Below are 72,089 nucleotides of genomic sequence, written 5' to 3' on the forward strand. Positions count from 1 at the left end.
CTAGAACTGCAGCCAGATATGTCTTATGAGGAACAGCCAGTGCAGATCTTGGATAGAAAGGATAAAGTCCTTCGGAATAAGACCATAGTGTTGGTCAAAGTTCTCTGGAGAAACAGCAAGGTGGAAGAAGCCACCTGGGAGCTAGAGTCAGATATGAGAGCTCAATATCCGGAGTTATTCAAGTTAGATTTCGGGGACGAAATCCTTTTAAGGGGGGGATAGTTGTAAAGACCACTTAGTTTAATTTGGAAATTAGCAGTTAATCACGTTTAATTATGAAATTATTTATAGCTATTTAAATAATTTATTATACTGTTATTATTGAATTCAGAGATGCATTTTTATGTCATGTAGTAGTTTTCATAATTTGGCATTCCGGTGCCCGGTATCATGGAACTCGGTGTTTGGCTCAGTAAAAATCACAACTTAGTATGTTAGTAGTTTGGGACGGTTCATTAGACATTGGGAATGTCAAGAATGGCCGGGAATTTAGAATTTCCCAAAAATACCCCTTTAGTGTTATTTATGTTATTTTAGTGTGGAGGGGCAAAATGGTCTTTTTGCCCCAATGATATTTTGTCTTCTAGTGATTTTAATAATTGAAAATATATGTTAATTGATTATTATTTGGCTGAAATGAAGTTGATATATGTTAAGTAGCTTTTTATTTCATTTTACAAAAATTACAAAGTTAAAGAAAATTGGAAAACTCTTTTTTTCTCAATTCTCTCTCTCTCTATTTCGGCCCTCTTGGAGCAGCAAGAAGCTGGCCATTTTCTTGTGATTTCAAGCTTGTTTCAACCTAAATTTGTGAACTCTTGTTGTGGTATGTTCTCTCTAGCTTTTCTTCCTTTGTTTTCTTGAAAAAAAAAATGATGAAAAATAATGAGTTATGCATGGATTTTGATGATGTTGCTGCTGTTAATTGTTGTTGTTGTTTCCATGATTAAAATGTTGAGTTAAGTAGGTTTAATTAGGTTGAATTGCATGTTAGTTGTTCTTGCTCTAGTTGGATAGATTTTCTATGTAAAAAGCTTGAGTTTTCAAAGAAAAATTGAGGTTTTAGTGGCTGTAGTGTTTGCATGAGTTAGGTTTTAGTTTCTGCAGTGTTTTTATGCTTGAATATGTGTTAGAATCATGATTTGGATGCATGTTATCTAGGTTTAACCAAGTTTGAGTTTAGAACTCAAAGCTTGGGCTTCAATGGTGATTTTTGTTTATGTGCAATCTGGGTGAGTTTGATGCTTTAGAAATGTTCTAGGGGAGGTATAGAACAGGTCTGGAAGTTTTGGTTTGATTTGGAGTTGATTTGAGCATTGTATGATTTTTTGAAGTTCTGCCTGCGAGGAACCGGAATTCCGGTTGTGCATCCAGAATTCCGGATGGGGTTCTGAAATTTCCCAGAACCGGAATTCCGGTTGGGCAACCGGTCTACCGGTTGGGGAAAATTCAGGAACCCTAGTTTTCCTCGATTTTATGTTTTTGGGGGTATTGCTATGCTTTTTATCGATAGGGAAACTTTTAGTTCCTAGTTTAAGTCCCCGGGAAGTGATTTAGCATATCACTTATAGTGTTGTGATTTTTATGGTTTAGGAGCCTGTAATCCGCCGCGCAGATAGTTCCAGTCAGGTTGACCGGCACACCTGAATTCGGAATCCAGGTAAGATTAGTATAACAGTATGCATATGTAGATTACATGTTTAGCGTGCATGTAGGAAGCCTGTTAGATTACATTAGATATGTATGTTGGCTTCGAACCATCCAACTGTGTCACGTCGGTACAGACTGGAGTATGACCAGCAGCCGGAGTATGACCGGTTCGACCGATTAGGCTGACACTGTATCACGTCGGTACAGGCTGGAGTATGACCAGCAGCCGGAGTATGACCGGTTCGACCGATTAGGCTGATACTTAGGTTGGTGGTTCCGTACTATTTGGCGTATCACGTCGGTACAGGCTGGAGTATGACCAGCAGCCGGAGTATGACCGGTTCGACCGATCAGGCTGATATTGTAACACGTCGAGACAGCCGGAGTATGACCAAGAATGGAGTATGACCGGCTCGACCGATCAGTCGTTACTTGTCAATAGTACCGTCCCTATGAACGTTCGTAACTCGCACCGTGTTGGACACGGCAGTTAGGGGGACTCAGTATCGTGTTGGACACGGCAGTTAGGGTTATGATCAGGGGTATGGGCGTCTGATCATGACCGGGATTTATGTATGAGTATTATTATGCTTTTCTTACTGAGTCTGTCGACTCACAGTGCTATGTTTATGTGTAGGTAAAGGCAAGGCTAGAGCTGATGGACCGTGAACGAGCCTATGAAGATTGTACATGTCGGGGCGGTTAGGCCTGGAGCGTACGATCCTCGGGACAGCAAGGCTATTTTTGTAACTAGTCGCTAGGCGACAATTATTTTGTATAAACAGTTAACTTTTGTAAATGATTTTGTAATCGGGATCCCGAGTCTTTTGTACAAATATTTTATAAGTTTAATTAAAAAGCAAAAATTTTAATTAATCACGTTTTTCATAAACCTCGTTGATTAGCAACGAGCTGCACAACATGTTTAAAAATCACGTAATACGCCTATGTTAGTTAGGGTGTTACAACGGCATTCACTTAATAATAAGGGCTATTTAAAAAAAATTGAAAAAAAAAATATGCTTTTTTTTTTTTTAAATGAAAACTTTATTTAACAAGTCCAGCAGATAAATCGCGATCTCACTAGAAGATAACAACTGTCGGCCAACTACACCGATTCGAAAGGAGCATTAAGCTCAAAGCTCACGCAAGAACATAAAAAGAGACAAACACCCCAAAAAGACCTATTAAGGACATAAGGTGCATCACACCGAAACAACTTAAACAAACTTAAAACTCAAAAAAAAAAAACAAGAACAAAGATAGAACAACCTCAACAACCATCCTCCTAACACACAGGAGGCAAAATGCAAGCCCGAGAAGGCAAAACACAAGCCTCGGAGCACTGCCAACATTCGACGAGAAACAACCACACTCGACCTCCTATAATGGTTCTGAACAGTGAAAGTGATGGGACAAGGAAAACACATCCCTTTGGGGTAAACCCCAATCCCCCTTCTACATCTACAAGACTCTGAAAGCTCATAACAAGCCATTGTGTACCAGAGCAAGGACGCCTAAAAAGTAACCCAAGGAAGTAACCCGAGAACTAAGAGAAAAGGAAGAGCAGCACCCCACCAAGGCCAAAGCACATGCCTAAAAAAGAACATCGTAGAATGCCAACCCCAAAAATGAGAGGAAGATGGCTGCCAAAAGGCCACCGCCATAGCTAGCTTGCAGCACGAAAAGTTGACTCCATTTACAATCCCCGACCAAGGACAATAGGCATCTCACCAGAGATGCCCAGCCACCAAGAACGGTGACCACTCGCCTAAAAAACCAGGTACGACAGAACTGAACCCAAGATGCGTAACCTAACACTGACATACACCATCCAACCACGAACCCCAACCTTTGGGACCTTCAACTTTGCATGAGAACGGAAAGAGGCAAGGTACCGGGGCGCCACCAGCCCAGATCTGGCCGGCGGCTCCCACAGTAACAGAGAAACCCTAAGAGAGACCAAGGGAGGAAAAACAAACCCTAACAAAGAGAGTATTAGAAATCGACTTTTTAATAATATACTTTATATCTCTTTTTAAAGTATAAAAAAAATAAATTTTAATATATATAAGTTGTAAATTTAATTGCACTTAATATGATTAAAAATATAAGAAAAATCATTACAAATAAAAATGAAGAGGAATGCCATAAAAAATATTAAAATTGTGTACTTTTCTTCTTCCTTTTTTTTTTTTGAAAAAAATATTAAACACTAAAATAAAGAAAAAATAATTTCAAAGGTAACCACTGTTTTTTTATATAACAAAAACAAATTATAATTTTTTTTTGACGTAAAACTACAAAAAATTAAACAATAATAAAAGCAATTTTGGTAGATAATAAATTAATAAACTAGTTATATAATCAACATCAATTATTTAATGGAAAAATCAGTTTTTCAATAAAAAACCAATTACGTACCAAAACTTATATATAAATTTTATATTCTTCTTAAAAACTTTAAATCCCGACTTTCAACCCTCTATTAAAACTAAAACCAATACAATTAAAACTAAAATTAGCTACAAACTACTTTTGAGAAGCTCCTAGATTTTAACATTAACTTACCACCCAAAACATTCACTATTTACGAAAATAATATATTAGCAACAAAAAGATAGAAAATAGAATGAGAATATTTGTTGGAATTATTATCATTCATTAAAAAAGTCTTCAAAATTGTTGTCGCTACCGTAAAGTCACCGTAGTTAGACATCAGACTTGTCAACGGTATTGAACGTTAGAGTCGTTATTGGAGTTAGACATTAGAATCAGACACACATAAACCAACTAGTTTAAAATTGAAAACACAAAAACCAATTAGTAAAGCAATCAAATTAAAAGGTAACACATAGAAACTAATTACCTGAAATAACTAAATAAAATAACTGAAACATAGAACTATAAAAGGAAATAATTACATACACAAACCAATTATCTAACCAATTAAAAATTTAATCATATATAAGACATATAACTAAAAAAAAAAAAAAAAAAAAAAAAACACTACATAAAACTCTTAATAAATGACTTACAAAGTTAAATTAAAAGCCTTGAACTCTACCAAAACAAAACAAAGGCCATGAACTGTTTATCTGAATATGTCAATGAATTAAAAGCTTACAAAGGCTCAAAACACTAATACTAAATCACATAAGACCATACATCTAAAAATTCAGAAGAACAAATTTGAATTTTGAAGTGAGTAAAACTTATAGGAACAGCACAATCCCTAAACTCTTTAGCTGTGAATTCAACATTTGGATTCACTGTCCCAACAAGATGATGAGGCACCCCTACACCATTTTTAACAACAAAACAAACAATATTAACACACATAAACGTGTAGCCTAAAGTCTCTGAACCAAATCGATCTGAAATATAAGCTTAACTAAATCTAAAAGACCGCAAGAAATGGTTCATCAAACTCAGTCAAATCAATTTTTCTAAACTAAAATCATAGTTCGTTCTCCAATATCACACGTAGAAAGAAGGATTTGCAGACGTAATCGATCAAAATCTAAGATTCAAAGCACGATAAATTGAAGAAAAAAAAATCAGATTTACCTTTCTATAGGTGGTTCCGTCTTCTTCGACGGTCTAGCCAGCTTCATTGCAGAGAGCTTTAAGGACTTCATTGATGTCACAGTGCTTGAGTAGCTTCGTTGTTCCCTCCGCTAGTTGTTATCTCTCTCCTTCCATGACGACATTCTCGTGTCGGACGCCATGATTGTTGTTTATCTTTTGTTTTTCTAACTTGAATTTTCATGATAACCAAACAGAAAATCGGATCCAAAAAGTCACGTGGTTGGGCGACCGGATGTTTATCGTTTAAAATCTTGGAATTTTATAAAAAAACTTAGGGAAAAAAACAGGAATATTCTAAAAAGGGAAAAATATTACAACAATACTGTGGGCCGGCCCAATGAACATTTGTACAGCCCAAAATGAAAATATTACAAAAATACCACTTGCCCTTACCTTCAGCCGCACGTCACAAACGGAGAGGATGAATGAAGCTCCATCGATGCAGTCGGCCACGCAACCAGAATGAAACCAGATCGAACGTAAAACAACTGTAAATCCCGTCAAATTTCAATAGGAAACGAACAAATCCAACGATCTAAACAGAAATTTTAAAAAAAAAAAGAGCAGGACAACCGTGGAGAAACTGAATTTCAACATTTGATTTCGGTTTTTATAGTGCAATATCACTCAAACGAGCGTCGAAAATTCAGATTGAAGCAATGTAAATCTGTATTGAACAGATCTGGAGCTCCCCCTCAAATCCAAAAAAAAAGGTATGAACTGAAATTTTTTTTCAACAATGATACACGACATTTTTAGTTGCATTCTGGTTGATTCACTGGTGTGCAACAGGAAATTCATATGGTAAAACCAATAAACAAGAACTGATTCTGATTAAGGAACCAAGGGATACTAATAACGTATTTTAATTTTTTTTGCGTTGGCTTACAGTTGCATTATCGTTTGAAAATGGTTTTGAAATCATGAAGAAGTGTCAAATGACAAGTACCAAGAGCTAGCATATATACAAGGTAAGATTTATGTTAATGGTAGCAAATTAGTTTTATCATAGTTGTAAATCGATCTGATTCGAATAAACATGATGAAAAATGACAATGAGTAAGAACTATGTAATTTTGGGGATAGAATTGTAGTTTTTAAGTTGGTTTACAGTTGCATAATCATTTAATAATAGTTTCATTACGTTTTTTTGCAGGAATTTATTGTGGAAAAGATAGAGGACAGAACAGTTTGAGAAATGGTTATTTTCCCAAAATTTAAATGAAGTTTCTTAATAGTTTTATTCTCGTTTCTTTGTAGTTTATTAACAACCAAAAAATGGCAAAATCAGGAATCAGGACAGGAAATACAATGCTTGAATAAAGGAACAGAGATAGAAGTAAGTTTGTACTCTATTTCATAACAGAATCAAACCAGTTTTAAAATTCGTTGCCTCGGACTAATAACCATTGCAAAAACACAGGAAAGGAAAGACATTCCATTCCTAGTCTTCTACAATGGACAATTCGATGATCGAATGAATTATGAAAATTATGAAGCCAGTGGACACTACATTTCTGCCAATTGTAACTATGAAGATTTGCAACAGAAACTCAAAGATGCCCTGGAGTGCAACCAAGAAAAAACTGTTTTGCAACTGAAATATCAAGTGAAGGAAGGATACCAACCATTGAGGATAAAGGATGATCAAAGCCTGCATTTCTACATACAACTCAAACTGAAAGACCCCGACTTCACAACATACCCAATGTGTGTGAATGTCATCAACAACCCAACAACAACCATCGATGCATCATTCTTTGGAAATGACAATTCATTAATTACACATACAAGCGCCTTCCAACCAATCGAATACAATGCAGCAACAACAGAAGACTCAACAAATCAACAACATATAATTGAAGCTACAGTACCGGAATTTGGGGAAGAAAGTTTTGACTTCATGGACTATGCAAAACTTGTGGCAGAGGAAATGGTTGAGCAACTGGAAAACAACAGAAAAAAGGAACCAGAAATCACAGATTATGACGAACTACTAATCACAGATCCGCATCATCCTGAAATAGAAGAAGCACAAATATACAAAGACAAAGAAACACTGCAGAGTGTGCTTGGTTTCTATGCAATTAGGAACAACTTCCAATTCAGAGTTAAAAATGTTGGAAATTATTTTACCAGGATCTTAGATCTACTCACAAGTATGTTTATTAACATCCTAAATAAGAACTTTCTAAAACGATAAATTAAACACATATAAAGTTTAAGAAACCTTACATTGGGTGCAGCGGTATATTATGACTCCTTCCGTTCAGATATCTAGCCCTTGATTCCTTTCTGTAGCAGAGCATTATCAATATCTGAACCTGGATCTCTTTCTCTGAATCTTTGATGCTGAAACCTCCTTTGTTGAATGTCTTTCTTCACGATCTTCCTCACTATGATTGAGGTATCACTTGATGTGTGTGGGCACTACTCATACACTAAGAAATTTCGAAATTTCAATGAACAAGAGAGAGAAGAAGTGGCAGCTAAAGATAGGGAGAGAGAGGCTCAGTTTTTTTCTCTGAAGGAAAAATAGAAAATTTAAGTGTAAATTTCCTGAAGCCTTCACTATCTATTTATAGCATTCCACTAGGGTTAGGTTTGAATTATTTGGCATTAAAATAATGAAAAAATCAGTTTAAATTTCCTACAAAAGTGGCTGGCCCTATACAAGTGGATTTGGGCCTCACTTTTTGCAATTTTGCAGTTTTATCTTTTCTGCATCTGATTTTCTCAAAAACGCCAATTTTCTAATTCAACCATTTAAATGTCAATTCTAACTATTTAATAACTATAAATAATTATTAAATAATATTGTCATTTATCATATTTATTAATTGAACCATACAAAGTATCATAATTAACAAATATGCCCCTAAAACTCTTTCTTTACAATTTCGCCCTTAGTGAAAAATTCACAAATAGACATAGTCTAATTTGAGAATTATAATTGATTAATCAAAACCAATTACATGAGTATTACAAGCAATATTATCTCAACTAGTGGGGGGACCATGGGTCTATATAACCGAGCTTCCAATAAGTAGATCAAGAATTTAGCACTAAAATTCACTAACTTATTAATTCTTCGTTGAATCCACGCATAGAACTTAGAATTGCACTCTCAGTATATAGAATGCTCTATATGTTCCACCATATAGACACATCATTAGTTATCCATTGTTATAATCCTAATTTGATCAATTATCCTCTATATGAATGATCTACACAGTAAAGGGATTAAATTACCGTAACACCCTACTATGTATTTTATCCTTAAAACACTTGACCCCGTATAAATGATATTTCAGCTTATGTGAAATGAGATCTCCACCATTTATTTTCGTTTGGTCAAGCTTGAAGGAGATCATCCTTTGCTTACTATTCGCCAGATAGAAGCTATAGATTCCATGTTTATGCTAGCGCTCCCACTCAATTGCACTACCGTGTTCCCAAAAAGTACGTATCACCCTGACCTAAAAGTAGGCTTAACTAACAAATCAAAGAACACGAATAGCCTCTCGAGATTGAGCCTAATCATATCAGGATTAAGATCATTTGATCTAGGATCAACTAGGCGATATTGACTTGAATAGATATTACGGTAAGTTTAATAAATCTAAGTCAAAGTTCAATATCGGTCCCTTCCGATGCATACTCCATGCATCCAACCTGAGCTTTACTTTAACCAATGTTCTGGAAAGAACATAGTATTTCTCCAAATACAAGTAAACTCTTGTTGTAGATTATCATATCAGTAAAACCCTGTGTCTGATAAATCTAGGAAACTTTATTCACATAGTCATGTTTATTTTCCAATGTGTTCACGGCACAATAAACAGGATCAAGTATGTGAAAAGGGTTTCAGATGAATCTATACATTATGTACATGTAATCATGAAATAAATCATGTGAACCATGCAACATTAAATGTTATTTCTGATCTATATTAATAAGTAAATCTGATTATATTGAAATGAGTTTTATTTAGGGCATAAAACCCAACAAACTCCCACTTGCACTAATATAAAACAAAAAGTGCGTTTCAAATAATCTCAACACCTTGATATACAAATCAAGTGTAGTAGTAGTAAACTCCTCGTAATAGGATCTGAAAGGTTGAATTAACCACAACCTTTTCTCCACTATTACTCTTCCTTTAATCACAAAATCATTGATAATGTGAAATTCCTCTCTATATGTCTACTCTCTTGGGATACTGGATTCTATATCTTTGGCAACTACTTTTGGTTAATCAGGAAATTAACACTAGTAGTTTAAGGCAATTTGGAATGATGCCAAAAATGTATAGAACTTTCCTTAGACTGAATAAGTACCTTTCCTGCAGCTTTAACATTCAGTCTCTCTCTGGTAGACCTAGAGACTTCATATAGGTTTTTACACTTCTCCAAAATCACTATTCCACCCCCAGAGTAACCACCATCTTATCAGAAATACTTACTAGCACATAGGCAAATTTCAAAATCTGATATGGTGTAGTCTAAGAGTTTTAAACACACCCTTATAGACTAACATATAGTTCCTCTTCTTTATCTTAGGATTTACTTGATTGTCTTCCAATGTTCTTCTCCTGGATTAATCTAATACCTACTCATTACTCCCACTCAACAGCAGGTGTCTGGTCTAAGGCATACAAAAGCATATCTAAGACCTCTCACTGTTGATATAAGAAATTCTTTCATCGCTTTATCTTTTCTGGAATAGTTAAGACTTTTCCTTAGATAAATAAAATCTATATCTAAGAAGTTGTGAAGCTTCTATAGATTGCCATTAAAAGGAAAATGCTTCAGCATCTTACTAAAGTAAGTTGCTTGCATTAGAGTAAGTAACTACTAGGTATACCACAAGCCATAGGTTTAGATAAACTCAAACCTATAAAACTAGGAACAGGAAGTTTTGTTAAGTCCATTGAATAGACTTATAAACAAAAATTTCCTTTTATGTCCTTGTAATAGAAAACTTTAGGTTACTCCATGTGAATGGATTAAACCATAGTTCTATTGGCTTTCTGCTTAGTTTCTTATCTTGACAATCCATTACTTGTTTAAACTCACAATGGATTTTAATCACTAGTGTCTCCCAAGTCATAAGAAGGTGAGTTCCTAGAAACTCTCCCACTACGACAAGGCACTGTGAATTATGTCTAAGAAAACTAAATGGTATTGATATCTTCGGTTGTGACAAGACAACAGAGGCAGTGGGATCATCATATGTTATATAAGATGATAGAACACTTTTGGAATCAAGAATTAAATATCTCCTTTATTTGCTACTTGTTTTTCAGACTTAGTCATTTTCTTAGAAAAGTAGTATTTGTTTGAACAAACACTTTCTTATCTATTGACAATGGGATGGTCCACCCCTAATCACTTAGAATAGCTAACAAACCATGGTTAACAGTTCTAGCTTTTCTTAAGATTTTGATTAGGTCATCCATGAATCTAGTAATGATTTACATTAAGTACCCAACCATTGCATCATTCTGAAATTGTATTACCATAGAAGGAATTAGGCAACGACTAGTAACTAATCATCAACATGCAACTCGAAATTTCTGGGGAGGTAAGTTTGGATATAATTCAAAAATCAAATTAATGATCTTTGAACTGCATATCTACTAACTATTTCTCCACCCCTATCAGTTCGCAAGATCTTTAACCACTTACCTTAATGGTTTTAACCATTGCTAGAAATTAATGAAATTTTAAACATTTCAAATTTCTTTGCTAAAAGGTATAATCTAGAGTTATCGTTTTAAGAATACAACGAAAAACTCATATCCACCCCTGAATGTACATCCATCTGTGAATGAGATGAACTACTTTCAGTGGATATAGGCATATTAACTCTTTGCAGAGATTGATCTTGTCAAATCCACTATGAACAAGATACAAATGCCATAGATTAAAAAAAATGGTAGTGTCTTTTGATGACATAGGTTTAGTTACATCAAAGAGTTCTTAGAATACTTCAAGTGGATCCTGGTCACAGAATACCTAACTCATATTCCATACAGTTTTAATCCATTAAATAGAAGATGGATATTAAACACTTGAGAAAGTGTTACTGTATTGTATTCTGGAATTAGAAATATAAGAAATTTCTGTTTGGATTCTGAAATTAAAGTCAAAGACTTAAATTCAACCAAATATAATGAGTAATTCTTTCTTGGACCACCACTACTAAAACAAACTCTAAGTCAGATTTGCCCATACAAGTAGGAGATTTCTAAGATTGAGGATTTATATCAATTTGGAATAGAATTTCGGGATTATAATCATATACGTCATTTAATTTCTTAAGAGAAAATATAATGACATGAAATGATTAATAGACCATTCATCCAATGATATGTTTTTGAGCTAATTCGAAATGAATAAGCTAAGAGGAATTAGGATAATTTCGTTTATAAATAAGAATCCAACGATGCTTCGATTAGCGAAAGATAAAGTAATCTTATTTATGTAATCTTCTTGTTTCATATCGTAAAAATACTAGTCTTAGGTGTCATCAATTGATGAACAGCTAGATGTCGCATATACAATATTTATCTTTCGAGATCTAACACTATTATGTATGTCTAATGGTGAAAATCCACTAGGAATTTATCTCATTAGATAAACAAGCCAAGTTAGACCAACAATGAAGATTCGAAATTAAACTACAACTTAATAACAGAAAATAACATGGTTCAATATAAATTCATACACAATTCAGAAATTATAAACATATAGCAAGTAGGAATGACTAGTGAAAATACTAAAACATACAATCCTAAATAATTTTCAAGGTTTTCAACAAACTGATACAGTGTCCCGGTAGGCGAGAGTCAAAGCATCATTTATTGAATAGAGTTGTCAGCTCATCTAAAATAGAAACCATTCTAGCAACCTTTTATTCGATCAAAATAAGAATCCAACGTTGTCCCGGTAGGCGAGAGTCAAGGTTATTCTCATTTTATGAGCTTCCACCATTGTTTCATGTTTTATGAGTTTATCTCTAAGTAGTCACCGTAGGGGAGAGTCTAAATAGAGACGAAAACTCACAAAACACTTATCAAATGAAATCTTACGGTGTTAAATGCGTTCAACGAATAACCATCCATCGGGGGACGAAGTCTAGCGTCTCGAGGTTATATTGAAAACATTTAACTGTTGTAAGACCAACAATGGAGATCGAATATCTTAATAATAATCAAGCTCATTATTTAAAGTGAGTTGTATTTTCTTTGATTCTCTTTATTTAATCTATTTATTTTAAATATATATTTATTTAAAATTTCCAATTTAGAATGAAAAATTCTAAATATAAATTTTAATTTAATATTTATAAATTTTACTTAGATGGATATAAAAATAACATGAATTATTTCCATCTTAGTAATAATTTCCAATAAATATTTAGAAAAATATTCAATTTAAGTTGTTACAAAATTAATATAAATTAATTTACAACTCAAATTTAATTTTCTATAAATATATATTGCATTTCGAAAAATTAAAGTATTTAAGAATACAATTTTCGAAAATGCATGTTAAAATAAAAAATTAATCCTGGAAAAATTATTCTAATTTAATGTTGGCCCAAAATTAATTAATAAAATTAATTTACAACAAAAAATATAATTTTCCTATTTAATTAAATATATAAGAAAAAATTCAAATATTTAAGTATGATGATGAAAATCAACTTAAATATTAATTTTCTATTTAATTAAATACACTAGAAAAATACTTCAAGAAAAAAATATCATCTATCTAGATTTTCCTTTGACTAATTAATTCAATTTCTAATAATATACTTTAATTCAATTTATTTTAAATTAATCAATAAATGAAAAAAATCATTGATGTAAGTTGATCAAAGAATTAATTAAAATAAATAATTAATTTACAACTTAATCTATTTTTCAAGATAAAATTCGAAATTCCAGCATTTAAGAAATGCAATTTCGAAATTTGATTAATAAAATAAAGAAAAAATATATTTTGAAAATTATTTAAATTTGGTTGAAAAAATAAATTTCAACTAAAAATAATTTTCTATTTAATTAAGTGTCATGAAAAAGAAATATTTAAGTATCATGATGAAAATCAACTTAGATATTTAATTTTCAAATTAATTAAATGTATTAAATTCAAGAAATAAATAATTAAGTGTAGAGAAGGCTTAATTATTAATCTCTAATTTAATACTAGGAAAAAATATACTTAAAATAAATTGTACCAAAATTAATTAAATAATTAATTTCACAATTTATAATATTTTCCTATTTAATATTAGAAATAATAAGTAGTCTAGAAATAACTATCTAGAAAATATCTTATTTGACTAAGTATCTTTTCCACAAAATTTGAAAAAATATCTAATTTAAGTTGTATTAGAAAAAATCTAGAACTTAAATATTTTTCAAATTTAAATTTAATTAAATATCAAAAATTAAGTTGTAACCACTTAATTTGAAAATATTCCATTTTAAGTTAATATTCGAAAAGATATTAACTTAAAAAATATCTAAAGAATCTTAATAACCAATGCCTAAAATTCCTCAACTTAATTTTGAAATTTGAAATTCAAAAGATATTCAGATTTAAGTTGGTTAGTTGTAGATAACTAAATATCAACTTAAATAAGAATATTTAATGAAAAATTTAAATTAAGTTCCAGAAAGAATCTAGATGGTTATAATTCTATATTTAATTAAATACAAGAAAATACATATAGTTTAGCTTAGAATAAAAAATTCTTTAAACTATAATTTTCTTAAATTAATTTCAAAATTGTTGACCGAGGTTTTCGGCAACTATTAAAATATGATTATAATGAAGAGCTGTAAGAAAGTGAGATGAAGATTTTTTACGTGGTTGGGGCGTTAATGAGCCTTAGTCCACGAGCCTCTGTTATTAATGGATGTATTTAATACAGATTCTACACTTGAGAGAATGTCTTTCTCTTAAATACAGAGAATGTTCTTGGTGAGTATTTTCTCTTCTTGCTCTTTTGCAAAACCAAGATTCTCGACCCCATTAAATGAGCTTTGAGGGGGTATTTATAGTGTTTTGGTGGGGTAATCCCTAGAATTGTTCTTACACATGTATCTGTAAGTATCCATAAAGTTGGGCATTTCCAATGAATATACCATGGGTGATGCATGGTCAAATCCCTAGGTGCTATAGGGCTTTTATGAAGAATGTCCTTTTTGCCTTGTGATTGACGTGACTCTTCGCAGAGTAGCCGTCGCTAGACTTAAATGATCATTACTGTAGCGCTGCTGTTCGGGGGTTGTGCCGTCAGACTTTATTGCGTGTTACAGTCTCAACACGCTTCCTCCCATGCAGCATTAAATGCGACTTGATTGCTCGGGAGAGACCTGACATATCCCGGAGAGCCTTCACGCTATACTAGCTTCCTGGAGTACCTTGTACTCCGGGTGCCTCCTCCGGGACCCATGCTAACAGCGCTTCCTTGTGGCGCACAAAGACTTAGTAAATGTTTACAAGTTATCTGATCCACGTGTCCCCTCTCGACTGGTCCACGTATTTTGGGCGAATTCTGGAGCAACATTTACCCCCCAAGCCTTGTTTACTTAGTAAAAATAAACCAAGGCTTGTTCAAGTGTCTCCGGTCGACTCCTCGTTTCCCTAGCTCAAGCCTCGAGCGCGTGGGGGCAAATTAAATGATGTCATTTAATGCAGCGATTTGCTTTTTGCAGGAATGTCTCCAGCCGCCTCCTCGGTCTTCTGATACGAACTCGGGGCGCGTGGAGGTGCGTCTGATAATGGCATTAAATGCAGCGATTCGCTTTTGCAGAGGTCGATTCGTTTCACGCCCCATGATTGATGCGGCGCATTAATGGTGTCAGACGGATACTCAAACGTTTCCACCGCCTTAATGGTAGATTGATCTGATCCGTTGATTTTTGGGAATTCGAATCGTGCGTCTCCCCCACCGTGCGATTGGTAGGTGATGACGCCTGTTCCTCATGCGTTTTTGCCTATAAAAGCCACCACCTTTCCTTCATTTCGGTTACTTTCCATTCCTTGCCATTTCTGCTCGAATTTCCCAGAGAGAAAATTCCTCAAAGTAGCACGAACTGTCTCAATACTTAGACACTTCTTTCAGTTTTTTAGTGTTTGACTTCGCCGGTTCTTCTCAACTTTCACTCAACCACATCCAGTACCCCCAGTTCAACGATCGACTGTAAGTTTCTTGCATCCTTAGATAATAACATGCTTATATTTACTTCGTTCGTTTTCTGGGTTCGTACTTAGAGGCTTCTGGGTGTGTGAGTGTTTAAGTTCTTCGAGTTCTGCTTTATGTTTACTGCGTTAGTTGTAGAATCGCCATTATCATGCCCCTGTTGTAGTCATACAGCTTTGTTTGAAGAGGGCCATGCATTCTTCGTTTAACAGTTGCTTAGGGCATTTTCTTTTCCTTTTTGCAAAACCACTTTCTGCGATTTCACTGCACCCGACACTTGTTCAGGGATTCTCTCCAGAGTTTCTCATGTGACACGTGTCCGGAGGGGGGCCTCTTTCCAGCGGTTAGGGGACCCCCGCTCCCTTTTTCTTGATTTAGGGTTTGGTATGGGACCTAACTGCTGGACTTTTCTTTTTCCCTTTTTGCTTTTCTCAGAACACAAAATGTCTGCTTCTGGCTCAAAATCTTCGAAGAAGAAAGGGAAAGGTATGGCCACGCTGGAAGAGGTTTCCTTGGGACCCGTTGCCCAGGAGGGGTATAAATCCCGTGCAACTGGTTGGGAAGCGGCCGAGCTTCGATCCACCCTGACTTGTCCTCACCAGCTGGAGAACATTATTAATGTGGCTGAGATCAAACCCTCCACCTCAGGGACCTTCCACCGGCCTCCTCGTGACTCGGAGACGCCTAATCATAACTATGACGGCTTCGGGGCTTGGAGTCAGACCCATTTGATGACCGGTGCCATGCTCCCGCTCCAAGATTACTTTGTTAATTTTCTTGTATTTGTCGGCCTTGCGCCATACCAACTTATTCCCCAAGCTTACCGCCTGCTCTCAGGCTTATTTATTTTTTACACCGCCCGTGGCTGGGGGTCTCCCAGCCCGGTGGAAATTTTATATTTTTATGAACTTGTATCCGTCCCCAAGAAAGGGGACAAACTTAAGGATGGTTTTTATGGGTTCCGGATCCACCCTGCTAACGAGGGGGTGGTTCCGTATAATAGGCAGACTCACGTTAAGGAGTACCGCCACCGCTTTTGCTTTTCTTCCGGGTTCAGGGCCGTGGACCACCCGGAGCTTCTCACGGAGTGGGTGCGGATCCCACCTTACCAGCGGACGCTTCCCACTCAGGCTTTCCTTCGAAGGGCCCAAGCCTTCGCCTCCTATGACCACGCCGATCTTGATGTCGGGGGCCTGGTTACCACGGAGAATTGCAGAAAGGCCAAACTTATCCTTTCTCATCAATCCGTGGATGACTCCAACCTCTCACGGGTCATTTGCCCCAATGTGAGGGCGCCGGTTGCGGAGAAGGCCTTCCGGGACGAGCTCATTGCCACGGCAAAGAAGAAGTACCAAGATTATCTCTACCGGAAGGCCCAGGAGAAAGCGTACTCTAAGGCCCAGGCTGCCTCGGGGAGAGGACTTCGCGTGGGGAGTCCGGTGGAGCGAAGGAGCCAAGCCATTGCTGGGAAGTCCGAAGCTAAATTTTTTGACAAGATACTTCAAGAAGAGATTGGGGATCGTTCTGCCAGGCGGCCCCTTCGTATTGAAGATTCTTCCGAGAAGCAAACTTCCCGGCCACAGCCTTCGGCCCCCGAACCAAACTCGGGTGCTCCCGGTGCTAGCACCTCCGGTGCCGGCGGTAAGTCTCCCTTGATAATTCGCTATGTTCCTTCTGTTGATGAATACGCCAGTCATAGGCCCGTAGGGTTCGACGAGCGTCTTCGTAGATTTAAGATACCGTTGACCCGGTGGGGGGATCATTTGAAGGAGTTTTACTTTTCGAACTTAGGAGATTACCTAGGTCGGTCCCGGATGGGCTCCGGCCCTCCGGAACCTATTTCCTTAGGTCCATCAGCTTACATAACGTCCAGCTGGTTTCTGCCCTCGGACAGTTATCTCGGAGATGACGCCGCCAGCATTAAAGTACAGGACTTTGCTAGGGCCGAATTAGGAAGTTCGGGTAGGAGTAGCTTATTTGCTGTATCTTGTATAAGCAGTTCCTTGCGGACTTCTAACACTTGCTTATTTTTTTGAAACAGATATCTCCATGGATGCCATCCTGGAACAGCTTGCCGGGGTTCATACTCCCGTGGCTCCTCCGGCCTTCACCTCTTCTCCCCCAGCCCCTTCCTTGAAGGTTTCTTCCAGCGCTCCCCCCGACACTATTGACTTAGTGGATGACGAGGAGGTGCTTCCGGGAGAAGGCCAAGGGAAAGGGTGGGACTTCTCGGAGGAAGCCGTTGAGGGTGCAGGAGAGCCTCAAGCCCTTCCGGAGGTAGCAGAGGAGGACGAGGAGGAGCCTGAAGTGGCTCTGATTCGCAAGCGTAAGGGCAAGATGGTTGCCCAGGATGAGCCGAAGAGGCCTCGGAGAGCCGACACTCCTGCCCATGGCCTAGACGGCGGAGTCTCCCCGATGGAGGAAAATCCTGCTCCCCCCCACATCGAGCTTACCCCGATTCCGGGGGACCAGGTGAGGCAGGAGCTTCGCATAGCCAAACACAACTATGCTATGGATGAGTACTCCCGGGGGTATGCCGAAGTGGAGGCCCTTAGGAGGATTCTGCGAGCTGAGGTTGAGGCGAGCATCAACCACCCGGAATACCAGGATCCGTGGAACCTTAATCTGGACCCCTTATCGGACTGGTTCCGTCCCCTCCTAGGGCCTACCTTGGCTCCCTTTGCCGCGGAGATGACCGGCGAGTTCGCTTCTCAGCTCACACGTTGCGCGCCCAAGCGGTTTGCCACTTGCGCTTCCCTGAACTCCATCTTCCAGGTCCAGGACCTCAGCCATTCTCTCACGGTGGTAAGTACTTTGCAATTTTTGCGTTTCCTTTTGTTGTTTGTATTTTGTTTTCTTCCTTTGAGAAATTTTTCCTTATACTTCGTTATGGTTCAGCTTGCTGCTGAGGCTGGCCGCCTCTCCAAGAACATCATAAACCATGGCTTCACTCTGTCCGACTTTGGAGACATGAATAACGTCAGGAAGGTCCTCCAAGACCTCACAGCGGAGAGGCAGATCTACCAGGAGGCTGCCGAGCGCTAGGAGGCAGCGGCCAAGGCCAAGGAAGAGGAGGCCAAACGGAGGGAGGCTCAGGCGGAGGCCATGATCCGGGACGAGGCTCAGCGGAGAGACAGGATGGAGGCCCAGCACCAGGAGGAACTAAGGGCTCAAACCGAGGCTGCCGAGAAGGCCAGGCGAGATCTCCTGGAGGCCAGGGAGGCTTTGGATGAAATGGTCGCCAAGGTGAGATCTCTAGAGGAGACTCACCAGTCGGACATTGAATCCAAGGCCGCTCTAGCTGCGGAGTTGAAGGAGCTTAGGGATTTCAAAGAACAATCCACCAGGAAGGCCAAGAGGGCCGAGCTCCTTTCTCCTGTTTCCTGCGCCCGGTGCCCGAAGCGCTTTGATGATGGTGTCTATATGGCTTGGGCCACCAATGATCAGAGTATCAAGCTTACTTTTTATCCCAAACCCGAGGAGATGATTGCCAGATTTCGGGAAAAGAAGAAGAAGCTTGATGCTGCGCTTGAGGCACGGATTGGACCTCGTCTTCCTCTGCGGGCTGACTGAGCTGCCGTATTATTGACCCAGATTCTACCCATTTCTTTTATAACTTTTTTGTTTTTTGTACATATTTGCTGCTACCTTAGAACAATTTACATATAGGCGGCAGCTTTTATTTGAAGGGGAGACAATTATATTTTAAGGCCTGTCCCCGGGCCATTTATATGTATATGACCTGCCCTTTGGGCCAGGATATTTTTTTTTTTTTTATGCGATCCTTATTTGTCACACTTATATATTTTAACCTGTCCTTTGGCTCAGGGTTTTTATACTTATGCTTTTTATTTTTGTGCATACTTTTTGACCTGCCCTTTGGGTCAGGATATTTTACTTAGTTTGTTTTTTGTTTGTCCGTGCGGTATACCCTAGTACCCCCCTGAGTGGCATAGAAACTTTGTTTTTAAGGCACTCAGTTTTATTTAATATAGAGGAGGTATACATTTGGACGGTACAAACCCTTTGAACAAAATCTAAGTTTAATTCGCTACTGGTAATATTTTCTGAGGTGATCGGCGTTCCAGGCTCTTGGGACGGTGGTTCCGTCCATTCTTTTTAGTTTGTAAGTGCCGGAACCGATTTCGTCCTCGATCTCATATGGTCCTTCCCAATTTGGTCCAAGTACCCCCACTCCGGGTTCTTGGGTGGCTAGAAAAACCCTTCTTAGGACCATATCCCCAATAGCGAATTTTCTGTTTTTAACCTTGGAGTTAAAATACTTGGTCACCTTCTTTTGATAAGCAGCCATCCGTATTTGAGACTCATCCCGGAGTTCTTCGACTTGATCCAAAGCCTCTTGGAGCAAAGGCTCGATTGGTGGCCGGATCATAAGTCGTCCTCCTGTGGGATGGGAATACTGTTTCCACCGGGACCATTGCTTCACAACCGTACGCCATTGAGAACAGCGAGAGACCGGTTGTGGTTCTGGGGGTCGTCCGTAGGCCCACAATACCCTTGGCAATTCTTCGGAGCCGATTATTTTTACGGACGGTAGCTTCTTTTTCAAGGTGACCTTTAGGATTTTATTGACTGCTTCCGCCTGGCCGTTTGTTTGAGGCCGGGCTACCGCGGAGAAGCTTTTTACCACTCCGTGTCGGTTGCAAAAGTCAGTAAATTCCTCGCAATCAAATTGCTTTCCATTGTCTGAGACTATTTTGTGAGGCAAGCCGTATCGACACACTATGTTTTTGATAACAAAGTCCAATGCCTTCTTAGCAGTTATTGTCTTCATAGGCTCAACCTCTGTCCACTTGGTGAAGTAGTCCACTGCCACTATTGCATACTTTACCCCTCCTTTTCCCGTAGGTAGAGACCCAATGAGATCTATTCCCCAGACCGCGAAAGGCCAGGGGCTGGTCATCAAAGTGATCTCATTTGGAGGGGCTCTCGGTATGTTCGCGTACCTTTGGCACGAGTCACACTTTTGGACATAGTCTATACAATCTTTTTTCATTGTTGGCCAGAAGTACCCTTGCCTCAATATTTTCTTTGAGAGGCTAGGTCCTCCCGTATGATCTCCACAGAACCCTTCATGGACCTCTAGCATGATTTGTCTAGCTTCAGGGTCCGATACACACCTTAAATAAGGCATGCTGAGTCCTCTCCGATAGAGAATGTGGTCCATCATTACATAACGATGAGCTTGATACTGAATCTTTCGAGACAGTGCCCTCTCTTGGGGCAACTCACCTGTGGTTATGTACTTTATGATGGGGACCATCCAGCTGGGTTCTTGCCCAACCGTTTGTGTGGTCTCTTTTATTTTGATGCTTGGCTCTGCCAAGCGCTCCACTGGTACTACCCCCAGTTCTTCGATTTAACTGTCCGAGGCTAACTTAGCCAGACAGTCTGCATGAGCATTCTTCTCTTGGGGGATTCTTTCTACTTTGTAGTCCGTGAACTCGTGGAGCAGTTCTCGGACTATTGCTACGTACGCGGCCATCCGTTCGCCGCGAGTTTGGTATTCTCCGGAAACTGGGTTTACGACCAGCTGAGAATCACTGTAGACTTCCACTCTCTTGGCTCCTACAGCTTTAGACAATTTTAGCCCTGCTATCAGGGCCTCATATTCGGCTTCATTATTCGAAGCTGCGAAGTTGAATAGGAGTGCCGCCTGGAGCCGCAATCCAGTAGGTGATATCATAGCCACTCCGGCTCCTGAACCATTCTCATTAGAAGCTCCGTCCACAAATACTCTCCAAGTGGGGATTGGTGGTTCCGGTGTATTGGCTGTTGCCTCGGCTTCATTGCATTCGGTGATGAAGTCTGCCAAGGCTTGGCCTTTTATGGAAATTCGGGGCACGTAATGTAAGTCGAACTGACTCAGCTCCATCGCCCACTTGAGGAGTCTTCCGGATGCTTCAGGCTTCTGGAGAACTTGCCGGAGCGGATGATTGGTCAAGATTCTGATCGGATGGGCTTGGAAGTATGGTCTCAACTTCCTTGATGCCATCAAGAGGCAGAATACTAATTTTTCAATGACCGGCTACCTTGTCTCAGCCCCTACCATGCGCTTACTAACATAGTACACGGGGTGCTGAATTTTTTCTTCCTCCCGGACCAGTGCAGCGCTGACCGCATGCTCGGAGACGGCCAAGTAAAGGAACAAGTCTTCTCCAAGGACGGGTTTTGATAGGATAGGAGGTTTGGCCATGTGGTCTTTTAACCTTTTGAATGCCTCCTCGCATTCATCTGACCATTCGAACTTTTGGCATTTCTTCAGTATGTTGAAGAAGGGTATGCACTTGTCCGTGGATCGTGAGATAAAGCGGCTTAGTGCGGCTACCTTTCCGGTCAAGCTCTGCACGTCCTTATGTTTCTTGGGGGATGGCATGTCCAGGAGAGCGTGGATTTTCTCCGGGTTCGCTTCGATCCCCCTTTGGCTGACTATGAAGCCCAGGAATTTTCCCGACTTGACCCCGAAGGTACATTTTTTTGGATTGAGCTTCATGCCGTATCTCCGGACGACTTCGAAACATTCTTCTAAGTCGCTTGCATGGTTGTTGCATGCTTTGGATTTGACGAGCATGTCGTCTACATATACCTCCATGTTTCGTCCCAGGAGGCTTTTAAACATCCGGTTAACCATTCTTTGATAGGTTGCTCGGCGTTTTTCGATCCGAAAGGCATGACTAGGTAACGTATACCCCCTTATCGGTCCCGAAGCTAGTGCACTCCCGGTCCGCCGTATGCATTTTTATTTGGTTGTACCCAAGATAGGCATCCATGAAAGACAAGCAGCTTAAATCCGGACGTGGCGTCTACCATCCGGTCGATCCCGGGCGGCGGAAAGCAGTCCTTTGGGCAGGCTTTGTTTAGATCTGTGAAATCTATACAAACCCGCCAAGTCCCGTTCGGCTTGGGCACCAGGACTGGATTGGCCAGCCATTCCGGATAATACACGTCGCGGATCATGCCATTGGACAAGAGTTTGTCCACCTCTTTCTCTAAGGCCTCGGCTTTCACCGAGTCGAGCGGGCGTCTCTTTTGCTGTACAGGGGGCATGTCCGGGTTGACATTGAGTACATGGGTGATGACATGAGGGCTGATGCCGGTCATGTCTTCTTGGCGCCATGCAAAGATGTCGATGGCGCCCTTCAGTGTTTTTATTATTTTATCTTTTTCCTCCGGATCCAGGCTCTTCCCTATCCGGAGTACTTTGGTGGAGTCGTCGTCGCACACTGGTATTTCTTCGACGTCCTCCATTGGTTCCACGACCCTTTCGGACCCTATGCGAGGATCCAACTCATCCTCTTCAGCCTTCTCTATCTCAGGGGGCCCCCGGACCATGAGTACATGTAAGTGGGTGGCAACATTGTAACATTGCCTGGCCTCTCCCTGATTTCCCCTCACCGTTCCGACTCCGGCTTCCTGGGTAGGGAATTTTAGGCATAGATGTCGGATTGAAGTAATTGCACCAAAGTCGACGAGGGCCGGTCGGCCTAGGATTGCGTTGTAGGCTGTTGGACAGTCTACCACCACGAAGGTGCAATACTTAAATGTGCTCGGGGGTATCCGGCATAGGGTAACCGGGAGCCCGACTTTTCCCATCGGGATTAGCGTCGTCCCGTTAAACCCTGTGAGCTGTGATCCACTAGGCGAGAGGTCCCGGTCGGTCAACCCTATCGCAGTGAAGGCTTCTTTGAAGAGCAAGTTCACGGAACTCCCATTGTCAATCAGGACCCTAGCCACCACCTTATTTGCGATGGGGGTCTCTATGACCAGCGGGTCGTGGTGAGGAAAATGCACCGTCTTGGCGTCTTCCTCTGTGAACGTTATGGGCTGGTCCATTAGCCGAGGCCTTTGAGCCGGGAGTTGAGTAACCTCCCACACCTCACTGTGTCTTGCGGCCTCGGCATATCTTTTTCGCTCCTTGCGAGTGTTTCCTCCGATATGGGGACCTCCGGAGATCATGGCTACCCGTCCATTAGGCCGGGGCGGTAGCCCGGGATATGCCGGGTGTCACTGCGGAGCCCGGAGGCAATACTCCTGCTGTACCCCCTGGCGTTCCTGGAGGCATACCCCCGGCCACCTGCCCTGGATTAAGGTGGGGCAACCTATTTTTGATCCACTCATAGAGGTGGCCCAAATGGATCAAATTTTCAATCTCGTCTTTGAGATTTTTACACTCATTGGTGCTATGACCAATGTCGTTGTGGTACTCGCATCTTTTACTCGGATCTCTCCGGGAGCTATCTTTGTACAACGGCTGGGGCCTCCGGTAGTGTGTATTTTGCCTAGTGGCAAAATATACACGTTCTTGGGAGTCCGTGAGCTCCGTGTACTGAGTATATTGGGGTGTGTACCCCTTCTTTTGGCGCTTCTCTCCCGTTCGGGTGCTGCCCTTGGAGGACCTTTTGCTCCTCGACCCCTGGGTAGGGCCTGTTAAGCTAGCAGTCGGGGCGGCCTGTGAAGGAGTTCGTCCATTCACCCCGGACGGGTTGCCGTAATGGGAAGATGCCGGTGCCAAAGCTTGACCCTGGCTGTATCCGGGAGTAGCGGAGAACTGTATGCCACTTACTGGTGGAGTTGCGGTCGGGACAGTACCCGAGGGCGACACTCCTGGCATGTCTCCCGCTATCCCGGTGGGATAGTAGCCTCCGTAAGCCACGATCTGGGCTTCTTCGAGGTTAATATATTTTTGGACTCGCTTCTGGAAGTCCTGAAGGCTAGCAGCGCCTTCTTGCTGCAACTCGTTCCAGAAGGGAGTCCCAGTGCGGATTCCTGCTTGGAGAAGCGCAAGCTGTTGTCCGTCGTCGACCTTCTTGGTCTTTGAGGCCTCCTCTCGGAACCTCTTGATGTAATTCTTCAAGGTCTCGGTGGGCAGTTGCTTGATGTTGGTCAAGGCACTAACCTCCAAGTTGACCTTCCTGGCAGCGACAAATTGTCTCCGGAAGTTGGTTTGGAGTTTGTTCCAGCAACCCACCGATCCTGGTTCCAACTTTTTGAACCATTCCTCTCGCCGATCCGTTCGCAGTGAGGGGGAAGCACAAGCATTTGGCGTCATTGCCGACCCGCATGATCGTCATGACACGGTTGAACCGTGACAAGTGATCACTGGGGTCGGAGTTCCCAGTATATGCCGCCATTTCGGGCATCTTGAAATTTTTAGGGAGCTCCGCCTCCAGGATATGTTTGGCACAAGGCTCCCGATCCTCACTGTCCGAGTCGGAATCGTCTCCCTTCTGCCTCCGGGAGACTCGAGCAATATCTTTCCGAAGTATGGCAAGTTCCGCCATAATCCCTTCGTTTACAGTACCCGAGGAGACCACGGGCCTGTATCTTTTTTGGTCAAGGTGATCCCGGAGGTCACCTTGATTCCCATTGATTTGATTTCTCAGATCAATGGGAGGACATCTCTGTCCTCTTCTTCCTCTACCCCCTGGTTCCTGGTGCACGGAAATGCTTTTCCGGTCCCCTCGATCCTGAGGGCCAAGACTCCCTCTTTGGGGCTTGCCCCTCTGCGGACCTTTCCCTTTAGGGAAATCTGAGCGGACCCTTCGCGGATCCTGCACCTTTTTCTTTCGCCCAGGGGTAGAAGTAGGGTTTTTTGTTTGGTTTTCCTCAGCAGGGTGCCTTATAGGGCTAGGTTCCCTAGGTCTTTGCCTGCCGGGAGTTAGGCGAAGACGTCGCCGGCTCCCGTCGAGCCCACTCGCCATCGCCTTGGGATGCACGTGAAGACCAGCTGCCTCCATGGCTTTCTGCATGGCTAGCATCACTTCCTGCATTTTTTGATTTTGCACTTTCTGAGCTTCGATCTCAGTTTCATGATCGATAGCTTTTTGTCTAAGGAGCACCAACTCCGAGTAGCTTCCTCCGTCATAGGCATACTCGTCGAGGTGTTCCTCGTAGTTCTCGTCGGGAACTATCTCTTCTTCTTCTTCCTCGGACTCCTCTGCTGCCCTTGAGGCTACATCTTCCTCATTGGGATCTTGAGCGTCTTCTAGAGGGCGAGGATGACGTGTAGCTCTTGTCTCCACCATTGTTGTGAAGTGAAATGCTTGTTATGTAGCAGCTTTCCTCAGCTCTCAATGAAAGCACCAAAATGTTGACCGAGGTTTTCGGCAACTATTAAAATATGATTATAATGAAGAGCTGTAAGAAAGTGAGATGAAGATTTTTTACGTGGTTGGGGCGTTAATGAGCCTTAGTCCACGAGCCTCTGTTATTAATGGATGTATTTAATACAGATTCTACACTTGAGAGAATGTCTTTCTCTTAAATACAGAGAATGTTCTTGGTGAGTATTTTCTCTTCTTGCTCTTTTGCAAAACCAAGATTCTCGACCCCATTAAATGAGCTTTGAGGGGGTATTTATAGTGTTTTGGTGGGGTAATCCCTAGAATTGTTCTTACACATGTATCTGTAAGTATCCATAAAGTTGGGCATTTCCAATGAATATACCATGGGTGATGCATGGTCAAATCCCTAGGTGCTATAGGGCTTTTATGAAGAATGTCCTTTTTGCCTTGTGATTGACGTGACTCTTCGCAGAGTAGCCGTCGCTAGACTTAAATGATCATTACTGTAGCGCTGCTGTTCGGGGGTTGTGCCGTCAGACTTTATTGCGTGTTACAGTCTCAACACGCTTCCTCCCATGCAGCATTAAATGCGACTTGATTGCTCGGGAGAGACCTGACATATCCCGGAGAGCCTTCACGCTATACTAGCTTCCTGGAGTACCTTGTACTCCGGGTGCCTCCTCCGGGACCCATGCTAACAGCGCTTCCTTGTGGCGCACAAAGACTTAGTAAATGTTTACAAGTTATCTGATCCACGTGTCCCCTCTCGACTGGTCCACGTATTTTGGGCGAATTCTGGAGCAACAAAAATAAATGAAATTAATTATGTTGCTAATCAATTTTATTAGGTTAAACTAGTGTAATTAACCTAGTACAGTTGTTCAAATCAGGCAAATGGGCCTTCACAATTGAGGTAGTTTGTGTGAGGGGGTGCTGGGTTCAGTATGTCGTACCCACTTCTATGGCTCCCAACTCTCACACAAGGCCCAAAAGAGAGGAATTTAACCTTAATAAGAACAACTGTTATTAATTGAATAGGCCCAAAAACTAAATGGGCCTAAATAAATTCTATCAATAACTATGATAATTTATTTTAGCAACAACAACCTATATGTATCTATAATCAAATTAAACACATAGGCTCACACAGGCACACTTTGGATGGGTCCTATCATGTTGCTAGGTCATACACAGATGAAAGAAGATTGTAAATATACCTGTTACAAATTATTATCTTGACCAAGGGAGCCATCAGATCATTAGATCTGGCAAAAGGTAACCATGGCTATTTGCAATCAAGTAATAATAGGTTTTAAAAACTTACACATAAGCTAAAACACATACTCCTGCAACAAGGTTAGCTGGATAGTTGGATGTAGGATTTATTTAATTTTAAATTAAATAATTAATTTCGAAATAATTAATTAAATAAATAAAATATTTATTTTTCGAAAATTTAAAAAAAATAAAAAAAATTCGAAAATTTAAAAAATTTAAATTTAAAATTAAACCTACAATTTTTAAAAAATTAAGTTTCAACCAACCTAAATTTCATTTCAAAAAAAAATTGCTAACTACTTTTAAATTTTAAATGTTATTTTATAAATAAAAATTAGAAAAGATAAATGAAATATCTTTTCAGATTTTAAATTTAATTTAAATAAATAAAATAACAAAATTTAAAAGTTAGCAAAATATCTTACATCTATTTAAAATTACATGATTATAAATATCTTATTTTAAATTTAAATAAGGTCAAAATATTTAAAAAGATTTAAAAAAAAATCTTAAAAGATAAGATATAATTAAAAATATCTTAAAAGATAAGATATCTTAAAAATATCTTAAAAGATTTTATAAATATCTTATAAAATCTGACCTTAAATTTAAAAAAAATAAGATATAATCAAATTTAAAAATAAGATAGATTTTTAAGCAAGAAGATAGATACTAATTCTATTCAAATTCAAATTACACTAATATCTTGAATTAAATTTAAAAATATTAAATTAATTCAAAATGATAATTAGAATTGAATTAGGAATAGTAATAGTATAAATACAAAACTATACAAAAAATTGGATGTTAATTCCATGAAAAAGCATGAAAAATCGAAGAAAAACAAAAAAATTCGAAACTGTACGGACAGATTTGCGATCGCAGGAAAATATCAAGACAAAATTTCTCGATTTTTTCAAATCTTCAAAAAATCATAACTAATTCAAATAAAATCCAAATTAAGTTCTGTAAAAGGCTAACTTGCTTAATTTTTTCCATACTATCCAATAAAAATAATTCCAGAAACAAAATCGCAATTATTTTTTACGAAAAATTCACAAACATCAATCAATCATCAAATAACACTCAATACAACATGATACCATCCAAAGAACATACAAACAATTGTTTTAAAGTCCAAATTTCTTGCAATTAAATCAATTACCATGGCTCTGAGGCCAGTTGTTGGAAATTATTTTACCAGGATCTTAAATCTACTCACAAGTATGTTTATTAACATCCTAAATAAGAACTTTCTAAAACGATAAATTAAACACATATAAAGTTTAAGAAACCTTACATTGGGTGCAGCGGAATATTATGACTCCTTCCGTTCAGATATCTAGCCCTTGATTCCTTTCTGTAGCAGAGCATTATCAATATCTGAACCTGGATCTCTTTCTCTGAATCTTTGATGCTGAAACCTCCTTTGTTGAATGTCTTTCTTCACGATCTTCCTCACTATGATTGAGGTATCACTTGATGTGTGTGGGCACTACTCATACACTAAGAAATTTCGAAATTTCAATGAACAAGAGAGAGAAGAAGTGGCAGCTAAAGATAGGGAGAGAGAGGCTCAGTTTTTTTCTCTGAAGGAAAAATAGAAAATTTAAGTGTAAATTTCCTGAAGCCTTCACTATCTATTTATAGCATTCCACTAGGGTTAGGTTTGAATTATTTGGCATTAAAATAATGAAAAAATCAGTTTAAATTTCCTACAAAAGTGGCTGGCCCTATACAAGTGGATTTGGGCCTCACTTTTTGCAATTTTGCAGTTTTATCTTTTCTGCATCTGATTTTCTCAAAAACGCCAATTTTCTAATTCAACCATTTAAATGCCAATTCTAACTATTTAATAACTATAAATAATTATTAAATAATATTGTCATTTATCATATTTATTAATTGAACCATACAAAGTATCATAATTAACAAATATGCCCCTAAAACTCTTTCTTTACAATTTCGCCCTTACTTAGTGAAAAATTCACAAATAGACATAGTCTAATTTGAGAATTATAATTGATTAATCAAAATCAATTACATGAGTATTACAAGCAATATTATCTCAACTAGTGGGGGGACCATGGGTCTATATAATCGAGCTTCCAATAAGTAGATCAAGAATTTAGCACTAAAATTCACTAACTTATTAATTCTTCGTTGAATCCACGCATAGAACTTAGAATTGCACTCTCAGTATATAGAATGCTCTATATGTTCCACCATATAGACACATCATTAGTTATCCATTGTTATAATCCTAATTTGATCAATTATCCTCTATATGAATGATCTACACAGTAAAGGGATTAAATTACCGTAACACCCTACTATGTATTTTATCCTTAAAACACTTGACCCCGTATAAATGATATTTCAGCTTATGTGAAATGAGATCTCCACCATTTATTTTCGTTTGGTCAAGCTCGAAGGAGATCATCCTTTGCTTACTATTCGCCAGATAGAAGCTATAGATTCCATGTTTATGCTAGCGCTCCCACTCAATTGCACTACCGTGTTCCCAAAAAGTACGTATCACCCTGACCTAAAAGTAGGCTTAACTAACAAATCAAAGAACACGAATAGCCTCTCGAGATTGAGCCTAATCATATCAGGATTAAGATCATTTGATCTAGGATCAACTAGGCGATATTGACTTGAATAGATATTACGGTAAGTTTAATAAATCTAAGTCAAAGTTCAATATCGGTCCCTTCCGATGCATACTCCATGCATCCAACCTGAGCTTTACTTTAACCAATGTTCTGGAAAGAACATAGTATTTCTCCAAATACAAGTAAACTCTTGTTGTAGATTATCATATCAGTAAAACCCTGTGTCTGATAAATCTAGGAAACTTTATTCACATAGTCATGTTTACTTTCCAATGTGTTGACGGCACAATAAACAGGATCAAGTATGTGAAATGGGTTTCAGATGAATCTATACATTATGTACATATAATCATGAAATAAATCATGTGAACCATGCAACATTAAATGTTATTTCTGATCTATATTAATAAGTAAATCTGATTATATTGAAATGAGTTTTATTTAGGGCATAAAACCCAACAAAAAAATCATGTGCAAGAACATACAAGATTTGTTGTTTGGATCCAAAATGCAAGTGGGCACTAACAGCATCCAGAAACGGGCCAACAAAGTCATTCATCATTCGAAAGTACGACAGAAAGATGATACACACTTGTGATCTAAACATCAGATTTGCCGACAAGAGACAAGCTACAACGAAATTGATTGGAAACTACATCAAGCCACGGTTCACCAACATAAAAACAACTCAAACGCCACAAGACATCAGAGGAGAAATGAAACACAAGTATGGGGTGAGAATGAACTACATGAAAGCATGGAGAAGCAAAGAGCACGCGCAAGAAGAATTACGAGGAAAAGCCAACGAATCATACAGGTTGCTGCCCGGTTTTTTGCACATGTTGCAAAAAACTAATCCCGGAACAATAGTGCACATGGAAACAGAGGATGACAACAGCTTCAAGTACTTGTTTGTCGCACTGGATGCATCAATAAAAGGATGGAAGAACTGCAAACCTATAATAGTTGTTGACGGAACTTTCCTTAAATCAACATATGGAGGTACATTGCTCTCTGCTTGTACACAGGATGCAAATGGGCACATTTTTCCACTAGCTTTTTCTGTTGTGGATTCAGAAAACAACAACTCATGGCAATGGTTTTTCACAAAAGTGAGAGAAACATATGGGATTAGAGAGGAACAGTGCTTGATCTCAGATAGACATGAGAGCATAAGTAAGGCAGCTTGTCAAGTATTTCCAGAAATCACACATTGCTATTGTGTATACCACCTCGTTAAGCAACCTAAAAGCAACCTTCAAGAAGAATGCAAGCAAGCCGGATAAACCACTCTTCGCCGCAACGCAGGATACACAGAGAGGAAATTTGAATACCATATGAGCGAGTTGGACAACTTGGACATCCGTGTAAGACCATATTTACAACAAGTTGGATACCAAAAATGGTCAAGATACCACCGCAAAAACAACAGTATTCAACTATGACTTCAAACATTGCCGAATCTCTAAATGCACAAACTTGGCAACCTAGAGAGCTACCAATCACAACACTGATGGAGTCATTGAGAGCATTGATTCAACAATGGACATACACAAACAGGAAAAAAGCACAGAAAACAACAACATTTTTAACACCTACAGCAGAGAAGAAATTAGTTGATAACTTTGTGGACTCATTGACAGAAAGTGTAATGAAATGTTTAATATTTTAGTTGCATTATAGTTTCTTAATAGTTTGTTTGTCGCTGTTATACATATTAACAGTTTTACACTTAATCCGCAGGTAAAACCAATAAACGAGACCATGTTCGAAGTCATTGAACTAACCAGATCATGGGTCATCAACCTCAAGGAGAAAACATGCAGCTGCAACAGATTCCAACTTGATGAGTTACCGTGTGCTCATGCGCTTGCTGTTATAAAAGATATGAACTTGAATGTTTACAACTACTGTTCGGGTTATTACACCACGCGAACATGGCTTGAAACATACAGCGGCTCAACATATCCGGTACACAATCACACAACTTGGGATGTGCCACAAAACATAAAAGATATCATTGTTCTGCCACCAAACCCAAAAATAAGATCTGGAAGACCAAGGAAACGAAGGTTTTTATCTGAATGGGATACAAAAAAACATAACAAAAAAGCAAATGTGGACAACACGGACACAATCGAAAGACATGCAACAATCAAGCAATAAAATAGATACATATGAAATATTTGAATTGTTTAATTTTGTGTGCAAATTCATACAGGTTGATCTGTGATGTTCTAAATACATGGGATTTCATTTTTATGAAATTTGAAACAGTTTTTTAATAGTTTCAAAATTGTTTTGTTACAGTTGCGACCCTTTGTAAAATATTAAGTACCGGAATGACTTCTTCTTTACAGTTTTAAAGGCAGTCAGTCAATAATTGATAAAACATAACTTGAATAAAGGGAAAAGGATTAATGGAATACGAAGAATAAAAATACATTCATAGCACAATTTAGGAAAAATAAAAACATAGTTTGTATTCAGTTGGTTAATAGTTTCTCCATAGTTGTGCGACCGTATATAAGAACTTGAACAATTAAAAAAAACAAACAACTTTGGGACATACAAACCTATACAATAAAGATATTATAAGGAGTAAATGTCAAATATCCTAAAAGTTTTAAACCAGGTACATAGTATAAAATCAAATATAATACCTACATTGAAACAACAACACTAAAAATTGTCTGGTAATAGATTCAACAAATAACATAAAAGAGGCACCAAATTAAAAGATCCTATTTCTTCAATTTAGATGCCTTAGAAGACTTGCTTCGCTTCTCATCCTCGCTGTCAATGCTTTCGTCAATTTTCCTTTGGCCGTACGAGAAGAAAAGTGAAGCAAGTCGGGTACGATAAACTTCGATGTCAAAGTCTGCAGGGACATCCTTTCCGTGAATAAAGATTTCAGCAAAGGCAGCAACATATGCCCCGCAATCACTATAAAAAACAGAAAGAAAAAGTAAACAGTTTAGAAACTAAAAAACAACATAAAAGAAACTTAAAAGAAACACTCACTTCTTCTGCTGAGACGCAAGACCACTAAGCTCCACGATTCTGAATGGAGCTGTAGGGTCAGAAACTGAGGCAGGAGCTTGTGCTCTATTCTTCCAGAACCCAAGTAAATCGAAAAACAAAGGCAGCAACACGGAATAAGCCTTCATCGCATTCCTAGCTGCGGCATTCATCTTCGCGGTCCTCAAAGAATTGTACAGAAACAACGTCCCTTCGTTCAAGTCAAGACGCCCAAAAACCCAATGAATTTCCCTTCTTAAATTGATGATGAATAGCACATGATCGGCTTCATACCAAGGCTTGGAACAGGGAATGCGCATACCTCGGATGTAATGCGCTATTGGGTGGGCAGCGTGAATGTGTGACATCTTAGTCTTCATTGACTTGGCCTTGTTATATTTGTGGTACAATGCTTGGATGGAATCATCAAACAGACAATCAGTAGTTGCGAAATTCAACGTCACAGCGGAAGAATATTTACCTTTTTTCCGAAGGTAATAGAATATGGTGTTCATATGCTGAGAAAAAAAACAACACAGAAACACAAATGAAAAAGGTTGAACAACTGTAAAAAAACTGAAATGCAGTATCAAAACTAAAAAACATTTATAAAGCAACTGAAAACAAACTATCATAACTACAATATAAATTGGAAAATTTACCGAGTCGTTCATAAACATGTCGCATGTGGCCAAATGATAAAACCAAGTTTTATCCTCAACATAATCAACACCTAGCCTAAAACCCGGGGTAAATTTCTTTGCGCCGTCTTCATAACAATTATAATGCCTACAACAACAAAAAAACAGCAAAAAATAGCATTAAAACAGGAATAAAACTGAAGAAAAAAAAAACATAATACAAAAACAGATTTAATAAAAACAGTCACCTAGGATGTTTAAGCAATCCTTCACCAATCCAAGCGTCAAATTTTGCCTCAATCTCGGTAGATACGGGATCAGCAAAAGCATCATTAAGAGCATAAAGGCCCTTCACATAAGTCACCATTTTGAAATCCCTATCATCCCCAGCTGATTGAGAACCAAAGGACATGAGCTCCATTGGAGTGCTCCCGACATCAGCAGACCCGAAATCAACAAATGGAGATTTCAATGCCGGAGCATGCTTCCTCTTATCCAACAGAGGTGTATCAGAGACAGTGTCCTCAGTTTCTTCATCAGTATGAAGGGCATCTGACTTTTCACCAACAACATCTGGATTGGGTGCGGGGACCTAAAAAAGAAAGAATGCATTAAAACAGTTGCAAAACATACTAGAAACTAATGAGCAACCAAAAAGAAACCTAGTTTTCTTGAAAACAATTAAAAGTAAACTTACATGGATTTTACCAACAGCCTCCAAGCCAGCCAACACAACTTGATCATCATCTATTTCAAGCTGGCTCAACCCATCAAATAAATCGTCCCCCTTCAATCGAGACTCATCGCCCTTCGGCTTCTCAACATCCTTAACATTTTTATCACTCCCTCCAACATCCTCAGATGGATTCACATCAGAAGGAACAAAGAAGAATGACCTTGTCAGCATCATCAGCATCCCCACCAACTTTAACCAACTCACCACCATCGTCGTAGTCGGAATCAATATTTTCTGGATCAGGCAATTGCTTCTCATCATCCTCGGCATCATCATCATCATCATCATCAGCATCATCATCAGAATCTTGAGTTACTAATTCATCCGATGACGTTCCCTGTATCAACCAACATAAATGAAACTTAAATAAAACAGTAAAGAAACTTTTAAAAAAATATATAAAAAAACCTAAACAATAAAATAAGAATAAATACCTCATCAGAAGGACGACGATGAATGGCATTAACCTTCTCCTGGATATCCTTAATTACAGTCATTACGGATTTGAAATTAAAATCAACAAAACACCTCAATGAAATGAAGTCCTCGGCCAATGATGATTGATTCGAAATGAGCATCTCCAGCTTAGATTTCATCCAATCAATATCTGCTGAATCAGACTTCTTTGAAGATGACCCACCCTCGAAGGATTGCTTCGCTACACCACGGTCATCAATAGATTCATCGAGAAATAAACCGTCAAGTTGAAGCTGCTGCCTCTCTTCATCAGTAGGACGCATGTTTTTTATCTTCAACTGAACAGCATAATCAAACATAATATGAAAAAAATTAAAACAATTGGAAAAACCAAAAAATAATAACATAAATAAAACTGAAAAGAAACAGTAAAGAAACTGTAAATTACCTTCTCCAAAGGTAAATCAAAAATCTTGCCCTTCAAGTCTCGAAGGGTTGGATTTTTGGTGACGATGGTGTTGCTCCAGTTCAGAATCCTGGGAATAGAAGATGAAACTCTCTTACAGAAAGAGTTCACCATTGCAGGACAGCATTCATAAAACCAAACCGTGAAAACCCAAGGACATCCCAATGTCCTATACTAGCCATCATATTGGCCTCCCTTCTCTGCCTTTCTATTTTTCATAATGATCCCATGCTCGATCCTACCTTTGAATGAGTCAATTGTCAATTCAAATGATTCCCTACCCCAACAATACTCATCCCACCGACCGCTATCAACTACATCTAGAACAAACCTAGACACTTCTTTGTCAGGAGTATTGCTAAGAAGAAAACACTGAATGAAATACAAAACAGCCATTTTCAAACCAATAGACTCATCCAAACCCCACCGACTACCCAAAAAAGCATCCTCGATGGCTTTGTGGTCAATAGTTTTTACACCACGGAAACATGTTTCTACTAATTGATTTGTTTCTTGTGAAAACAACAACTTGTTGCAATCACCGAAACAATCTAAACCAGAAATCAGGTAAAATTCTTCGGCACTAAACCGTATGCAACGGCCAGCAACCTTAGCCCAAAACTCTTTAGGATTGGGCTGTAAAACTTCCCTTAGTAATAAACTATGTACGACTTGCGGATGAAAAACAAACTCGGGCATATCCGTAAACTGCCCAAACTGAGTTTGACGAAACAAAGAAAGCAAATTAACAGATAAAGTGTTCTTAATATTATCTATCACGGAATAAACACTGGTGCATACACACTTAGATCTGTAAAAATCAGAAGGACTAAATTTACAGTCCCAAACCTGCAACATAACGAAAAAGGCCAAAATAAATTATAAATCCTGAATAAAACAGTATGAAAACGGTAATACAACTACAAACAAACTACAAACAAACTATCAATGACAAACAACTACACAGAAAAAAACAGTAAAGACCTGAAATCGTTTGGAAACATAAAAAAAACAGTAAACAACTAACCCTAAAGGAAATCGAAAAATACAGTATAAAAAGAACAATAAAACTATATAAAAACAACAAACAAACTACAAAACATATACAACTATAGAAAAATATAGAGCAAAGATTTGAAAATCGTTTTGAAACCTAAAATATAACAGCAAACAACTAAACTAATGAAAATTGAAAACACATCAAAACAAACCATTAACAAACTATTAAAAACCGATAAGAAACTACGTACGACCGATTGAAAACACTAAAAACGAAAACAAAACACATAACACTCGTAAGCACAAAAAAACACCGTAAATAAAGAAAACAAAACCAAATTAAAGAACAACACCTGCATCGAATCAAATGAAATGTTCAAAACCAACAATAAATAACTAAAAAATTTAAAAACATGAAACAAAATGCGCAAATGAAACCCTAAAATTACACAAAGCATAATGAACATAAAAACGCCAAAATCTGGGTAAAGTATAAATGAAGGAAAGGGGGAAACGAAAATAAAACTAAAAACCAACCTGAGTCCGATCTTCAGCATGTGCAATAGTTTTTTTCCCAGAAATTTCTGGAACCGTGTGCTCCTCCAAGTTGAGCTTCGTTTTCTTCGAAGAATGGGGTCTCACACGCTTGGGCATTGGAGCTTCAAAATCAGAATCAAAATCTTCAATGATTGGGCGTTTACCCTTGGATTTGTTGGCCAACGATTTCTTGCCCATTTTTGATTTCTGTTTGAGAACTGGAGAAGGGGATGATGATGAACGAGTGATTGCCATCTTATAAATAAGATTGAAAAAAACTGAAACAGAGAGGGAAAAACAGTTGCTAAATCGTGGGCTAAGAGGAAGTTGAAAATTCGTGGATGAACCAAAAAGAAGAGGGAAAAACGTGATAAATTATGGGTGGTTAATGGAGGTTACTTGAATTCAAATGAACTTAGAAAACAGAAATGAAGAATCGAAAATGAAATGAAAAGAAAATGAAAAAAGAGAGGGAAGAGAGTAGGATTTGATTGATGATGGATGGGGAGAGCACACGTGTATGCATGGAATGATGAGTAAGTGGTAAATGTGTAATAAAAACAACTTTGTAAGTAAAAATGTAGTAATAGGCGCGTGTGAGTAATTTTGTAATAAATTGTGTAAAATGGATTTTTCATGTAAAAATTTCAAAAACTTATTTATAATAATAGGGAAATTTACATTTTTTTCCATTTTTTCTTTCTTTTTTTACTGTTACATGACAATCTTTACTTTTATACTGCTTTTTTTTATTGTTATAGTAACTGCCGTGGATGTGTTTGACAGTTTTTTTGTTTTAATTTTTCCTTAATAAAAATTGATGATCAAAAATTTGATACCCTAAATATTAATACCCTTTCATTTCACTTTAATCCCACTTCTCTATTATTCTCCCTTACTATTCATCATCATCATCTTCTTCTTCTTCTTTTTCACTCTTTCTTTTCTCAAGTTCTCTCTATCTTTCTCCATTCATATATAAGTTTTTTTTTTTTCTTGTTCAGTTCTTCTTCTTCATCTTCTTTTCATTTTTTATTTAGTTTTTGAAGTTTTTAGTCACGTTTTTGGAAAAGATAAGAATTAGTGTAATTTTTTTTATTCTGATTTTTCAGAACTAAGCTTACTGATATAACTTCTATTGTATTTAGTGTTGAGACTGTGTAGAAAATGGTTAGTTTTTTTTAATCATTTTTTTATTCTTTTGGTTTTTTTGATTTGTTTTAGTGTTGTTTTACGGTTGTTTTTCATAATTTATTTTTTTGACGTCGATTTCACTGTTCTAGCTCCATCTCGCTAGAATTAATGATTGTTTTTTGGTGTTCTCGTGGTGCTATAGTGGTTCTATCTGTGGGTGTGGAAGATGAATGCTATAAAATACATTTCTTCATCCTTCTTTATGGTTTTTTTGTAGTTTTTTTTTTTATTCTAGTTCTCCTATAAATACATTTGACGAGCTCACTAGAAAAAATATTTTGAGGTGTGTGGTTCTTTTATGTTTTTCTAAGCGGTTATATCTGATTATTGTTTTACATTTATTTTTTTGTTGTATTAGTAGTTTTTTTATTCTAATTTTTTAATATTGGGCTTGCAAATATAAATGCTATTGCATTTGGTACATTGAGGTTGTGCAGAACATTTTTAATTTTTTTAATCATTTTTTCCTTTCTTTTGTTTGATTTATTTTAGTGTTATTTTATAGTTGTTTTGTCATGATTATTTATTTGATATCGATTTTACTATTTTTTCTCAATCTCACCGAAATTAATGGTTGTTTTCCAATTATTCAGGTGTTCCTCTGGTGGTTCTGTCCGTGAGTGTGGAAGATGGATGCCTCATTTTTTTTTTTTTGTGTTTACAATATAAAAGAAAAAAAAATGGCCAAGATAATATAAAAGTTATTTCTGCCGTGTGGCAGTATTTTTGTAAAGATTGGGTCAAAAGTCAGTATTTTTGTAAGTTTTCTTAATATTATGGTAGAACTAAACTCATAAAAATGTTTAAAACTAACAAAATACCATAAAAATGGGGTAAATTGAAAAATACATTTTTATTTATCAATTAATCAAATCTACCTCTAATTTATATTTAATTGAAACATACATCTTTTTATATGTATTGTACCCAAAATACCCTGATATACGAAAGTCACATGGAGAGTATATTAAAGTGACAATGAAAAAATTGGTAAAGTGTTTAAAAAAAATGTAAAAATAATTGACTTTAAAAAAGAGAGTAAAAATAAACGAAACAATATAAAAATGGTAGAGAGTCTAATTTCCTCTTAAAAAAAATAAGTAAAATTAAATCTACCATATTTAAATAAAAAGTTTTAAAAAAACCCAAGCGTTAAATAATAAAAGTAATGACCAAACCTCACTTCTTAATTACCCAAGCCCAAAAAAAAATGGGGTAAGTTGAAAAATGCCTCTTTTATTCATTAATTAATCAAATTTACCTCTAATTTTATATTTATTTGAAATATATCTCTTTTTATATGTATTGTACCCAAAACACCCTTACATAAGAGAATCACATGGAGAGTATTTTGAAGTGACAGGGGCAAAATTGGTACAATGTTTAAAAAAAGAGGTAAAAATGATAGATTTTAAAAAAGAAGGTAAAAATAAAAGAAGACAATATAAAAAGGATATAGAGTGTAATTTCCTCAAAAAAAATAGACATAGTCTGAGGCCTATAATAATATAAGGCCTACCCTATAATAATAACATAATTTTCTTTAGTTTCCAAAAGTATCATTTCCTAACAAAAGGAAAATTATTGTATTCTAGCAATCACTTATTTCCACAGAGATAACTAAAATAATAAACAAATTTCGGTTATTAATGTTTTTAAAGGTTTTCCGATGTAAGGCATGTAGTTTTCTTACATATGGAAACTAATTAACTTTAGGGATTATTTCACACAAATATGAAAACAACAAAAAAATTATAAAAATACGTTTTCACGGAATTTTAAATATTTTTACGATTTTTTTGATTTTATTTACAGAAAATACGGTTTTTTTATGTTGTAATCTTGTTAATTTGTTGTTGATTTTTTATTATTTGTATGTTATTTTTTGTTGTTATTTTCATGTTACTTTTATGTAGTTTTCTAGTTGATTTTATGTTGTTTTCGTGTTATTTTTTGGAAAATCGTAAAAATGTAAAAAAAAAAAAATTATTTGAACGTAAAAATGTAAATATTTTATAAAAAATGGTACCTTATGTAATTATTCCTTAACTTTAAAGGTATTTTGACATCACATACTGAAATTTTAATTTTTTTTTTTATTGTAGGATAGAAGTTTTTTTAAAAATACTGTGTAAGTTTTATACTGTGTACTGTGTTAAATTTTTACTGTTGTTCTATGATTATTTTTAGTTGTTCTAATGTTACTTTTAGTTATTCTATTTTGTTATTTCACAATTATTTTGTGTTATTTGATAAAAGAATAGTACGTTTGTAAAAAAATTTATTCGACAATAATATTATAAATTTTCCCTCAAAATTCAATATTTTTGTAATGTTTTTTTTTTTACAAAATAAGCGTCATACAACCAGCAAATTAAGGTTTGCCTACTTTTGTTTCGCCTGATTGATAACGATCCATTTGTAATTATTTCCACGTAATTTTCGCTCAATACCTTTGATTAAATTTAATGATGTGCTCTTTCTTCTAAGAAAATATAAGTATAGCTTTTCTTTTTAATAAGTTTAAATTGATTATTCCTATTGCCAAAGCTTTTGATTATTTATTGGGCTTCAGTTTTCATTTTTATTCTCTGTTTCTTTTTTGTTTTTAATTGCTTTCAATGCCATTTTTTTTTTCCGTTAAAACTTAAAACCTTTAGGGAGTGTTTGGAATGGGTTAATGCTAACAAGGGAATGAGAATGTGAAACATTACCTTGTTTGTTTTGAGTCTTTAGCCTTGAAATGTTATTCTCTTAGTATTATAACTACCCTTGAGAAGGGTAATGTTGATACTTTAAAAAAGGGTAGGATTGAATCATTACCTTCTATTATATTAATTTGAATATAATTTTTAAATTAATAAATAAATTTAAGGCTAATTAGCAATTTTTCCCCCACATGTACTAAATCGTGCCCCCTGAACATTTTTGGCCATTAGAAATTCCCCTCGAACTATTGAGATTGTTAAGTTTAAGGACTTTTGTCTAATTTCATTCAATTTTACTGTTCAGTGATTGTTTATGTACTAAACCATGCTCCCCAGACTTTGATATCTATCACGCCCCTCAAACTTTGATATGTACTAAATCACGCCCCATGAACTTTCATCCATGTTACAATTTTTTTACTAAAATTAGATAAAAGTCCTTAAATTTAACAATCTCAATAGTTCGAGGGGAATTTTTAACGGCCAAAAAAGTTCAGGGGGCACGATTTAGTACATGTCAAAGTTCAAGGGGAAAAATTACTAATTAGCCTAAATTTAAATATCAATAATATTATCATTTATTATAAATAAAATATTACGGTATATATTTAGTTTATGAGATCAGTTTTTTTTTAACTGAGTTATTTTTATATTATTAGCAATAATATATGTATATTCATTATACATAAATGACATAGCAAACAAAAATAAATAATATAGTGATAGAATATATAGAAATATTCATTTTAATTAATAAAAAATACAATAAAATTTAATAGGGGCTTTTTCATTTTTACACTTCAAAATAGTTTTTTTTTTTTTTTTTTTTTTACGAAATTCTACATAGAAACCTCTATTGCAACTAATGCTGTAACCTAAATTGCAACAAAAAAATCGTATAAAACCCATATTGCAACTAGCTCTGCAACCACTTTAGAAACTCAAACTGTAAATTTGAAAAAAATAGTATATGGGGTAATTCTCCAATTTAATATTAACTAATTAATTAATAAATTTCTTTAATAAATAATTATTTTATTTTTATATATAATTAACATTAAATAAATATATATAAAAAATATTTTTATTCTTATTTTTTAAAATAATATATAAGATTCCTGTACTCAACCAAACAGTTTAATTTAATTAACAGGAATATGATTACATATTACCCTACACAACCAAACGCAGTTTACACATTTCTCTATAATCATATTCTCCTTCATAATATTTCCTATAATCAAATTATTTTGAACACCTCATACCAAACGCCCCCTTAGTGTCAAGTGCATTTATTATAATTTTATTTACTTTTGGCATAAATCTTTCACACTTTTATATTATTCGTTTTATTATTTACTTTTAATTTAATTAATTTATTTCTTAATTAATAACGATTTTTAATTATACTCACTATTTTTAATTTTAATTTTTAACTTTTATTATACAAATATGATAAAATATTTTTTAATATTTTTATTATTCGTATTTATTATTTATATACGTATTTATTTATATATGAATGTTTGATTTATTTCTTATTCTAGCTATTCAAATAGTATTATTATATGTCTAAAGTATATATGCTAATAAGACCTTAATTGTTTTTTTTGCACTTTTTTTTATGATCTTTTGTGCCTTTTATGGTATTTGTGCCATTTTGTATGGCTTCTCCTTATTTGTTTAGGATAGTTTTGTGGTATGGTCAATAGACTAGAGAAGTAATCCATTTTGGGCTCATAATTTCTACTTCAACGACTTTTTTCAGTTTTAATAGATAAGTATTTCAAGTCTTTTAAAGTCCTTATATTTAATATGTGTTGTTACTGATATTTCGCAACACCAAAAAGTACAATTTAACTGGAAAAAGAGAGAATTATTTGAGAGATGACAAATGCGAGTATTCGACCTAGAATGGCGAGTACTCGAATTAGGAATGCGAGAGTAAACAACAAAGCTGGAAAAATAGATGAGACGGTGAATTATAGTGGTTCAGTCAGATTTCGTTCTGCTTAGTCCACTGTAGCAAGGGATTCGTAGGTCCATTTTCACGGTGGATCACCCCTTTATATACAAAGCAGGTGCCCAATCGGTTACAAGAGGATCACATTTATTGTTAATCCATTATTTACACATTGAATTGCAATGATTAAACTCAAACAACGTTAACATTAATAAATGTATGACAGTTACTGAATTCATCAACGTATGCGTCTTTCGCATCTGCGAGTTGACCGTTCATGTTCCGTCTGTTGAGCTCGTAGGATCGCACATACGTTTGGAACGTCTGCGTCCTTAAGTAATCGCCTGTTGTAGACGTCGCATGTTGAAGCTGGTAACTTCTGGACATGCGAACTTATATTGGTCCGTTAGGGCTGTTGGGTCGCTGGGACCAAATCTGCCTCATAGAGCATCGGTCTCCATACTCGTCGCGGAGGTATAGAGGGGGACACTCGCACATGTTCTGACATATGCGAGTTGGGTCTACCCTGCATGGTGAGGATTATGGTTATGCGGTGCGACTTAGGTCGCACCCGCAATACCTCGCTGGTTCTATCCTGGGCGAGGTCTAAACTTCGAGAAGTCTCTCACGGACATTTCAGCTTTCATTGGGAATCTGAATACACGTGTCCTTTTAAGGAGGAATCTAGTCTCGAGTTTCTAGGTGAGAGAAATCTCACTATAACACATGCCCCTAGTTTCGCGATGTGACTAGTGCGGTCACTGAGGGAAACTATTGCTCGAGAGACAGGTGAAAGGTTGTCACGAGGAGGTGACCTTTTGGTTGTCCCATCGAGGGTTTCGAAAAATGACGGCTGTAATGATTAATTTTCATTATCTCTAGGATGCCACGTCACAAAAACCCTTCGGTTTTCGTGTAGGCGTGGCCATAATTGGCCGTTAGATTGGGTGACCTTAGGCATTCCGACCGCCACGTGTCACGATCCCAATTAATAAGGGATGTGGGTATTTAAACGTTTTGATACGAATCAAATTTCCCATTTTTCCCTCTTTTCTCTTAACTTCCCTCCAGTGCATATACTTCAGACAAAATCCACTCCCAGATTTTCTGCCATTTCTCCACAACATTTTCATTCTCAGAAGTGATCGAGAATAACCGCAGGGATCAAAACTAAAGGTTAGCTTCTAAATTACTGCATTTTCGCTTTCTGTTTTTGGAGATAATGTGCTTTGTTTTCTGGGTTAGGATTTTTTTTTGAAAACTTTTAGGAGTGTATGCTAGTGGGTATTTATGTGTTCTGGGTCAATGAAACTGGGCAACATTCATAGTGTAGGACCTGTAAACTGACATAATCGCATACAATTCATATGCACTGATTCACGTCTCGAATGCTCGCGGACATTCGGATGAACAATTTTGAATGCTCGCGGGTATTCAGTTGAACAACTTGAATACTTGCATATTTCCAAGACTCATTTTCGCTTAACTGTTGACTAGACTTTTTAGGATCTTTTCATGTCGCGGGCTGAGTGGTGAGAGCATTAATTGCCTTTTCAAATGGTGGGTGTGTCACAGTATTCTAATGGCTATATATGCGATTATATGTCCCTTGAGATACTGTGATACGCCCAGCCATTTGTTGACGTGCGTTAATGCTCGAATGATCGTACTTTTTGGTTGGTAGGTTGTCTCGAAACGGTGGGTGTCTCCCAGTAACTTCAGGGTTATGCTCGAAAATGCATACTTCTTGAGTCACTGGGAAACGCCCAGCCGTTTCTGGAGGTATACCGCACAACCGAGGATGCGTGAATTACTCGCCCAAAGATAGTTACATTTCTTCTCGCATATCGATAGAAGGGTCAGTTTTCGCACAGAGTCTGACTTTCTTGCTGAATGCGACTTTTATAGTTTTCTGCGGGTGAGATCACTTATCTTTATTTTTTCACATTCATCACGCTGAAAAGATCTTCTATCTTTCAGATGAGCGATCTATCGGACAGCCAGCAGCTCGGCTCAGGAGGTCGCGCTTTTGACGGGGAGTCGTCACAAGAGAGAGACAGTTTTCTCCCTACGGACATCTCCGAAATGGAGGCTGCGGAGATAGAGCTAGGTCCGATGTCCTCCGTAGACATCGAGAGGATGGTACAGGAGCTCGCTGAACCTGGGACAATCGATATCCGGGATAGCGAATCCACAGTGTCAGCACGCGACTACCTCATCCATACGAGACACGCTCCCGACATCGAGGTCGAGGAGGTGGAGGAGGAATGGACTACTCCAGTCCGCGAGTCAGGTGAGGAAGAAGAGGAAGCGGAAGGGAGTGGGACGGACTCAGTTGATGACTCCCAATTGAACGAACCTTTCTCATGCGAAGACCTAGTCTCGAGAGTCGTCAAATCTGACTTCACTACCTTTGTGAGGTTGAATTTGTTGCGACTCGCGTTTCAAAGTCCCAAACCCTCCCAGAGAGCGCATCTTCCGTTCACCAACCCTGCGATCATCCCTACAGAGGACGTGGTCATCTCAATACCCATTCTTCGATGTGGTGTATCGGTCCCGTTTCATCCTTTCGTTGCAGCGATTCTCAGACGTTATGACGTATCGCCTTTTCAGCTAACACCCAACAGTTATCGCACTGTTCTAGCATTCTATGCGATGTACATGGAGTACGCCCATAGGGCTCCGTCAGTAGAGGAGTTTAGTTACTTCTATGACATAAAGAGCGTGGGTCTTCATAATGGCTTCTTTTGCTTTAGTAAATGGGCGACTTCTGAAATAAACGGTATTGAGGGGATGGTCTCGAACATGGGCGATTGGAAGTCGAAATGGTTTTATATTTTTAAGGTTCCTGGGATCAGGACTGACTTTAATCGCAGACCCAGTATGTCGCATTTTTGTTGACTTAGATAAAACTTTGTTACTTTGCTTTTCGAGATCTTTTGCTAACTCGTTCTTCTTTGTTGTCATCGCAGATAGACCAGCTCGACCAACGCTTGACGCGAATAAGAAGGGGGTAGCCGAAATTCTTGGGAGTCTTCCGGTACAAGATCGCGACTGGCGATTGCGTGTACGACCGCCAAATTGCGAGAACATAAACCGATCCCCGAGAACGCGAGTCTTCAACGGGAGCCGGTATATAAAGAACCTTCGAGAAACAAGCGGAGCGGATAGATAAACGTCTTTCTAAACAAACTCCTCGACAAACTTCAGGTAACTCGCCCTTTTGCTATAAATTGATGGATAGGATTGTGATTTTTACTTATCTGTTCCTTGTGTTATAGACATGACTTTCTTGAAGTCTGCCCCTGTCCTGAAGATCAAGCAAAAGGGTGGAACACCAGCGACTTCGCCGGTCGTTGCCCAGAAGAGGAAGAGCGATGTGATGACTTCGCTTGCCGAGCATTCCTCCAAGAAGTTGGCTAAGACTACTCAGGACAAAGGGAAGAAAGTCGTCATCGACTCTCCTGTTCGTGCTCGCGATTTTCTGGCCATGCAGGAAAAATTACTGGCTGAGATTCCATACGAGGATCTTGCTTCTCGATCTACTGAACTGGCCGTGCAATCCATGGCTTTGTTTATGAAAGCCGCGGCTACTCCTTCCAAGGAAACTGACTCGCTGAAGAGGCAGAACGTCCATTTTCAAGAGAGCATAAAGAAGCTGAAGCAGGAGGTGGCGAGGATGGAGGAGCTTAACAAGGCCAAGGAGAAGGAGCTCGAGGAAGTCAACAGGGCCAAAGAACAGGTGGAGCTCGAGCTTAAGAAGTCGCAGGACACTAACGCTGAGATGGCTCGCGACTTGGAGGCTGAAAAAGAGAGTGGGAAGAAACAGTACGATCAGGCTGTGTCTGACTATATTTACACTACTCTTTCCAAGGTCCCTGACTTCGACTTCTCGCTGCTTGGAGCTGAGGCTGCGGAAATGGCTGAAGCTTTTCGCGCGATGTCTCCTACTCAGACTCAGGGTAACCTTCTTGATGAAACCGAGGGAGTACAGGCTGAAGAGGTCGAGAATGAAGTCGTGAGCAAGATCGCAGACGAGGCTGCTCCTGATGAGACTACTCCCATCGTTCCAGGCGTTTGATTATTTGCTATCTTATGTTGTTGTTTAATTTTCACTCTTACTTTTTTTTATATATGCGGTACACGGGTACTCGCATTTCTGTACTTGGAGAATTTTATCTTACTTTCGGACATCTTTCTATCCTCGCAGGGATAGCTTACGTTTTATATTTACGCAGTACACGGGTACTTGCGATTTTATATATATATTTAACTTTGATCACAGCTTGGTGTGAATGCAATTATATATATGCGACTTTTAATTACAGCTTGGTGTAACTCGGTAAATTAAATTACTCGAAAAACTTAATAAGTGATTTTATTCAAGCAATCAGTAATACATGCGGGTACCATGCCCCTATACTTAGGAAGTATTTTGAACAAAAAATATCTAAGTATAAGTACTCGAATTATCATAACTGAATAACGCGAATATTACTGATAATACGATTTCAAGCTTTCGCTATTCCATGCTCGTGGAATCGCGGTTCCATCGAGTGTTGCGAGTCGATAAGTAGCATCACCAATTTGATCTGCGATTTTGTATGGTCCTTCCCAATTGTCTCCAAAGACCCCGTGGGCTGGAACTTTGGTATTTGGCATTACTTTTCTAAGGACCAAATCTCCTACTCGCAGAGGTTTTATCTTTACTTTCGAGTTAAAGTACCTTGCTGTTCGTTGTTGATAAGCCACGTTTTGTAGTTGCGCTTTATCACGCTTTTCTTCTAAAAGGTCAAGGCAAAACAACTGATTCTCGCTGTTCTGCGAGATATCGAAAGCATCTCTGCGCAAGGATCCCGCCCCAACTTCTACTGGTAACATGGCTTCGCACCCATAAGAAAGTGAGAAGGGTGTTTCGCCAGTTGTAGATCGAGGGGTTGTATTGTAAGACCATAGGACTTGCGGTAATTCATCTGGCCATGCCCCTTTGCGGTCTTCTAATTTTCCTTTTATGGTGTGTTTAATTATTTTGTTGACTGCTTCAGTCTGCCCATTGCTCTGCGGGTAAGCGACTGCAGAAAAGGCTTTTTTAATTCCCAAATCGTCGCATAGCTGTCGCATCTCTTTACAGTCAAACTGTTTCCCATTATCTGAAATGAGCTTGTGCGGAATGCCAAAGCGACAGATGATGGAAGTGTAGACGAACTCGCGTAACTTCGTTGCTGTGATGGTCGCGAGTGCTTTCGCTTCAGCCCACTTTGTGAAATAGTCAACCGCGACTACAGCATATTTGACTCCTCCTTTTCCCTTGGGTAACTCGCCAATTAAATCAATTCCCCATATTGCAAAGGGCCAGGGACTCGTGATAAAATGGAGGTTACTTGGGGGCTGGTGTGTGTAAGTGGCTATTCGCTGGCATCTATCACATCTTTTTGCAAATGCGAGGGCATCTTGTCGCAATGTTGGCCAGTAATACCCTTGTCGCATAATTTTTAGGGCAAGGGAATTACCTCCAGTATGATTGCCACAAATTCCCTCGTGTACTTCACGCAGTATATAACCGCAGTCTTCTCCACTGATACATTTGAGAAGTGGTTGACTAAAACTTCTGCGATACAGGCTCTGGTCATATATCACATAGCGGGCTGCTCGTTGTCGCAATTTCCTTGCTTCTACTTTATCATTAGGTAAGAGCCCCTTGTCGAGGTATGCGAGGATAGGGGTCATCCAGGTAATCTCCTGAACGTCATCGATCTCCATGATTGTTTCTCGATCTATGGTTGGATGAGACAATACGTCTACCGGAATTACATCGAGTAATTCGGCTTCTCTAGTGGAGGCCAGTCGGGCCAAGGCGTCTGCATGGGCATTTTGAGTACGCGGTACTCGAGATACAACTACATGTTTGAACTTCTGCATGATTTCGCGAACGATGGCTAAGTATTTAACCAATCTTCCGCCTCTCGCTAGGTATTCTCCACTTACTTGACATACCACGATTTGAGAGTCGCTAAATGCTTGTAGGTATTCGACTTTCATCTCGAGAGCCAATTTCGGACACAGATTAAAGCCTCATACTCGGCTTCATTGTTAGATGCGTAGAATTCGAAACGTAGAGCAGCGTGTACCTTGAAATTATTGGGACTGATTAACAATATCCCACTGCCAGAACCTTCATTATTTGAGGCCCCATCGACATACAATGTCCATACCTCTTTGTCTATCACGGCGATATCATTTCCACCCTCTACAACCGCTACCTCTGTGCTCGGGAACTCAAGTATAAAATCTGCTAGGGCTTGCCCCTTGATCGTGGTTCTTGGTTTATACTTGATGTCGAACTGACTCAACTCCATGGCCCACTTTAACAATCTCCCCGATGCCTCTGGCTTTGCCAGAATCTGCCTTAAGGGGAAGTTTGTCAAAACTTCAACGCTGTGAGCCTGGAAATAAGGTCGCAATTTTCTTGAGGATATTATCAAGGCAAAAACTAGTTTCTCCATGCAGGGGTAACGCGTCTCGGCGTCCAATAACCGCTTACCGACGTAGTACACGGGTGCCGACGTCCTTGGTCCTCGCGAACAAGTGCGGGCGATCGCATACTCGGAGGCTTGCTAAATAAATAGACAAGACCTCTCCGGGCAACGGTTTTGAAAGAATTGGAGGTTGCCCCAGATGCGTTTTTAACGCTTGAAAAGCCTTCTCGCATTTCTCGTCCCAATGAAACCTCTTGTTACCCTTCAGGATCTGAAAAAACTCTTTACACTTGTCAGAGGATCTGGATACGAAGCGGTTTAAGGCCGCGACTTTACCTGTGAGGCTTTGAACCTCCTTTGGCTTAGTCGGAGACGGCATTTCTACCAATGCTCTAATCTTCGCAGGATTGGCCTCTATTCCTCGCTGATTCACCATAAAACCGAGGAATTTTCCGGAACCCACCCCAAAAACGCACTTCAAGGGGTTTAGACGCATCTTATATCGTCGCAATATGTCGAACATGGCCTGCAAGTGCGTGATATGATCCTCCGCACGTTGCGACTTTACGAGCATATCGTCAACATATACCTCCATCGTCTTTCCAATCAAATCTGCGAACATCATATTCACTAGCCTTTGATAGGTTGCACCTGCGTTTATTAAACCAAAAGGCATGACCTTGTAACAGTATAATCCTCGATCAGTAATGAACGAGGTATGTTCTTGGTCTGGTTCGTACATCGGGATTTGATTGTATCCCGAGTATGCATCCGTGAAGCTCAAAAGTGCGTGGCCTGCAGTGGCATCGACAAGCTGGTCGATGCTAGGAAGAGGAAAGCTGTCTTTGGGACAGGCTTTGTTCAAATCTGTAAAGTCGACGCATGTACGCCATGAGCCGTTGGGCTTTGGCACGAGTACCGGATTGGCTAACCAGTCGGGGTAAAATGACTCCCGTATAAAGCCGCAGGCAAGGAGGCGGTCAACTTCTTCTTTCAGCGCTTGGTACCTCGCGGGGTCCATTTTGCGGCGCTTTTGTCGGACACCTCGCACTTCGGGGTCAATGTTCAAGCGATGACACATGACCTGTGGAGATATCCCGACCATATCTGAATGTTTCCAGGCAAAGATATCAAGATTTTGTTTCAAAAAAGTTGTTAATTGTTCTCGCAACTGTATGTTTAATCTAGAACCAATTTTTAAAACCTTGTTATTATCTATAGGATCTATAGGTACCTCGATTGTGTCTTCCGCGGCTTGGGCTGCGGCGGTGTGATCAAGGATTCTCGGATCCAGGTCCGGTTTGTCTATGTGCGGTACCTCCTCGATCCTGAGGATCTCCTGGCGAGGTGGTGGTGCGTCCAAAAGGTGGATAACATTCACCGTCCTTTTTTCTGCGAGCTTGATAGCCGCATTGTAACATTCTCGAGAGTCAGATTGGACTCCCCTCACTGACCCTACTCCAGAGGGAGTAGGGAACTTCATGGTCAGATGATAGATCGAAGTCACGATCTTCATCTCCTTCAGAATTGGCCGTCCAATTACGGCGTTATATGCTGAGTATTGATCAATTACTGCGAAGTCGGCCATCGACTTGGCAGTTATTGGGGCAGTTCCCAAAGTGATTGGGAGTTTGATCATTCCTTTGATGGCTATGACATCCCCCGTGAAACCGTAGATGCTCGATGTCATTGGCCGCAAATCTTTTTCTTGTAGCCCCATTTGCTTGAAGGCTTGGAAGTTCAATAAGTTCACTGAACTTCCATTGTCGACCAATATGCGATGGACATTGTCTCCTCCTATATTGGCGACTACCACAAGTGCGTCAGAATGCGGGTGGTGGACCCATCTCGCATCGCTCTCCATAAAGACAATGTCCTCGCATTCTCTTTTGAAGAGCTTCTCTGGCCGTTCACCAAGATTGTTCACATTGGTAAGCGGCTTCTCTCTGGCTTCTCTGGCATATCGTTCCTGTGATTTGCGAGAGTCGCCTGCGATGTGTGGCCCTCCGATTATAGTCAAGATATTGCGAGGTGCTCTAGAGCCACTCGCATTCTGGTTTTCTTCCTTGTCATCCGCTCGGGGGTGACTTTCCTCGCTCCTTTTATACTTATCGAATTTTCCCCTTCTGATCAGTTCTTCAATTTCGTCCTGCAAGACCCAACACTCAAGGGTAGTGTGGCCGATATCCTTGTGGTACTTACAGAACTTTTTGGGGTCTCTTCGATCGCGATTTCCCCTGATGGGGGGTGGCTTCTTGAAGATGCCGTTCCTTTCCTCAACCGCATAGATGTGGTCTCGAGGTACGGCAAGTTCGGTGTAATTGACAAAGCGAGGTCCTCCTTTTCTTTTGGGTGAGGACTCCTTTTTTGGAGGCGACTTGGCCAACTTCGGGCTTCGCGGTTTGCGTGGGCTGCGTCTCCTGGGGCTTCGACCCCTGGAATTCTTTCCTCGCGGACTGCGGGACCGCGACCGCGGTATGGGTGATCGCCGCTTGCTCTTGCCCTTCTCCAATTCCGCCAAGGAGTTCTCGATCCTCTTATGAGGTTCGGCCATGGCGAAGAATTCTACCAAGGATTCTGGCCTGCGGGCCTGTAACTCTTTCCAAAAGTCGGTTCTTGGCAAGACACCTGTTATTAACATACACACAAGCGAAGACTCGGGGGCCTTCTCAACTTTTGTTACTTCAGCGTTAAAACGCTTGAAATAATTCTGCAAAGACTCACCAGGTTCTTGCTTGATGTTCGCCAAAGTCGTATAGGGTGGCCTATACGTCATTGTGGCCTGGAAATGTGTGAGAAACAGATCGACGAAGTTCTCCCATGTCGATATTGATGCCTCTGGTAATTGGGTGAACCAGTCATGGGCATTCTCCTCGAGTGTGGCCGCGAGAATGCGACACTTCGCGAGTTGCGGCACCTGGTCCACTTCCATTATGGTGTTAAATTTTTCTAGGTAGTCTAAAGGGTTAGAAGTACCTCTGTATTTGAGGGATTCGGATAAACGGAATCCCTTTGGAAGTTGGGCCTGTCGCACTTCTGCGGTGAAGGGCGAGGTGCCGTGCAGCTTGTAAATGGGCTTACGCTGCTGCTCGAGCATCTTCAAAGCTTGCAGAAGCATACTTTGGTCGATTCCTCCTGTCGCAGGAGGCGGAGTTGCTACAACAGTAGGGCTCGCGACCCTTTGCGGCAAGGTTCGAAGGGATATTAATCCCAGTGGTCGCGATCGGCGCGATGGGCGGGTTGTTAACTGTGTTGACACCCTGATCGCCCGTATGGGGATCATGGAGCGTCTCCGTGTTATGCGGACCGCGGGAGCGCGCCCTAAAGACTGCATTGAGATGATCACGCAGATCACCTCGGTGTACACGGTAGCGTCCTCCTTGCTGTGTCTGCACAGAGCCAGACCTCGTATACCTGCTTGGAGTACGGTCATGCGAGGAGGAAGAGGCTGACTCTGCGTCGTTATCCCGAGGGTGACGACTGCGAGGGTTGCGGCGCTCAGGATCCTCGTCGGTTTGTGCGCTCTGGTTAGGTAACCTTGCGTATTGGTCTCTTGACGTTGGGTGATTCAAGTCCAAGACTTCAGGATCAGTTCGTCGTTCCCTGCGTGCATGGTTAGTTTGACGTCTAGAAACCGTTACCTGAGGATTTTCGTTACGAACGGCAGGGACCCGAGGAGGGCGTCGAGCTCGGCTCTGTCCATCCACCTCGGCTTGTAGTGCTCGCAACTGATCCTGGATTGCAGCGTATTGATCAGTCGTGAGCTGGACCACTCCTTCGGACACGACCGCCGGGGTGACAGGGGGAAAGTGCATGGTTGCTGGTGGTGTGGACGTGCCTCCGACCACGAGGACCAGTCGTCTCTGGAAATAGGTTGAGTGGTCTGATATTGCTCCTCCCTACCCCGCCGTTGATGACGTCTACAGGTGGCACTCCGGTTCCAGGCAATGGTACGCTCATCGATCCAATGTTGATGGATTCATTGTTAGCTCCGTTAGCGTGATTTCCAGCCATGTTGAGTGATGTTCTTTGAATGTGAATAGAATCTTACAGTCGTATTCCCACAGACGGCGCCAAATGTTGTTACTGATATTTCGCAACACCAAAAAGTACAATTTAACTGGAAAAAGAGAGAATTATTTGAGAGATGACAAATGCGAGTATTCGACCTAGAATGGCGAGTACTCGAATTAGGAATGCGAGAGTAAACAACAAAGCTGGAAAAATAGATGAGACGGTGAATTATAGTGGTTCAGTCAGATTTCGTTCTGCTTAGTCCACTGTAGCAAGGGATTCGTAGGTCCATTTTCACGGTGGATCACCCCTTTATATACAAAGCAGGTGCCCAATCGGTTACAAGAGGATCACATTTATTGTTAATCCATTATTTACACATTGAATTGCAATGATTAAACTCAAACAACGTTAACATTAATAAATGTATGACAGTTACTGAATTCATCAACGTATGCGTCTTTCGCATCTGCGAGTTGACCGTTCATGTTCCGTCTGTTGAGCTCGTAGGATCGCACATACATTTGGAACGTCTGCGTCCTTAAGTAATCGCCTGTTGTAGACGTCGCATGTTGAAGCTGGTAACTTCTGGACATGCGAACTTATATTGGTCCGTTAGGGCTGTTGGGTCGCTGGGACCAAATCTGCCTCATAGAGCATCGGTCTCCATACTCGTCGCGGAGGTATAGAGGGGGACACTCGCACATGTTCTGACATATGCGAGTTGGGTCTACCCTGCATGGTGAGGATTATGGTTATGCGGTGCGACTTAGGTCGCACCCGCAATACCTCGCTGGTTCTATCCTGGGCGAGGTCTAAACTTCGAGAAGTCTCTCACGGACATTTCAGCTTTCATTGGGAATCTGAATACACGTGTCCTTTTAAGGAGGAATCTAGTCTCGAGTTTCTAGGTGAGAGAAATCTCACTATAACAATATGGATTGGGTTACCATCATTTCTTTCACATTATCTTTTTTCATTATATTGTCTGGTAATAGAGTTTTATTTTTGTTATTTTGTAGGTTGTTTTGTGGAGGGCCTACAATTACAGAGAATTTTCTAATAAGTTTTATTTTAAATATAATCTGTTTGATATTGATTTTCAGTAGTTTTAAATTAGGGTGCTAGTTTGTTGTTACTAGCCAAAGGGTAAATACCTTTGGCTAGTTATATTTAGTTTTTTAGTATTGTTGTGCTTGTGTTCTAGGTGGTGTGTTAAATTCTAAGTTTGTATTTTAATTTTTATTTTGAAGATTGTCATTCTAATATAATTGTATTTTTTGGTTTATTGTTATTATGTTTTGTCAGTTTCGCTACTTCTGACGACAACTATCATTATGGGAAGGTATTTTTCAATGTAACGGGGAGATGTTTGAAGACGTTATAGCTTTATTGTCTAAATTTTCGGGGGCAGTTTTGTCCCATGTAGCTCGCAATAAGTTTTCTGCAGCTCATGGTTTGACAAAATATGTCCTTCGGTTAGACGATGAGCTATCTTGGTTCGAGGAGGCTAGACCGCCGATTGTGGTTTGCTGCATTGTTAACCATGTGTGACTCTGTTCACCGCGTCAAAAAAAATTTAGAGTGGGAAAATTCAACAAATTTTAAAAATATTAAAATATATTATATTCAAAACAAATTAATTTTATACGTACTTATATTATAAATAAAAGTTATCAATTATCATGATATATAAATTTTAAATGGCTTTTTTTAAAAATATGAGAAAAATTATTAAGGTTATGATAAATATGACATAAAAAGTAAATGTCACTAAATATGTCATTATCTAACCAATCAAACTAAAAATATAGTTTTTTTTTTTTTTTTCTAGAAAGAATCATATAAAACATTAAAAAGAAATCTAAATTTAAAATTCATAAAAAATAAAACTTAATTAAATTATTATAAAAAATATTAAAATTCTCTTTATATTTATTTTTTTAAAAAAAAATAAAATAAATAAAACTATAATAATCGCCGAAGTTGTCATTCGTGCCGGAAAGGTCACTGGAGTTTGCTGCCGGCACCAAAAAAGTCACCGGAGTTGCTGCCGGCGCCGAAAAAATTGTCAAAATTAGCATTGTAGCTAGAAAAATCACAAGAAAAATCACCAGTTTCTTGGTATTTTTTCGGTAATTTTACTAGTGACAATGCCAATTCCAACGACTATTCTAAAGTTTGATGTCAGTGCCGAAAATGTCACCGGAGTAGTTGCCGGTGTCGGAAAAATCGCCGAAATTATTGTCGGCGTCAAAAAAGTTGTTAGAATTGGCATTGTCGCCATAAACACCAGTAAACCTCCACTCCACCTCACCCTCAACAGTGACTTTAACATCAATTTAAGAGTTATAAAAACCAAGTAAAGAAACCTCTTCCTCATTCCTCCATAAAAGAGCCAATCCACCACTTCTACCTTGCACATCAACCACTACCGAACCTTCAAAACCCAGAGAATTTTGAACTCTCTCCATTTGAGTTCGGTTACAAAGAGTTTCACAAAGAAAAATAATATTGGGCTTCTTTTGGATTGCCACATCCTTTAAGAATTGTAAAGCCCATGTGTTCCCTAGCCCCTGGCAATTCCAAGATAATAAACTCATAATGAACGGTGGGTCTAGAGACCAGCACCCACCATATTGGAGTTTTTTGAATTGTTGCTCAATTGGGCTGAACTAGACTCATCATTGTGTTCAACCATCAGTAAGGCCCATTTCAGTCCTTCTTCTTTTTGAATCTAATACTAAGAGACAACCTTCATCAATTATAGCATCATCAGACATTTTCTTATTTAGAATAGTCAACTTCCCATCACCCTTCAATCTTGGAACATCATTACTGCCATTAGAAGCTGCTATCTTACCAGATTATTGACCCATGAAAGTCTCCACCATCATAAGAGAATTAACATCTCTAGCTGGGATCGTCCCTCTCTCTCCAAAACCATCTGATCGGAATCTGCTTACCGCAACCGATGCAGGGTGAACGCTGGCAACTTGGTGTTCCTCCAAAGGGCCATAAATTGTTTCAACCATTTGGTTCTAATCAACTGATTTTTACGTTGGAGTTTGACTCTCAACCATTCCCCATATGGCTTTAATAGCTTTCCATCTTGAACATCAAACCGCTATGGACAAAACCTCTCCGAATGTCCCACAATTCCACATACAAAACAGAACGTGGGGATATGTTTATATTTGAAATTAGTCCAAAATTCAACCCCATCCGTATTACGTAGCTTCATTCTGCGTTTAAGTGGCTTTGTGATATCTATCGAGACCCGAACCCGAAGATAATCCCTCCATAATCCCAGAAAGTTCTTTTCATCTGAAGCCACAAGCTTTCCAATGTAATTAGCTATGTCCCTAGCTACTGTTTCAGTTTTAAACCCTGCACGAAGATCATGCAATCGTATCCAAAAATCAGCCTCTTTTAGTTGAACTTCTTTCAGATCCTCGCCCCTCTGCAGTCTTCTAAAAACTAATAAAAACTTGTTAAACGTCCATGGACTTCGATCAATCATACTTTGTATGTCCAACTCATGGTAGAACTGAAATAAATAACAATTAGTATCCGATTCTTTGACGAGCATTAATTTCCCCAGCTGCCAGAGCGATGCTATCAAATGCTGCATAGTATCAAAATCAACAGCTCTATCAGTTAAGAATCTGCCCACAATACACCATCGATCATCATAATCTTTCTCGCTCGTTGCTATCGCATCATATGACAAATAACCTCTTCCTCTCCCTTTATAAAAATATTCGCCCCATCATCCTCACCTTCTTGTATTCGACTACTTGAGGCCATCCAAACCAGAACAATAGACAAAAGAGAGACAAAAATAGAAAAAAAAAACAAAATCAGGGAACCAATATCGACAAATCGATAAATTATGAACCCAAAACAACCACAAAGGCTACAGAGAACATGTCAAAAGACAAGACCTTTGCTTATATGAAAGGTATTTTAGTGATTGCATTAAATATGTAATCACAATATATCGATAAATATTAGTTTTTGTTAAATATTAATAAACATATTTATTGATATTGACAATATAAAATATACAAAGTATTTTGTCTTTATCTATTTTTTTAAAGTATAAATTAATATGCACGTGTTAAAAATAATTTAAAAATATTATTATATGCAAAAAAAAATATATATATATATATATATATATATATATATTATAGTATGTAAACACTAAGTTAATGTGATTTAGAAATATTATCAATATAAAAAAATCCACTAAATATAATTATATTTAAATAAAAACAAAATATTAAATATTAAAATAGTAGTTATTTTATATAAATTAATTTATTTTATAGGAGAATTTTCATAAATACGTTTTTTTTATATTTATTTATAATTTTACGGCTTATAATTTTTATTTATAAAAATACACTTATAAAATTTTAAAATTATAAAAATACACTTTAGTCAGCAAAAAGTAAAAAAACAGTTAAAAAACAATGAGAAATCAACATGAAAATAACTATAAATAAACTATAAAATAATAAAAAATAACCAAAAAATAACATCATGAAAATTATAATGAAGTAATAAATAAACTATAAAACAACTATGTTTATTGCTTTTACTGAAGAAGTAATTTTGTAAATAAAAAAAATTTAAATGTAAAAATGAAAAAAAATTTGTGTTGAAGTATTTTTGTAATATTTTTTAAAATTTTGGTCTAAATTTTTATTATTTATATATTTCTTTTGATAAATTTGTTTAATATATTTTATTTTTGGTGAAATATAATAAATAAATAAATAAATTCATATATTTTAATAAAAACACATTTAATATTGATATTATTTTTAATAAAAAATTAATTTTAGGTAGCATTCTTCAAAAGTGCTACATATTTCCACATCATCTAAATATATTATATTTTATATTCTTTTTTCTTCTACATCATTTTTGACACATTTATTTTTAAAAATACTTTAATGGTATAATACCTTCTAAAAATACTAAATTATGATCTCATACAATATTATATATATTTTTTTCTTTATTAAACTATTATATATATTGCACCTTTAATTTTTTTATTGTAAAAAACAAAATATAGTATCAATGCCATTATGTGGCATTAATATAAATTTTAAGAATAACATTTTTTTTTTATCTCTAATAGTATAACATTCTTTAAAATATTACCATTGGAGATGCTTTTATTATTTTTTAGAAATTAATTTTTTACATTTTTTTTTCAAAGAAGTAGTTTGTAATTTTTTCCAAAAATGGAACCAAATTAGTGTTTAGTGGTAGTTGATTTTGGAGCACGCATCTAGTTAATTCCCTATTAAGGCGGGCGTGAGAATCGAAGAGTGCACAAATTTGGGGAAGAATAATTTTCAAAGTCAGTAATTGGTGGACCGTGAAATGATCAGTTTTGTGCTCTTAGTTGAATCATCTGCATCAGATGTGTGCGTATCCATCACTCTTATGAACTTTTGCATGACATGATTGAGTAGCCAAAAAGGATTTCTTAGTGGATATTTAGGTGGCAATAATATTTATATGATTATAGAAATTTGGAAAATTCAAAAACAACTATATATGTATATAATAATTACTATCCATGTTTCAAAGATTATATTATAAAGAAAACAAAAGAAAGCAATCTGGAAACTGTGTAGTCGGAATCAACCAAACATGGCAAATGATTTTCTGATAGTACATAATAATGAAGCTTGCACTATCATCAATATACAACCAATTAATGGCATCTATACATAGTGTATTCTTTTTTTCCAATAACACCCAAAACAGACCCATGGATGGAAGTTTTATCCACCTATCCAATGCTGCCACCTGTTATATTTTAACAGTGTGAGATACTAGCAAGTGCGTAGTAGGTGATTATTTTCCTATACATACTTTAATGGACTTTTATATAATTAAAATAAAAAGATATTTTTTTTATTTTTACACTTTAAAATATTTTTTTTTTTTTGTATTTTTACGGAATTTTACATAGAAATCTCTATTGCAACTAACGGAGCAACCTAAATTGCAACCAAAATCCGTATAGCAATCCACATAAAAACTACCGGAGAAACCACTTTAAAAACCTAAACTGTAAATTTGAAGAAAAAAAAATTAAAAAAATTATATATAGAGTAATTTCCCTTAAAATAATTATATTACAATTATATATAAAAGAAAAGATAATTAGAATATGTTATATATAGTATAAAATTATTGTATAGTATAAAATTATTGTATTCATTAACCTTCTAAATTTATTGGTGTTATTATGTATATATTAAAGGGTAAATATTATTTTGGACCCTGTATTTTGTAAAAGTTACCAATTTGATCAACTGTTTTGTTAAATGACAAAATGGACCATGCATTTTCTAAAATAGTAAAAATAGGACATTGAGCTTAATTTTTGACAACTTTTTTGTTTTAAAATAACCAACTTGAAGACAATTCCTAACACGAACAAATATAGAAAAAGTAAACAGTTTTGTCATAACACTTTTAGATCGGATTATTATTAAATTTTATTTTGATAAAAAATCAGTTTAGGGTCCTATTTGTACAATTTTGGAAATACACTATACAAGGTCTATTTTATTATTTAACAAAATAGAGGGTCCAATCGATAACTTTTACAAAACACAGGGTCCAAAATAATATTTACCTTATATTAAATAAAAAATAAAATAAATAAAAATTATTCATTACAATTACTACATTATTAAGTAAGGCATGATTTTAAACATGTGCTTCTGATTTTTTTTTTTTATTTAAAAAAATTGATCAACATTTTCTATTTTGAACTCATGTTAGTCAACATTTCAAAATATCAATTATATAACATAAAAAAATAGAATAAAAAGTATACGTGACACAATAAAAAAAAAATAAACAATTTTTTATATGTATACATTGATTATTTTTTAAAAAATTATTAAAAAATAAACATGACTCACATTGAGTATTATAATAAAATTTATGTGAATATTATTATTTTATTTATTAAATTAGCATGTTTAATAAATAAAAACTTAAATAAACATATATATATATACACAAAGTATTTATATTATTGATATGTTTATTATAATTGTAAATATAAAAATAGACATAGTGAATATTTATAATATTCTAAAATAAATATATATTTTTCTATTGTTTATGTTGATTAGTTTTGTAATGACCTAATGAATAAATTCATCTATTGAAATATAATTCTTACATTAAAAAATAAATAGACAAACATAACTTTATGAATTTCAAGTATTATTTAATTAGAAACATAACTTTATGAACATAAACAAACATACTTTATGAACTTCAAGTATTATTTACATCAAAAAATAAATAAACAAACATAATTTTATGAACTTCAAGTATTATTTAATTAGAAAAAATAAAATATAAATTGTAGATAAGTATATAGTTACCTAATGAACACAAAATTATTTATGAAAAAAATAAAAATTATTTATAACTCTGTACATAGAAAATCAAAAGAATCATATATTATAATATTTTCTAATTATAGAATAAAATAAAGAATTGATTTTGAGATAAATAAACTTTTCATATTCATTGAATTTAAACAAAATAAATTAAGTTATATTATATAAATGGCTAGATTTCGATATTCATTACCTGATTTAATTTTCCAACTAATTGTCAAAATATTCTGACAATTAACGTGGCGCACATAATGATGGAGTATCCCACCTATAAATATAGGGTCTCAGTCCCCAAGCGCTTCACGCATTTTGTTGAAAACAACAAAATTCTATCTAAATAGAGTTGAGAGAGCGAGGAAGCTCCAATTCCCATACCGAAGCTATCGCAGGGATTGAAGCTCAAACATCAATAACTTTATTATAAAATCAACACATAAAGTAAATGAAGCTCAATTCATAAATTGCAATTTATTTCCAAAATAGAAAACTTTATTATAAAATCTTCCAAAATTAAAGGAATTGTTTGCAACAATAAAAAATATGGAATAAAATCCCAAACTAATAATTGAAATCCAAACTGTTCTGAAACTGGAAAAATTAATTCAAAAAATAAATAAATAATAAAAACGAGCTTCATCTTTTTCTTGGACGAACTCCACCCCTATGTCCAACTTTCCGATTCAACTCACTAAGATAGCATCCGAGTTTAAGCAGCTTGGACTGTAATAAGAAGAAAAACAAATAAACATGGTTAGTAGGTCCAGAATTAATGATCCAAATGGATAATAATTCACTAAAACTCATCAATTTATAGGAAAAGAAATACCTTGTTTCTTTGCAAGAAGTTTAGGACATTGGGATTTCCAGTGTCTTTTTTCATTGCAATAGAAACACTTTCCTTTTAATGTATCACCAGGAGTAGCAGCCTTTTTCTTTTTAACTGTTTTCACAGCTTGAATAGGCTTTTTGCTATTTTTCCACTTCTTCTTTGTCTTAGGTCTGGAAGTAGAGGCTAGGTGTGCCTCAGCTTTAATCGTCCCATTACCATTTCCAGAATTATGAGGTTTACTCCCTTTCTTCTTGGGTCCTCCAATCAAATTTTCATATGTCTGAAGGTCATTGACTAACGTGTGAAAGTCTTGTTCCTTCTTATTCATGACATAATTTGATGTATAGGGCAAAAAAGGTGGAGTCAGAATATTCAAGATAAGACTCAATTGAGTTGTCTGATCCATTTCAGCTCCATTATTTTGGGCTTCTTGGAAATAACTTGCCATCTGGAGAAGGTGATCACGCACATTCTGATGGAGTTCCATCCGTGCATTGATAAATTTCTTTGTCGCATCAAAGCGAGACTGAATTGATGCCATTCTGAATAGTTCAGTTTGTTGGGTTTTATGCCCTAAATAAAACTCATTTCAATATAATCAGATTTACTTATTAGTAAAGATCAGAAATAACATTTAATGTTGCATGGTTCACATGATTTATTTCATGATTATACATACATAATGTATGAATTCTATTTAAGTCCAGAACATATGAATTTGTTAATGATTATAGTGTTGTCAGCACAATGGAATATAATCTTAATTATATGTTCGAAAGTTTATTCCATGATTTGTCAGTTCACTGGATTTAGACTAACATGATAATCAGCGATAGGTATTCTTACACCTTGGATAAGTGTTATGTCCTTTCCAGGGCATTGGTAAAGTTTACCAGTATCGGATGTATGGAGTATACATCGGAAGGGACCGATATTGAACTTTGATTACATATATTAAAATTTACCGTAATATCTATTCAATTCAATATCACCCGTTGATCCTAGATTAAATGATCTTAATCCTGATATGTTTAGGTTCGATCTCAAGAGTCTTATACATGTTCTTTGATTTGTTAGTTAAGCCTACTTTTGAACAGTTAGGGTGATACGTACATTTTGAGAACATGATAGTATAATTGAGTGGGAGCGCTAACATAAATATGGAGTCTATAACTTCTATAGGAATTTAGAAGTGAAACGATGATATCCTTCGAGCTTGGCTAAACAGAGATAAATAGTGGAGATCTTATTTCACTTCGCTGAAATATCATTTATACGGAGCTAAGTCTTTTAAGGATAAAATACATTGAAGGTGTAACGGTAATTTAGTTCCTATTCAATGTAGATCATCTATTAGAGGGTCATTGATCAAATTAGGATTATAACAATGGATAATTAATAGCGTATCTATATCGTGGAATATATAGAGCGTTCTATATGACTGAGAGTGCAATTCCAAGTTCTAAGTGTGGATTCAATAAGGAGTTAATAATTTAGGGAATTTACTTGGTAAATTCGGTTCGGCTTATTGGAAGCTCGGTTATATAGGCCTATGGTCCCCATACTAGTTGAGACCATACTGCTTGTAAGACTCAGTTAATTGATTTTAATTAATCAATTATAATTCTAAAGTTAGACTATGTCTACTTTATGAATTTTCACTAAGCAATGGCGAAATTGTAAAGAAAAGACATTCTAGGTTTATTTATTAATTAAGAGACTTTATATGTCTAATTAATAAATATATTAGATGACAATATTATTTAATAATTAATTTTTTAGTTATTAAAAAATAGGAATTGACATTTAAGTGGTTAAATTGGAAAATTGGCGTTTTTGAGAAATTGGGATGGAAAAATGACAAAATGGCAAAATTGCAAAGTGGGCCCAATCCAACATCTTATGGCCGGCCACTCTAAGAATTTACCATTTATTTATCTATTATTTTAATGCCAAATAAATCTAACCTAAACCTAGGTCATTACCTATAAATAGGTAGTGATGGCTTCAGGAAAAAGATGATGCATCTCATTCCTTCAGAGAAAATCTTCTAGCCGCCACCTTCTCTCTTCTTTTATTCTTCAATTTCGAAATCCTTGAGTGATAGAGTAGTGCCCACACACATCAAGTGGTATCTCAATCATAGTGTGTAAGACTGTAGGAGATTCCAAACAACAAGAAGGAGAATCAACATCAAAGAAGGAGAGAAAGAGATCCAGGTTCAGATCTTGGTGATGCTCTGCTACAGAAAGGAATCAAGGGCTAGAGATCTGAACGAAAGGAGTCATTATATTCCACTGCAACTAATGTAAGGTTTCCTTAAACCCTTATGTGTTTATTTAATTATTTTAGAATTCATATTAGGATGTTAATGAAACATACAAGGTAGTAAATCTAGATCCTGGTAAAATATTCTCAACACAGTTAACTTCGTCATGATTTCTGCAGCCGTGACAGTGTTTGCAAACCTTATTTTCAAGGTGTCAACATGCTGGAAAGCATGAAGTATCGAGCTTTGTTGTTAGCATTCTGCCAACGCTCGTACTTCTCTTTAACAACTTTAGTTGCATTGTCACCCGACTGTTCAGGAGATGGCTCAGTTATCACAAACAAGGCACTTTCACCTATGAGAGCAATGTTAATGTTCTCTTTCCATTTTGGGAAGTTAGATCAATTCAGCTTATTATCAGTCAACAGTGATAACATGAGATTGGCCATGGTCATATAGGATACTACAAAAAACAATAAATCGAAATCAATTAAGGTTTAATACAAAATCTCATTCAGAAATTGTTAGCACATAGCAAGTAGGAATGACAAGTGAAAATACTAAAACATACAATCCTAAATAATTTCCAAGGTTTTCAACAAACTGATATCAGTTTCCCGTTTAGGTGAGAGTCAAAGCTACCATCCATTGAATAGAGTTGTCAGCTCATCTAAAATGATAAACATTCTAGTAACCTTTTATTCGATCGAAAAGAGAATCCGACGTTGTCCCGTTTAGGCGAGAGTCAAGGTCATTCCTATTTCATGAGCTTCCACCACTGTTTTATACTTTTGTAAGTCTTATAAATTCGCCACCATTAGGGTGATCTATACTAATATAAAACACTTACAAATAATACTTATCTTTCGAGATTCTACGGCGCTAACTTGCTATGTAAACCAACAATGGAGATCAAATATCCTAATAATAATAAAGCTCATTATTTAAAATGTATTTTCTTCTATTATTTATTTAAATTTATTTATTTTAAATATATATTAATTTAATTAAAATTTCCAATTTAGAATAAAACTCTAAATAAAATTTAATTTAATATTTATAAAATTACACTTAGATGGATATGAAAATAAAATGAGTTATTTCCATGTTAGTAGTAATTTTTCAATAAATATTAAGAAAATTATTTAATTTAAGTTGTATTAATTTAAATTAATTTGCAACTCAAATTTAAATTTTCTATAAATATATATTGCATTTCGAAAAATTAAAGTATATAATTATACAATTTTCGAAATAAAATAAAATAAATTTAACATTACTAGAAAAAATATTTCAAGCCAAAAATAATATGTATCAAGATTTTCCTTGACTAACTAATTCAATTTCTAATTATAATATATTTTAGTTCATTAATCAATAAATGAAAAAATCATTGATTTAAGTTGGTTCAAAATTAATTTACAACTTCAATCTATTTTTCAAGAAAAATTTAAAATTATCTTGCATAATTAATTGCAATTTCGAAAATTGATTAAAAAAAAATAAAAAATATATATATTTTGAAAATTATTCAAATTTAAGCTGTTATGAAATTTTAAAGAAAATTTCCAACTTAAAATAATTCTCTATTTTGATTAAATAACATGAAAATAATAATATTTAAGTATCATGATGAAAATCAACTTAGATATTTAAATTTTCAATTTAATTAAATGTATTAAATTCAAGAAATAAATAATTAAGTATAGAGAAGACTTAATTATTAATTCTAGTGCAATACTAGGAAAATATACTTAACTTAAATTGTACCAAAACTAATTATTAAACAATTAATTTTTCAATCTAAAATATTTTCCTAATTTAATATTAGAAAAAATATATAGTACTAGAAATAACTATCTAGAATATATTTTAATTTAACTAAGTGTTTTTCTAAAATTTGAAAAAGAAACTAATTTAAGTTGTTATAGAAAAAAAAATCTAAAATATCCAATTTAAATATTTTTCAAATAAAATTTAATTAAATATCAAAAGTAAGTTGTAACCACCTAATTTTTAAAAATATTCTATTTTAAGTTGATTTTAACAATTTTAAAAAAAAATATCAACTTAAAGAAAATATCTTAAGAATCTTCAATAACCAATTCCTAGAATTTCTCAACTTAATTTTAAAATTCAAAAGATATTCAAATTTAAGTTGATATGAAAAATTAGTTAGAAATAACTAATTTATAACTTAAATAGGAATATTTAATGAAATAATTAAAATAAGCTTAAGAAAGAATTTAGTTAGTTATAATTCTTTATTTAATTAAATACAAGAAAAATACAATTGTTTATCTAAAAATAATTTCATTAAACTGAGAGTGTTTTTCTTAAAAAATTAACTTTAAAATATTAAAATGAAAAAAATGTCATATATTTTAAAAGTTAATTATCTTGCTAATCAATTTTATTAGGTTAAACTAATTTAATTAACCTAGTACAGTTATCCAAATCAGGCAAATGGGCCTTCACAGTTGGGGTTATTCATGGGAGGGGGAGATGGGTTCAGTATATCGTACCCACTACTATTGGCCCCCTAACTCTCACACAAGGCCCAAAAGAGAGGAATTTAACCTTAAAATGAACAACTGTTATTAGTTGAATAGGCCCAAAAACTAAATGGGCCTAAATAAAATATATCATGGTGTGACATTTTATTTAGCAACCTAGTTCATTAAAAAAAATGAACAACCTATATGCATTTATAACATAAGGTAAACATATAGGCTCACACAGGCACACAGATTTGGATGAATCCTATCATGTTACCAGGTCATACACAGATGAAAGAAGAATGTAAAATTTACCTGTTACAAATTATTTACTTGACCTATTAACAATTGAACCATAGGTTAAAATCAGATCATTGGATCTGTCAACAAGTTAACCATGACAATTTAGATCAAGCAATAATGGGCTTTATAAAACTTACACACAAGCTAAAACATATATCCTGCAACAAGTTGAATTTGATAGTTGGATGTAGGATTTATTTAATTTTTAATTAAAAAAAATCGAAAATAATAATAAAAAAAATATTTTTTTGGTTTTTTAAAAAAATTTTAAATAAAAAATTTAAAATTAAAACCTGCAATTTTGAAAAATTAGGTTTCCACTAACCTAAATATCATTTCAAAAATTTTCTAACCATCTTTTAAATTTCATGTTATTTTATAAATTAAATATTCAATAAAATAAAATGATAATTAAATATCTTTTTCTGATTTTATAATTTAATTTAAGTAATAAAAAAAATAACAAAAATTTTAAAGTTAGCAAAATATCTTATTTCTATTCTAAATATCATGATTATAGTAATCTTATTTTAAATTTAAATAAGGTCAAATAATTTAAAAATAGAATAATTTAAAAAAAAAAATTAATATCTGACCTTAAATTTAAAAAATAAGATAAAATAATCAAATTTAAAAATAAGATAAAAAATTAACCAAAATGATAGATTTTTATCTATTTTTAAGTTCAAATTACACTAATATCTTAAATTAATTTTAAAAAATTTAAATTTGTTTATTTCTGATAATTAGATTTGAAATATGAAAAGTAAAAATCAAAATACAAAAGTACACAAAAAATCGAAAGTTAATTCCATGAAATAGCATGAAAAATTGAAGAAAATGAAAAAAAATGTAAGTGGTACGCACATACTGGGGTGCTTGACCGAGAGGACACGGCGCAAGTGTTGGGTTTTATGCCCTAAATAAAAGTCATTTCAATATAATCAGATTTATTAGTTAATAAAGATCAGATATAACATTTTATGTTGCATGGTTCACATGATTTATTTCATGATTATATGTATATAATGTATGAATTCTATTTAAGTCCAGAACATATGAATTTGTTAATGATTATAGTGTTGTCAGCACAGTGGAATATAATCTTAATTATATGTTCGAAAGTTTATTCCCTGATTTGTCAGAACACTGAATTTAGACTGACATGGTATAATCAGCGATAGGTATTCTTACACCTTGGATAAGTGTTATGTCCTTTCCAGGGCATTGGCAAAGTTTACCAGTATCAGATGTATGGAGTATACATTGGAAGGGACCGATATTGAACTTTGATTAGATATATTAAATTTACCGTAATATCTATTCAATTCAATATCACCCGTTGATCCTAAATCAAATGATCTTAATCCTGATATGTTTAGGTTCGATCTCAAGAGTATTATACATGTTCTTTGATTTGTTAGTTAAGCCTACTTTTGGGTCAGGGTGATACGTACATTTTGGGAACATGATATTGCAATTGAGTGGGAGCGCTAACATAAATATGGAATCTATAGCTTCTATTTGACAAATAGAAAGTAAAGGATGATTTCCTTCGAGCTTGACCAAACGAAAATAAATGGTGGAGTACTCATTTCACTTAGCTGAAATATCATTTATACGGGGTTAAGTGGTTTAAGGATAAAATACATTGTAGGGTGTTACGATAATCTAATCCCTTTACAGTGTAGATCATCTATATATAGGATCATTGATGAAATTAGGATTATAACAATGGATAACTAATGACGTGTCTATATGGTGGAACATATAGAGCGTTCTATATACTGAGAGTGCAATTCTAAGTTCTATGCGTGGATTCAATGAAGAATTAATAAGTCAGTGAATTTAAGATATAAATTCTTGATCTACTTATTGGAAGCTCGGATATATAGACCCATGGTCCCCATACTAGTTGAGATCATATTGCTTGTAAGACTCAGTTAATTGATTTTAATTAATCAATTATAATTCTAAAGTTAGACTATCTCTAGTTTATGAATTTTCACTAAGCAAGGGCGAAATTGTAAGGAAAAGAGATGCTAGGTTTATTTATTAATTAAGAGACTTTATATGTCTAATTAATAAATATATTAAATGACAATATTATTTAATAATTAATTTTTAGTTATTAAATAATTAGAATTGGCATTTAAATGGTTTAATTTGAAAATTGGCGTTTTTGAGAAAATGAGATGCAGAAATGATAAAATAGCAAAATTGCATAAGTGAGGCCCATTATCCAAAGCCCATGGCCGACCACTCTTATAGGCTTTTATCATTTATTTTTCCATTATTTTAATGCCAAATAATTCTAACTTAAACCTAGGTGGTTACCTATAAATAAATAGTGATGGCTCTCATTCAAACTTAACTTTGTCAGATGAAAACTGAGCCTCTTTCTATTTACCCTAGCCGCCACTTCTTCTTCTCTTTTCCTCTTCAATTTTTCGAACCTTGAGCGAATGAGTGAGTTCCCACACACATCAAGTGGTATCTCAATCATAGTGTGTAAGACTGTAGGAGATTCCAAACAACAAGAAGGAGAATCAGCATCAAAGGAAGGAGAGAAAGAGATCCAGGTTCAGATCTTGGTAATGCTCTGCTACAGAAAGGAATCAAGGGCTAGAGATCTGAACGAAAGGAGTCATTATATTCCGCTGCACCCAATGTAAGGTTTACTAAACTTTATATGTGTTTATTTCATTGTTTTAGAATTCATATTAAGATGTTAATGAAACATACTTGTTAGTAAATCTAGATCCTGGTAAAATATATCCAACAGCAGGAGGTTGCATGCAGCCTCTCCGCGCGCGCCCAGGAGGTCATCAGACAAGGCGCCCATGTCCTGACCGAGAAAACTCAGACAGAAGCTTGTCTGAGCGCGTGCATTCGAGGAAATCACCCTCGTCCGCGCGCGTATGGTGGGTAATGCCACCCTGATTTTTCCGATTTTCAAAAATTCATAACTAATTCAAATAAAATCGAAATTAAGTTCTGTAAAAAAAGGAAATTGCTTAATTTTTTCCAAACTATCCAATAAAAATAATTCCAGAAACGAAAATTCAATTATTTTTCACAAAATTTCACAAGCATCAATCAATCATCATATAACACACAAATCAACATGAAACCATCCAAATCACACACAAATCGTTTTAAGTCCAAATTTCTTGAAAGTAAATCAGTTACCATAGCTCTGAGGCCAGCTGTTGGAATTTATTTTACCAGGATCTTAGATCTACTCACAAGTATGTTGTTTAACATCCTAAATATGAACTTCTAAAACGATTATAAATAAACACATATAAAGTATGGGAAACCTTACATTGGTTCTAGCGGAATAATATATCTCCTTCCACTCAGATCTCTAGCCCTTGTATCCTTTCTGTCGCAGAGTATCACCAAGATCTGAGTCCGAATGTCCTTCTCTTCAATTTGGATTCTTCACGATCTTCCAGACTATGATTGAGGTACCACTTGATGTATGTGGGCACTACTCTATGACTCAAGGTATTCGAAATTAGAAGAAGAAAAGAGAGAGAGAGGGGGTCGGCTATAGAAGGATAGTGAGTGACTCAATTTTCTGAAGGCAATCTCTTGAATCACTTGAAACTCATATTTTGGTGTGATCTATCACTATCTATTTATAGGTAACCACTAGGTTAAGTTTAGTAATTATTTGACATTAAAATAATGAAAATATTAATTGGACAAAGCCTCTCCAAGTGGCCGGCCATGGTGTTAATGGGCCCCACTTGGAATTTTGCGATTTTAACAATTTTCATTTCTATTTTTTCAAAAACGCTAATTTTCCAATTCTAACCATTTAAATGCCAAAACTAATTATGTAATAACTAAAATAAATTATTAAATAATATTGTCATTTAACATAATTATTAATTAGACATATAGAGTCTTTTAATTAATAAATAGAACCTAGAATCTCTTTTCTTCACAATTTTTCCCTTGCTTAGTGAAAATTCATAAACTAGAAATAGTCTAATTCTAGAATTATAATTGATTAATCAAAATCAATTATCTGAGTCTTACAGGTAGTATGCTCTCAACTAGAATGGGGACCATGGACCTATATTATTGAGCTTCCAATAAGCTGAACCGAATTTACCAAGTAAATTCCCTAACTTATTAATTCCTTGTGGAATCCACTTTTAGAACTTGGAATTGCACTCTCAGTTATATAGAACGCCCTATATGTTCCACCATATAGATACGCTATCACATTTAACCATCGTTATAATCTCAATTGATCAAAGATCCTCTATATAGATGATTTACACCGAGTAGGGATAAATTTACTGTTGGGTTTTATGCCCTAAATAAAACTCATTTCAATATAATCAGATTTACTTATTAATATAGATCAGAAATAACATTTAATGTTGCATGGTTCACATGATTTATTTCATGATTATATGTACATAATGTATAAATTCATCTGAAACCCTTTTCACATACTTGATCCTGTTTATTGTGCCGTCAACACATTGGAAAGTAAACATGACTATGTGAATAAAGTTTCCTAGATTTATCGACACAATGGTTTTACCGATATGATAATCTACAACAAGAGTTTACTTGTATTTGGAGAAATACTATGTTCTTTCCAGAACATTGGTTAAAGTAAAGCTCAGGTTGGATGCATGGAGTATGCATCGGAAGGGACCGATATTGAACTTTGACTTAGATTTATTAAACTTACCGTAATATCTATTCAAGTCAATATCGCCTAGTTGATCCTAGATCAAATGATCTTAATCCTGTTATGATTAGGCTCAATCTTGAAAGGCTATTCGTGTTCTTTGATTTGTTAGTTAAGCCTACTTTTAGGTCAGGGTGATACGTACATTTTGGGAACACGGTAGTTCAATTGAGTGGGAGCGCTATCATAAACATGGAATCTATAGCTTCTATCTGGCGAATAGTAAGCAAAGGATGATCTCCTTCGAGCTTGACCAAACGAACATAAATGGTGGAGTACTCATTTCACATAAGCTGAAATATCATTTATACGGGGTCAAGTGTTTTAAGGAATAAATACATTGTAGGGTGTAACGGTAATTTAATCCCTTTACAGTGTAGATCATTCATATAGAGGATCATTGATCAAATTAGGATTATAACAATGGATAACTAATGATGTGTCTATATGGTGGAACATATAGAGCATTCTATATACTGAGAGTGCAATTCTAAGTTCTATGCGTGGATTCAACGAAGAATTAATAAGTTAGTGAATTTTAGTGTTAAATTTCTTGATCTGCTTATTGGAAGCTCTGCTATATAGACCCATGGTCCCCCCACTAGTTGAGATAATATTGCTTGTAAGACTCATGTAATTGGTTTTGATTAATCAATTATAATTCTCAAATTAGACTATGTCTATTTGTGAATTTTTCACTAAGTAAGGGCGAAATTGTAAAGAAAGAGTTTATAGGGGCATATTTGTTAATTATGACACTTTGTATGGTTCAATTAATAAATATGATAAATGACAATATTATTTAATAATTATTTATAGTTATTAAATAGTTAGAATTGGCATTTAAATGGTTGAATTAGGAAATTGGCATTTTTGAGAAAATCGTATACAAAAGGTGTTAAAATTGCAAAATTGTAAAAAGCAAGGCCCAATCCACTAAGTTTAGGGCCAGCCACTTTTGTAGGAAATTTAAACTGATTTTTTCATTATTTTAATGCCATATAATTCAAATCTACCCCTAGTAGGAATGCTATAAATGATAAATGGGCGCTTCAGAAAATTACACTTTTCTTTCCGACTTTTTCTATTCGAAAACCGAGCCTTCTCTCTCCCTATCTTTAGCCGACCACTCTCTCTCTTCTTCCTTGATAATTTCGAAATCCTTAGTGTATGAGTAGTGCCCACACACATCAAGTGATACCTCAATCATAGTGAGGAAGATCGTGAAGAAAGATCATCGCTGAAAGGAGCTCAAGATCAAAGATCTCGTAAAGAGATCCAAAGTTCGTATATTGATAATGCTCGCTACGTAAAAGGAATCAAGGGCTAGATATCCGAACGGAAGGAGTCATTATATTCCGCTGCACCCAATGTAAGGTTTCTTAAACT

The 72,089-nt window shown here is 36.4% G+C and overlaps 3 protein-coding genes across 5 annotated transcripts; 1 reads left to right on the forward strand and 2 right to left on the reverse strand.

Moving 5' to 3' along the window:
- The first annotated feature begins 14,078 nt into the window (after positions 1-14,078).
- On the forward strand, positions 14,079-19,820 carry LOC133032443 (uncharacterized). Of its 2 annotated transcripts, XM_061106388.1 has the most exons (3): positions 14,080-17,106; positions 17,507-18,270; positions 18,364-19,820. In XM_061106388.1, exons 1-3 carry the CDS (start codon positions 15,852-15,854, stop codon positions 18,508-18,510), a joined length of 2,166 nt encoding a protein of 721 aa, XP_060962371.1. In that variant the 5' UTR covers positions 14,080-15,851; the 3' UTR covers positions 18,511-19,820. The 2 variants fall into 2 exon arrangements, with proteins under 2 accessions (XP_060962370.1, XP_060962371.1); XM_061106387.1 differs by having other exon boundaries at positions 14,079-17,106; positions 17,507-19,820.
- Positions 19,821-31,565: 11,745 nt separating this feature from the next.
- On the reverse strand, positions 31,566-33,978 carry LOC133032426 (uncharacterized). Of its 2 annotated transcripts, XM_061106365.1 has the most exons (3): positions 33,357-33,978; positions 33,130-33,256; positions 31,566-32,985 (listed from the first exon to the last, which is right to left on the reverse strand). In XM_061106365.1, the coding sequence occupies exons 1-3, from the start codon at positions 33,527-33,529 to the stop codon at positions 32,467-32,469; spliced, it is 819 nt and encodes a 272-aa protein (XP_060962348.1). In that variant the 5' UTR covers positions 33,530-33,978; the 3' UTR covers positions 31,566-32,466. The 2 variants fall into 2 exon arrangements, with proteins under 2 accessions (XP_060962348.1, XP_060962347.1); XM_061106364.1 differs by having other exon boundaries at positions 31,566-33,256.
- Positions 33,979-34,009: 31 nt separating this feature from the next.
- LOC133032427 (uncharacterized) lies at positions 34,010-35,414 on the reverse strand. Its single transcript, XM_061106366.1, has 2 exons — positions 34,710-35,414; positions 34,010-34,599 (listed from the first exon to the last, which is right to left on the reverse strand). Exons 1-2 carry the CDS (start codon positions 34,839-34,841, stop codon positions 34,231-34,233), a joined length of 501 nt encoding a protein of 166 aa, XP_060962349.1. The 5' UTR covers positions 34,842-35,414; the 3' UTR covers positions 34,010-34,230.
- Between the last annotated feature and the right edge of the window lie 36,675 nt (positions 35,415-72,089).

Source organism: Cannabis sativa, chromosome X (genome assembly GCF_029168945.1).
Source record: "Cannabis sativa cultivar Pink pepper isolate KNU-18-1 chromosome X, ASM2916894v1, whole genome shotgun sequence".
Taxonomy (NCBI): Eukaryota; Viridiplantae; Streptophyta; class Magnoliopsida; order Rosales; family Cannabaceae; genus Cannabis; species Cannabis sativa.

Bases quoted from the DNA above. Each gene is read 5' to 3' on its own strand.
- LOC133032443 (XM_061106387.1), top strand. From the start codon at position 15,852: ATGGGACCTAACTGCTGGACTTTTCTTTTTCCCTTTTTGCTTTTCTCA. The intron at 17,107-17,506 runs GTAAGTCTCCCT...TTTTTGAAACAG, and splicing joins TAGCACCTCCGGTGCCGGCG to ATATCTCCATGGATGCCATC.
- LOC133032426 (XM_061106364.1), bottom strand. From the start codon at position 33,529: ATGGAGCTCATGTCCTTTGGTTCTCAATCAGCTGGGGATGATAGGGAT. The intron at 33,257-33,356 runs GTGACTGTTTTT...TTGTTGTTGTAG, and splicing joins GGATTGCTTAAACATCCTAG to GCATTATAATTGTTATGAAG.
- LOC133032427 (XM_061106366.1), bottom strand. From the start codon at position 34,841: ATGGTGAACTCTTTCTGTAAGAGAGTTTCATCTTCTATTCCCAGGATT. The intron at 34,600-34,709 runs GTAATTTACAGT...TATGCTGTTCAG, and splicing joins TTGATTTACCTTTGGAGAAG to TTGAAGATAAAAAACATGCG.